General features: G+C 38.9%; 2 protein-coding genes across 4 annotated transcripts; one reads left to right on the top strand and one right to left on the bottom strand.

The window, feature by feature from the left end:
- Window positions 1-18,750: 18,750 nt before the first annotated feature.
- CCN6 (cellular communication network factor 6) lies at window positions 18,751-34,042 on the top strand. 3 transcript variants are annotated; one of them, XM_069488412.1, is made up of 7 exons: window positions 18,751-18,805; window positions 18,981-19,047; window positions 25,379-25,676; window positions 29,078-29,320; window positions 31,178-31,241; window positions 32,421-32,614; window positions 33,697-34,042. In XM_069488412.1, exons 2-6 carry the CDS (start codon window positions 19,003-19,005, stop codon window positions 32,425-32,427), a joined length of 657 nt encoding a protein of 218 aa, XP_069344513.1. In that variant the 5' UTR covers window positions 18,751-18,805; window positions 18,981-19,002; the 3' UTR covers window positions 32,428-32,614; window positions 33,697-34,042. The 3 variants fall into 3 exon arrangements, with proteins under 3 accessions (XP_069344513.1, XP_069344512.1, XP_069344510.1); XM_069488411.1 differs by lacking the exon at window positions 31,178-31,241; XM_069488409.1 differs by lacking the exon at window positions 31,178-31,241 and having other exon boundaries at window positions 18,751-19,047.
- A 116-nt stretch (window positions 34,043-34,158) lies between these two features.
- TUBE1 (tubulin epsilon 1) lies at window positions 34,159-60,562 on the bottom strand. The gene is made up of 12 exons (XM_069488147.1): window positions 60,494-60,562; window positions 60,322-60,395; window positions 59,652-59,704; window positions 57,247-57,304; window positions 54,154-54,269; window positions 44,111-44,232; window positions 41,026-41,213; window positions 40,632-40,807; window positions 39,697-39,837; window positions 36,441-36,581; window positions 35,420-35,594; window positions 34,159-35,077 (listed from the first exon to the last, which is right to left on the bottom strand). Exons 1-12 carry the CDS (start codon window positions 60,516-60,518, stop codon window positions 34,919-34,921), a joined length of 1,428 nt encoding a protein of 475 aa, XP_069344248.1. The 5' UTR covers window positions 60,519-60,562; the 3' UTR covers window positions 34,159-34,918.
- Window positions 60,563-72,089: the final 11,527 nt, after the last annotated feature.

Here is a 72,089-nt window from a genome sequence, read left to right on the forward strand (position 1 = left end):
GGGATGAGATGTCGAGGACTTTTGGTCAGTTAATAAATACAGTACTTCTTTCTTGTGCATTATCTCTCTCTCTCTCTCTCTTTTTTTTTTTTGTCTGTAAAATGAGAATAAGATCATGTGCTTCACAGAGCTATTTATAGGAATAAATGAGGTAATTTACTCCAAAGCACTCTGACAACTATAAAATTCCACGTATACATGCTTGTTATTATTTCCATCGCCTGGCATAATGCCTGAAATGTCAGGTGCTTGGTAATTTTTTGTTGGAAGAATGAGTGAATTAAATTTTAAAAAAACATAGTCCCTACACTCTGCTTGGAATCAGGCTGGAAAGAGGCTATGCAACTCATGAAATACCACGAAAACGGTGTATAACAACCTCACTTAATGAGATGCCCTTTTTGGGCAAAAGCAATTATCAGAACATAGTTGAAAAGCAGTGTCCCCAGAGAAGCCAGAAAAAATTCCCCAAACATGTGCACCAAAGTGCATGCACTTTATTCATTAAGAAGATCTTGTAACAGAGTCTGCTTAGTCTTAGAATTTTATTCATTCCTTTAGCAGGCACGCTTCACTGGGCTTCCAGCCCCACATCGACATTTTGGAGCAAAATGGAAGATGGAAGCATCTAGTTCTTGTTAAAGGGAACTGACCATGGGCCCTGGAGGTATCACTGCATTACCGCCTATTATAAAAACCATTATTGTTAATAATGATCATTTGTGATTAAGTAAAGTCTAAAGTAGATTCAGTATCTTCTGAGATCATTTATGTTACATACTACATTTTAGATATGCTAAAAAGAAAAAAAATGCATACTTAAAATGTTAACTCCAGTGGTCCGAAAAATGTAAGTGGCATGTAGCGTGTAGCACAACTGTGACTAGATGGGAAGGGACGCTGTCTAGGTTCAGTGCATTAGTGTTGGGAGGCTGGAGCAGAGGCTAGTCACAGCGGGCATCTCCCCCTGGAGGAGAGGATTTGAGCAGCAGCGGCAGGTGCGGTGGCAGGTGTCTGCCTCTGTGCCCTAAGTGCTTTATCTGCATTAACACATTACAGCCTTGCAACCACCCTGTCTGGTAGCTTTATTATCATCATCCTTTTACAGATGAGAAACTGAGATTCAGAGAGGCTCAGCAACTTGCCCAAGATCACACGGAGGTGGAGGTGAGTCTATGCTACTCATCATTGTGCTAATTGGTTCCCCAGGTTTTAAAAGAGAAGAATAAAATTCATTGGTAAGGAAAAGAACAACAGGAGCAATGCACTAAGGATGACAAAAGGAAAAAGGAATTATTAAAATGGTACTTTAAAATATCATGAGAGCAGAAAAAAAGCTGTCATGTAGATTTTTTTGTGTTAAAGAAAATTCCATGAAAAAAGTATGTATGTGTTAGGGAATTGTCTGAATGAGGTATTTGAAGAGACCATCATTCAGAAACAGGAGTGACTATGTAATGGGTGACTGTGATTTCGTAAAGCTCTTGTTTCAGGGGTTTGTGTGTGTTGGGCTGTGAGATAAATTATTTTTTCCCTGGGAGCCCCAGCCAAGAGACTTTGAAAGCCCTTGCCCTACAGAGTTTGATGCTCTACCAGGACAAAGCTGGCTGGAGTGGCCAACAATTAGGGGTGAGATTTGCTGTCTCATTGCTCTACAATCTCCATTTGCTCTGGTGACATCTTCTGACCGGATAGTTCCATCTGCCTTGCCTGCTCATATTTCCAAAGGGCGGGACCATACCTGACCGACATGCACGGGAGGCGTCTAGGTGTGTGTATATTCACAAAGCTGTTCTTACTGGCTGCTGTATTATTAAATGCACAAAAGACCTCTCATGCAATCTTCTATCACTGATAGAGCACTTGGTAAGGGCCCTGTGTTAGACTACTTGGGCATTTTGAGTTTAACAAATATATATATAATATATATACATATATATATAAAACAAATATATATCTGATACATTTTTTAAATGGCAGAGAGAAAACTTTGTTTTGAAAGGAGAGAAAGAAAACAAAGTCCTTCCCTTGTATATTGCGGCTTGACAAGCTTCAGTTTAAGGGTTGGCTTCGGCTCTGTTTTCATTTCCAGTGGGTATGCTTTGAGTTGGCACACAAATTCAATGTGTGAATGGTGTGGGAGTCGAGAAAGTTGCATTGCTATTTCTCTTTTTAAAATTAACAGTGGAATCCTTATGAGAGCAGTGTAGGCTCCGGAATGTGCCACACACTGTTCTCTAACTGCATAATTAGGGAGTTCTCCATAATAAAATAGTCCTCATTCTTGCCAAAATTGGTGCCCCTCCTCCACACCCTCCTCTGAGAGGCGGGAGACTGACAGTTGCTTTGCAGGCTTCTCCAACTCCTATAATTTCGCTGTCAGTGTAGGATCCACACCCTGGCCGTAGGGCTTCTCAGGTGAGGTTTACAGATTGAGTCTACCTGCTCTGAAATCCCTGTTGTCTTTAACCTCCTGGCTTTTCTGGATTCATCATGAATACCTCACTGACCTACAATATGTGCACACACACTCCTTGGTGAGGTCAGTCTCCCATGGCTCACTGCTACCCTTCATAGGGAAGACCCTTCCACCAGCATCAGTGGCATTGTGGCAGCTTATCAGGAAGGCAGACTCCAAGGCCCACCCCAGCCCTACGGAATCAGAATCTGCAGTTTAACAAGCTCCCCCAGGGGATTTGTGTGCACATTACGGTTTGAGAAGCGCTGGGGTGTATACTTTCTAGCTGCTCAGAAGGCTACCTGGAGTTCTATATTCATTCTCAGTCAACCACCCAAGTAACCATCCAATAAAGACCTACATTCCTGTGGAACATCTCCTATGTGCTAAATGGGAAAATCAGAGTAATACAAAGGAGACATCCCGGGAGTTCCCAAGTCAAAATTTTCTCATCATGGTCACAAGATCAAAGGACAGTAGCTTGGCCCAGGAAGGTAGTGATGTGGGAGCTCCTGATGATTTGGGGACCCTGTGAACACAGAGGCTTACTGTGTTTATAATACACTGGTGGTCAGTGAGTGCTGACAGCAGAGAAAAAAAACATCTGATTTTGGTTTTTGACTAAAAGCCACTGTTGGGGCAGGTGGGTGGGCACCGTGTCCTGCTGTGGGGTTCACACCGGTGACTTAAAACTTCAAAAAGTTTATAGTTATAAAACAGTTAAAAAAACATTCCTCAGGGATATATCAATCACATATTTAAAGCGTTCCTTTCAGGTTCTTAATGTCACGTTTGACTCTTCACTCTCTTTCTTTCCCATCATCCAATATTCCGCCAAGTTTATTAATTCTTCTTTAGAAATGTTTTTCCATTAAGTTCCTCTACTTCCTCTCCTGTGCCATCTTTATAGTCCAAGCTATTATAGTGTCTAATTATGATGGTTATTAGATGACTTTCTTGTTTCCAAAAGATTTCCCTAAGCACATCTTAAAAATTTCTTTAGCTGCTCAGAGTTTCCTAAGATGATGTTTATGACGCTACTTCCCTGCTATATAACCACAATGACATTCCATCGAAATGTTTCTCCATGATCTTTAAAGGGTTGGTGACCTGGCCTCCTGTCACCTGGACAAACTTGCCATTCATACCCAAAATATTAGTCAAGATTTCTCCTCCAGTATCATCGCTTGGCCAAGAGAAAGTCGCTTTAAGTCTTTACAAAGTTTGGTGCTTTTTGTAAAAAGGACCTGTAATGTAGGTATTTTCTCAGTTACTTTATTTGGAACAAAAAAAAAAAAAATCACTGCTTGGGGAACATATATTAGGATGAAATCAATCCTCATTTGGGATGCTTATTGAGGTTATCTCTTAGAACAAAAAAAGGAGGAAAAGAAATCTAATATGGTTTAGTAATGACTTCTGGGAGTGTGATCTCATTTCTAAGATTTTAGAAGTGATTATTTTTAAAAGATTACTTGGAAAATACTCCATCTCAGCATCTGCTTCTGGAGAACTTGCCCTGTGACAGCATGCATAGTACATTAATAAATACGGCGGGAAGACACTGACTAGTTTATCTACATCCTCACATGTTTAAACATTCAGGTTGGCTACTAAAATTTTTCTTTAAAAATCAGCTCATTGGCTGGGCCGGGTGCAGTGGCTCATGCCTGTAATCCTAGCACTCTGGGAGGCCGAGGCAGGTGGATCGTTTGAGCCCAGGAGTTCGAGACCAGCCTGAGCAAGAGTGACACCCCGTCTCTACTAAAAATAGAAAGAAATTAGCTGAACAACTAAAAATATATAGAAAAAATTAGCTGGGCATGGTGGCACCTGCCTGTAGTCCCAGCTACTCGGGAGGCTGAGGCAGTAGGATCGCTTGAGCCCAGGAGTTTGAGGTTGCTGTGAGCTAGGCTGACGTCACAGCACTCTAGCCTGGGCAAAAGAGTGAGACCCTGTCTCAAAAAAATAACTAACTAAATAAAAATAAATAAATAAATCATCTCATTGGGAAAATTGGGTATCACCTTAAGAGCAAGGTAAATTTTTACTTTGTACATTCAGTATTCCCATCCCTATTGTGTTCAGGCTGGTCCACTCACTGCCCCTCCCGCCCCGTGCCTGCCCCCTGTAGCACATCCCCCCCAACTCATGCCTGCCGGTGGGTTCTGGCTCACGCCATTTCCTCACAGTAAACGCCCTTCCTTCTGCCCTCCTGCACAGCTGAATCCTTCTCATTCTTCAAGGTCTTCAAGGAAGGTACCACTTCCTCCACAAAGACCTCCTTGACTTATATAGTCCTCTCTTTTATTCCTTTGTTTTTTAATTAAATTAAATTTGATTGTGTTTTAAAAATACAATTCAGTTAAGCACGGCTATTTTCTAATTGTTTCATGTGAATCAGATTCATATCTCCCAGTACCTAACATAGCACAGAGCATAGGAGAGTTGTCTATAAAATCAGTCAATTGCATAAAATACACGCATGGTTACAATACTGATAATAATAGGAAGCATCTAGAAAAGTTTACAGTTTAAATATTACTCTGGAGCAGTGTGTTCCAAAGCCTGTTTCCTGGATTTGTTCTTTCAAAAAGGTTTTCATGGTCAAATTTTCATGGTCAAACGTTTTCATGGAAAATGTTGCCTGCCATATGTTCCTACTGGGGTCATTGGTCTATTAAAGGATAGAGAAGTCCTATAGTAGATACATCTGGTTGACTTTGTTTAATCCAAACTACTTTAATAAAAAATACATTTATTGACCTCTTTTAAATGGCATCTATTAGCATCCCTGTGGAATTTGTGTTGTGTAGAATGTACTCCGGGAGCTGAGCCCCAGCAGATAGCAGAGTTGGCGTCAGCTCCGAGAGCACAGGTCGACCTAGTCGCCCAGAGACATGGACTCTCTTTGGCAGGTGGGCTGAGGACTGACAGCCCCAAAGGGAGGCACACGGCTCCAGCAGCAGGCGGTGTGTGTCGCCATTGCGAGCACAGGAAGCCAGTAGAAGGAACAGCGGGAGGCAGAGCTGGCAGTTAGCACCAGTGACTCACGGAAAGGGTTGCTTTAGAGTAGCCAGTCTCGACCCTGGCTGCACATTGGAGTCACCCCGGGGAGCTTTAAAACGTCCTGACGCCTGGGTCTCACCCCTGGAGACGCTGATGTCATTGGTCTGAGGTGGGGCCTGGGCACTGGGACATTTAAAATTCCCCACATGATTCTAATTGCAGCCAAAGCTGAGAGCCACTGCTTTAGGGGATGGGGCTGCTCCTGTTTGAAAGGTTGTTTTTTTTTTTCTGTATTCTACATTTCCTTTATCAATTGTATCTGCTGTACCAGGAATTGCTCTGGGAAATTGTCAGCTGCAGTTATGGGAATAACCATCTGTGCTGCTCACCCTGGAGCCTGAGCCTCCTACTCCACATGGGGTCAGGCTGGTTAGGACAGAATTTCCAGCCCCACCCAGATCCCAGTCGTGACGCTCAGGCGGTTTGTGTGAGCGTGTACAGTTGGAGGAGCACCGAGCTAGACCGCGGCTGCCTGTGAACAGCCAAACCTGTGACCCAGAGTGTCTGCCTGTGCGGCCGCTGCCTAACTCATCTCAGTGCCAACGGCGGCAGTCGCCCCAGCCTCCTGCACCTCAGCCCTGCGACCCCAGAGGGCGGCTGCCTACCTCCGGAAGAAACCTCCAGGGGCCCCACAAATTGAATTTTTCCAAGTCCAGTTAGTCAATATCTTAAGCTGGGTGATCCCAAATTGGAGAAAATCTGCCAGGCTGTGTTCCCTGATGCAATAAGCAGCAGAAAAAAAAAAAAAAAACAGAAATGTAATTTTATTTATATATAGATGATAAATGGTGTCAGAAATGGTTCTTTTCCTTCTTTGTTTTGGATTAAATAAAGAATGGGAGAAAATGAGAAATGTAGGCCCTGAGAGATTAGCCCAGTCATCCCAATGAATATGAGCCAGGTGTAGGTGCTCCTGTCCCTCCAGGTGTCGCGGGAGAGCTAAGCCGGATGGGTGGAGAGCCAGGGGGCAGGGACCCCCCAGATGCCGGTGTGAGCTTTTCTTCATTGTGAAGGATTGTGTGAGCACATCCAGCCCCAGAAGCAGACAGGATCACAACTCACCCCATCGATGACCCTTCTCAGCTCACCTCTGTGTCCCGCCGGGTGTGCTCATCACCTTAACAGAAGGATTTCCTTGCAGACTTGCCTCACAGTGAAAAACAGACCACGCGGCCTCATATTTCTGTGATGAGAAGACAAAGAACACGTAGTACATAGACTGTCAAGTTTGCAGGAAGAATTTCATATCAAGAGGAAACTATTGTATATTACTTCATCAGTAGAGAAGATTAATTTATTAATCTAAATGAGATCACTGCTAGAGATGTTCTGGCACATCTGTTTTAAATTCCATTTTAAAAAGAAGATGAAAATGTTGTTTGTGTATAAATTTAGTTGTTTGAAGACAACTTATTTTCCTCTCCACAGAATACGTCAGCCCCAAATCTTGATAGTGGTAGACGAGGCGGCATGTCTGGTGCCCACATGGTCCTTCTGGCTCTTTCTATGGAAGGCTCTGCCATGGTGGGCTAGTAAGGCCCAGCGGGACCCAGTGGCAGTGCAAGCACCACGGAATTGTGCCCACCTTGGTCGCCGGCGCAGTGATATCAGTTGATAGTGATGCACCAAGAGCCCAAGGCACAAACTGTGTTTACTTTTTGTTTTTTAATGACTCAAAGGGGTGAAAGAGAAAGGCAAGGTTCTTGGTTACAAATCAAAGACCTCCTTCTGGCTAGCTGATATAAAAACGGAATTCACTGGCCACTCATTAGGGAGCTCACAGAATGGACAGGGAGGTTGCAGAAGTAGCCGTGGAAATGGCAGCTGAGGGAGGCTGGGCAGGAGGAGCTGGTCAGGGTCATGTCACAGGAGCAATCTGGTCAGCAGGCAACTGTCACTCGCAACATCGTCACCACCACAACCACAAGCCACATCTGCATTGCTCCTTCCAAAGTCCCAGTCAGGAGCATTCAGTTAGCCCAGCCAAGATCATGGATCCACATCATACGTGGAGTGGAGAAGTGTGGCTTGGCAACTTCCAGAACCTATTGTAGGAGGTGGAGCTCTACCTCCCACCAAGACGCTTACTCTGGGCTCCAAATAAGAAGTGAGGTCAGAAGAAAGAACTGTCCCGAGTCAGCACACTCAAGGTTAGGGCATTCCCTCCCTACCCTCAACAAGGAAAAGAATTCTGGCCTCCTCTGTGCCCTGAGGTAATGTTCCTGACCATAAATCCTTTATGAGACACAAATATTAAACTTACAGTGCTAAAATTTGGACGAAATAGTATCATTTCTTCCCTATTCTTGTCAAACCTCTCAAATAAAGATTATATTGTGGGCCAGGTGCAGTGGCTCATGCCTGTAATCCCAGCATTTTGGGAGGCCAAGGTGGGAGGACTGCTTGAGGCTGGTAGTTTGAGACCAGCCTGGGCAACATAGTGAGAATCCATCTTTACTAAAGGAAAAAAAATATTAGCTGGGCATGGTGGCATCCACCTATAGTCTTAGCTACTTGGGAAGCTGATGTGGCAGGATCACTCAAACCCAGAAGTTTGAGGCTGCAGGGAGCTATGATCTCACCACTGCACTCCAGCTTGGGCAATAGAGCAAGACCCCATCTCTAAATAATAAAAAATAATTTAAAAAATGAGAAGAGAGTGTGGGTGCCGGGCAGCCTAAACATGGAGAATGCCCACTAAGGACAGTATCTTTAAGGTTGCATCAGTCTGCATTCTCCTATTGCATGCCCTTGCCTGGGATAAGAGTTGGTGGGTTAGGTACTCCTGCAGCTTACGTGGTCTTCTGTGCAGGGAAGAAGACAGGTTAGATTCCAAACAAAATGTCGCCTAAGTTAGAACTCTGTTGGATGCAGTTAGCAGAAACCCAATCCAAATTAGTTTAAGCAAAACAGAAATTTTATTTTAAGAATATGGGGAAGATTTGCCAATTATAGCTCAATAAAGCTGGGAAAGAAAGGAATATTGGGGAGGAGTGTGTCTCATGGAATCCAGGGGAATCCAAGTTTGGACTTTGGGAATGACACGAACCCAGAAACTTGAATGCTGTCAGGACTTTGCCTCCAATCTTATTATAATTGAATAGTAATTATGGAGCACTTATTAAGTCCTAGGTATGCCTTCTGCTTGGGTTCATTGTATTTTTAAAATAACAGTGCTTTAAAATCTGAACTAAAATTATTGCATTTTACAGAGGAGGAAGCCTGGATAAGTTAAGGCGCATGGCCAATGTCATATAGTAAGTGAGAGAGAAAGAGCAGGTGCAAATCTAGAGCCTGTCCTGGTGACCCTAGCTCATTGCCTTCTCCTGCTTTGGGGCAGACCACTGTCCTCTGTCCCTCTGTCCCACAAACCCCAAGTTTCACACATGCTGGCCATCAGCCTAGGGAGAGGCCACACTCTACTGTGTCCCAAGTTAAACTTGTCTCAAGGAAAGAACTATGACCAGCCAGCTTGGGTCAGGTCCTGGGGGTATCACCCAGAGTGGCTCTGCCATACCAGTAGAAGAGCTGGGTGAGGGTGGGGACTTTGGGGCAGGGCAACTGTGTTCAGGAACTGAGCGTTTCTGTGCAAACGATTGTTATGATAACGACAAATTTCAACTTTGCCTCCTGCATGACTTTTCATTTTTGCTTTACTTTCCAGCAATTTAGAAATAAATTTAATTTTCAAAGGCAATGACTAACTCATTCCATGTGTCTGGGAGCATCTATTTCTCTGCTCTCTTTTACAGAGCTTTCTTCTCCTTTTACTGAGCTTTCTTCTCCTTTTACTGTTTTTTTTAAATAATTAAAAACAATTTTGATTCTCCTGTTTCATGCTGTGCTTGATTTTTTTGGTAAGCTGCCTTAGAACATTTATGGAAGTACAGGAAGTGTAAATCATAGATTAAAAAAGAAAAAAGACTACAGAATTATGCTGCCCAACATCGTAGCCACTAGCCATATATAACTATTGAAATTTAAATTAACTAAAATAAAATAAAAAAAAATTCAGTTCATCAATCATAAAATAGGCACATTTTAAGTGCTCAATAGCACAATATAGTTCTATATTATAGAACATTTCCATCATTGCAGAAAGTCCTACTTGATAGTGCTGCTACAGAGGGTTCCAACAATGGCGTGGACTGTCTCTGAGATAATGAGCTCCCTGCAGGAAGTGGCTTGATGACCTGCAGTGACCCTCTGGCTCCCAGGGACTTCGAGTCCCAGCTTTCTTTTCCACTGCTATGCTTCCTGTTGATTACTTCCTGACTGGCTTCCATATCCTTGTTCTCAAAACCAACATTTACATCACATAAACTTGAGTTATTTCCTTTCTATGGTAGAAAGGTGTACAACTGTAGTAGAAATTTCTTGGGCTGGAGGGACATTTATTGCTGATACTGAAAATTTAACGCATTTGCTTAATTAGAAGTGGGACTGAAGGAATGTAGGAAATGGAAATGCTGGAAAACAAAAAGAAATGTTTAGATGTGGAAATGCTTCAAGAGTCCCAAAAGAGAGCCCCTATGTGCTCCATGGTGGAGAAGTTTCTGTCTCTCTTCTTTTTGTAACGGTCCTGAAAAGACAGAATATTCTTGATCGAAGCTGCTTCGACTCTTTAATGTTATTTTGTCCCATTAAAACAGAACTCCCCTTGCAGTGCCAATCCACAAATTTAGTTTCTGGAACCCCTTGCTTTTATTGGGGAAGGGAGGTCATCATCCTGTTTGAAAGGGTTTGCCACTGATACTGTTTACAGTAAATTCCAGCCTAGAGGGGGAGGGGGGAGAGGCCTGTTTTGGGGGCAGCCAGGTGGCAGAGAATCTCTTCCCCAGGACTGGTCAGAGGACTTGTGAGAAAGAGCTGCTCAGCTCTCCTTGGCGGTGTGCTGGGGAGGTGGCAAGACATGCTTAGGGGTGACCCTAGCCAGGGAGATTGGACTATAGATGCGGAATCTTCCAGTGCACCAATGATCCTCATGCCCCAGGACTGATACAGACATAGCAGGGTCTTCAGACCTGAAGGAACCATGGGAGCTGGGACAGTGTGACCTGTGGGCTGCAGGAACATGGAACCCTGACCCACACCAGGATGGAGAGGTGCTCAGTAATGACTATGATTCAATTGGTCAGTAGCTCAGTGGAAGGGAGACTTGGAATCACATATAACTTGATTTAAGGGATTCTAAAAATATATGATGTTTCTTATGCACCTGAGTTTAAGAACTGAAATTCTTGCTTACTGCAGTTGGACATATTAACCTTGGACATAAAGCCTGAATGACAGGAAGGGCAGTGTCTGTGTGACTGGCACAGGATGCAGATGGTGCGCTCTGGCAGCCAGCACCCAGGACTGAAGGGTTGCTTTCCGCACTCTGACATTTTGACACGAGGTTCATTTGGGAGAGTCTTTTGTGGATGAGTCTCATCAAAGAATAGTCCCAGAGTGAACACAGTTTTCTTCTGCCAAGTCTTAAGACAGCATTTGATTTAGCAATTGATTACTTGTGGATCTGGCTAAGTGGTAGATTAGTATATGTTTTTTGGAGGTGTATCTTTTAAAAAAGATGACTACTTTTCTGAATTCAGGTGGAAGCTGTCTGGATTGACTACTGTATAACTGGCCAGATTAACTCTCCATTTCTTCTGAAAAACATACGAACGTGACCAGAGCCACTGAGATCTCAGCTTGTGGGACAGGACTCCTTAGTAGGCCCACAGTGTGGTGTTTGCTTCTTTCCTAACATCTGATCGTATCCTGATACCTACACGATTTGAGCAAATATTACTAAAACCGGCGATACACAAGCACACAAAGAAAGGGGATGTGTTTCCAATGAAAATAAGCAAAATGCTTTGGAAAGATTCAATGAAGAAACGTCACTTAAAAAGTGCTGTTGAATTATATCTGATGGTTTTAAGTACAGAATCCAGGATTTTTGCTTCAGGATGCTTTGCATTGTTTTTAAATTCTCGGTTCACTAAGGGAATCCAAATGCGACAGCATAGAGGATGCATTGTGTGCGTGGTTCACAAAGAAAGGGGACAATACACCACTCTAATCAGCAAATCTGTATTCAAAGAAAAGGCAGTGGCCAGACAAAGAACTGGTGAGTACATATGCATTTGAGTTCCCTGTAACGTGTGCTGTGAGCACGTACCGCGTGCGGACGGACCGCACGAGCGCCCTCCACCGGTCAGCGGGGGCGCCGCGCGTCGAACCGAGGCCCCACCCACGCTTTAGTTTCAGATCATCTATTTTCACTTCCAATGTGCAGATTTCCGGTTACAAAGCTGGCTGAACATATAGCCGTGGTTAAATCAATACAATTAAACCGTTTTACGTCTCAAGTACTTTCATATGAATGTTTTGCCATTGGGAAATCTAAAAGGGCGGCCCCCCCCCCGCCCCCGGCTGTTACTGCCTTTCATTTACTGTCGGTAATATTTCGAAATAGATGCTGATTTAAAGGCAGTGGCTTTCAAAAACGTGCAGCGGCCATTCTTTGGTGCCGCCACTCAGAATGACAATGCGAAATGAAAACGGTTCTATGAAAAGGTCCGATTTTCCTATGAATGTAAACAATTATGTGTGCAACAGAGAGAGCTACCTCCTTTCCCCCCACCCCATCAGGGGACTTTTTGCAAGGAGAGAAAAGCACCCAGAAAGAACGTTGCCGACACTGCAGGGGACTTGGCGAGATGGCGGCCGGCTCCTCCCGCCTCTGCGGCAGCATTGCCGTCAATAATGCAGGCTCTGCGGCAGAGCACGCGCCGCCTTCTTGCAGGGGCGCGGGGACCGCGAGCCGGGGCTTGTGCCTGGGCTCGTCGCGCCATCTAGTGGCCGCTGGCGCTCATTGCAGGTTGCAGCTGGAAAGTCAGGAAACTGCAATCTGGATTGTGCACCGAGTGACCTTTAGTCTTCAAAGGCGGATCTCATTTAAAAAGGCAAAGAAAAAAATGAGTGGAAGGTTGATTGCTTTGCCTGTCAGGTGAATAATCTTAAGGGTAGAGAAGCCAAGCGCCAATCATGTGAAGTACATAAAGATTGCTCAGACGCCTGCTCTATGTCAGTCATTTTGTGGGTACCAAGGCTGTGAAGATGAGCCCCAGTCTCCACGTTCACGTGACCCAGTCTGGTAGGGAAAATCCTAAGAACACACGCCCAGCTACATTTGAATTTCAGGTTAGCGACGAATAATATTTTAGTATAAGTGTGCTCTGTATATACTAAAGCATTTCACTGGGCATCCTGTCATATCACTGTCATCGTTTTTATTAGCTAAATCTGGCAACCTTATGTACAAACAGATGACTGCAGTGCAGGTTTTACCGGGGCCAGTGGTGGCACACAAATTGCTTGAGGAACTTTGCTCTGGGTGCTGGTTAGGGAGGCTTCTCGGGGGAGAAGTCACGAATGCCAGTGGCTCACCAGCTAAAGCAGTGGGCAGGGTTGTCCTGGGAGAACGGCACGAGCAAAGGCAAGAGGCCGGGGCCTCACAGTCCGGCAGTTCTGTTCTGCTAGAGCTGGGGGCTGGTGAGGCAGAGAGAGGGCAGGGGTGAGGTTGCTGCTTCGTGGAAGGCCTTCTACTGGCTTTCCAGGAGCTGGGTTTTATCCTGTGTACAAGGCGGGTGAAAGAAAGGTTTTCAATAGGAGAGTCACGTGACCAAATTTGTGTCTAAGGAAGAGAAATTGGATAGCAATGTTGAGGATGGATTGGGGGAGTTAAGAAGCCCCCAGGCAGAGTCCTAGAGGAAATTGTCCACGGTCAGCGAGCTCAGAAAAGTAGCAGAGCTTGGATGTGAATTGAGGTCCTCTGATTCCAAGTCTAACATGCCTGTCACTGTCCCCTTCTAATTGGATTATGATTTACGTGTGCAACCATTTTAAAAATCAGGAATGGCACACCACATCATGCATGCTTTTCCTTCCTGAAAGATTAGCTCCACCCACATTTGGAAATACTGAACATTCTTTGTCCTCCTTCTCTCCTGCTTCCTACTCCTCTTGCGGCCATTCTCAGTGCCTGCCTCTGAGTAGCTAGGCCCTCTCTCCCCCCACAGAGCTCCCCCTGCAAACCAGACTGACAGGGCCAAGTGACAAAGTGAATTATATCCCTCTGAGTCACAGCCTGACTGTTTTAAATGCCCCTGGAATGAAGGCACCTGCTTTTGTTCTAGGAGACTCCTATTCCAGGCCCACGCAGATGGCAGGGCAGGGCATTTTGTGGTTGTCAGCAGTCACTTGTTTGGACCTGGTTCGTTAAAAGCTGGACAGGAGGCCAAGCAGGGCCTGGTAACTGTCTGCCCTTCCCTACGTGGGGTGGGGTGGGGAGCTTTGGCAGCAGCTTGGCCCACAGGGGGCAGCCCCGCAGAAAATGCGCAGGTGTTGGTTATCAAGGCTTGTGTGCGGGTTAGTGGAGGAAGAAGGGAGGACAAACCTACTGTCTCATGCATGTATCACTAGAATCACGTTGAGATCTTGAGGCTAGAGCTTTATTGACAAAATTGGGATGCATTTAACAGAAGGACATATAGGAAAAAGGTAAGTGAGAAGTACAATGTAGTCATGCATCACATAATAACATTTTGGTCAAGGACAAACTGCATATACCACAGCGGTCCCAGAAGAGTATAATGGAGCTGAAAAATTCCTACCGCCTAGTGACCTTGCAGCTGTCACAATGACACAGTGCAGCATGTTACTCCTGTGTTTGCAGTGATGCTGTGGTGTAACCAAACCTACTGTGCTGCCAGTCATATCTAAGTCTACTACATACAGTAATAAATGACGATGCTACTGGTTTATGTATTTACTATAGTATACTTCTCATCAGTATTTTAGAGTATAATCCTTCTACTTATTAAAAAAAAGTTAGCTGTAAAAACAGCCTCAGGCAGGTTCTTCAGGAGGTGTTCCAGAAGAAGGCATTGTTATCGTAGGCAGAGACAGCTCCATGCATGTTATTGCCCCTGAAGACCTTCCAGTGGGACAAGATGTGGAGGTGGAAGACAGTGATATGGATGATCCTGATCCTGTGTAGGCCTAGGCTAATGTGTGTGGTTTTTGTCTTAGTTTTTAACAAAAAGGTTTAAAAATAAAAAATAAAATAAAAAATTTTTAAAATAGAAAAAAGTATAGAATAAGGACACAAAGAAACTTTTATACAGCTGTACAATGTGTTTGTGCTTTAAGCTAAGTGTTATTACAAAAGAGTCAAAAAGTTAAAAAAAATAGAGGTTTATAAAGTAAAAATGTTACAGTAAGCTCAGGTTGACTTATTGAAGATAGAAAATATTTTTATAATTTAGTGTAGCCAAAGTGTACAGTGTCTATAAGGTCTACAGTAGTGTATAGTAATGTCCTAGGCCTTCACATTCACTCACCACTCACTCACCGACTCAGTGAGTCCTGCAAGCTCCCTTCAAGGTAAGTCCCCTATGCAGGTGTACCATTTTTTATCTTTTATACCATATTTGTCTGTACCTTTTCTATGTTTAGATATGTTGAGATACACAAATACTTACCAATCAGTTTCACTTGCCTATAGTATTCAGCACAGTTAGAGGCTGTACAGGTTTGTAGCCCAGGAGGAAGGGGCTACACCACGTGGCCTAGGTGTGTAGCAGGCTATGCCATCTGGTTTCGTGTAAATGCACTCTATGATGTTCGCACAATGAGGAAATTGCCTAATGACTCATTTCTCAGAACATATTCCTGTCATTAAGTGACACATGACTGTACGTGGTAGTAGTTTGCAAACAGGCACAAAAGGATGCAGTGAATAAATGTATAAAAAATCATAGACATGCTTAGCTTTATTAGTTATAAGGTGATTTAAAAAGGAGTCCTTTGAAATAACCAGCAAGTGCTGTTGAGCATTTTCCACGTGAATGTCCTTCAGCACTGTGGGGTCTGCAGTGGCAGCCTGGCCGGAAGACTCGCTGAACTGTTAGCCACCTAGCTGCGGCCCCAGCCAGGAGTGAACAGAGCCAGAGGCGATGGCACAGGTGCTCCGGCGCTGGTGTTGGTTCTGAGGCCTGTGAATTGTCAGGGGGAGTACAGGCTCCAGGAGAATGGTGATTATGTCAGACTTAGGTATTTGTAGCAAGTATGACTGTGATTCCACAATAAACCTGGCTCTGAACCCTCCTCTCCCACCTCCATCTGGAGATGGATTTATTCTAGGGTGTCACTGGTGCCTTCCTCCTCAACCCCAATACCACCACCATCATTACCACCACACACACCACCAGCAGCAGCAGAAGTTGAACAATCCAGGAGGCCCACGAGGTGCCTAGAAAAGAGGCCAGGCCTCTGGTACCCATTTCTAAGTTTTCTGCCAATATCTGGATGGTCCATGTCTGCATAGAACTTGAGGCTTTATATTCTCTCAAAGTTCTTTGGGGAACTTTGCCGACCCCGGGACCCCTGGTATCGGGGCAGTCTCTGGAAGCACCGTGGAGCACCAAGTGCCTCTGGGCTCCAGCCACCTCCAGGGGCTGCTGCACGGAGAGGGCCTGAGCCCAGTCCTCACCCAGCCCGTGGGCGGCACTCATCTTCCTCTCCCTCTCCTCTCCCAGTAGCACTTCTTCAATGAGATCCAGACAGGATCTCAAAAGAAAGGATAAAGTATTCTAGCAGCTTCCATTTTCTTCATGGAGGATGGATCAGGGGAATATAAAGGGCCTCACTAACCCCTTGAAATCTGGGAGGGGAGCATGAGGCAGGAAAATATTGAGAATTCAACGTAAATTCGTATCTCAATAAATCATCCTGCTACAGATTATTGCGCCATGTGCAGCCCATGCAGAGAGGCAGCAGAGCACGGTGAGTAAGTGCTTGGAATCTTGGTTCTTGCTCTCCACTGACCTTGCTCCGGTTTCCTCGTAAGTAAACCAAAGGTGGCAACAATATACCTGTCCCAGCTGTTGCTGGATCAAACGAGTTAATATATACACGGCACTTAGTGCAATGCGGAGACCAGTGAAGGCAGCAAATGTTAGCTGTTGTTACTGTTATACCTCTAGTTTCGCTGATGCGAATGTCCGCCCGCCCTCATAGCACACTTTCACAGCGTCACTCCAGCAACAGCATCTGTCCCTTTTCTCAAGGCTGACAATACCTCCCTCTCCACAACCAGTAAGACAGGAAAAAAAGGAAAGAGGGGATGAGGAGGTCACGCCCCATCCTGTACTAAGCGAGCTGACCAACGGTGCGCTTCTGGCCTGCCCAGAGGGTCCATACTCCCAGGAGAAGGGAATGTTCTAGCTGAGACGATGTTCCTGACAGAATGATTTCAGGAGTCTATGGGAGGGCTGTGGGCTGTGCTCTGTGCAGGTGGAGCTCGTCACCATTAGAGGTGTGCGTCTTGGAAAGAGCCCTGGACCGGGTCTTCTCCAGTCTCCTCACCTGGCTTCATCTCTCGACTCTGTAAGCATCATTTCCTCAGAGGTGTCTCCGCTGTGCCCAATCTAAATTAGCTACCAGCTGTCATTCTCTCTCATTTACTTCTCTCATATCTTCTCCTTTACTATTAGCCTTTATCCAGTTTGCAATGAGGGATACTTTGTGCGTTTATTTGTTCGTTGTCTTCTCCCCCAGTGGATGATACAGCTCTAGAGGGCAGGGATTAAATGTGTTTTATTGACCAAGTGCAATCACTTAGCTCTAACTTTTTAATCTGTCAAATGAGGATGGTAATACTGCTTTTGCCTACCTCACTGAGCTGTGAAATTAAAAAAGATAATACATGGGAAACTCACTTGTAAATCATAGAACATGGCGTGGATTTAGCTCTGCTTAGTGCTGTGTCTATTTGAACGTACAGCACAAGCTGAGGACTTGTGAAATGAGCTCCTAGACAGATTAGCTTTGTGTTAGATGAGATCGTGGAGGGAGGTGGTCAGAACAGGATGTACACTGTGATAGCTCTTATTGCATAAAGTCAGAGATAGCAGCAGCCTCTAAAAATACCGTATTCACTTAGTCCACCCCTAGTAGGATTGAAATAGTTAAACAGGAGTGCCCGTGGCTGGAGACGTCTAAACACACCTGAGAGTGAGTAGCCCGGAGCCTTGTGTTCTGCACACTGGGGGAGGTTTCCAAAGTTAGTTCTCAAGCGAGATGTCCCTTTCCTACCAAGAGGCAAGGTGCTCACTATGACATCTTCCCCGCTCCGCAGCAGTGAGACTGCAGAGGGAGGGAAGACGCTTCCAGGCCAAGGGCTGCGGCTGCCAGCGTGGCACAGAGAGCAAGCGGGAGGAGCTCCCGGTTGTCCCTGACTCTCCAAGGACACCAGATTCCCTGTGGTTAGAGGAGAACCTAGTTTTTCCCAGACCCCCAGCTCAGGCCTGACTTCCTACGTCTTTACACAGTTGTGAGTGACTGGAACAGAAGCAGAGGTGAGCAGGGAGTCAAAGCAAATAGAAACAGGCCCTCGGATGGGGCGGCAGGTGGACTGGATCCACAGGAAGACAGAGCTCCACCGCAGATGCAAGTTAAGTCACATGAACAAAGGCCAAGGTTGAGAAAGTGGGATAAGCAAAGTCACACGTGATGACACAGGGGGAGATGGGCTGGTGGCCACGCATGTCAGAGAGGTGAGCGTGAGAAGGAGAAGGGATACAAACCCGTCACTCTTTAAAAAAAAAAAAAAAAAAAAAACCTTAATTTGTTAAATGAATGATTACCACCAGCTTAATTACTTGATTTTAGGCCCAGAAGATTGGAGTTAAGTTTATTGGCATCCATCATGAAACCGTGGCCACAGCAAGAGGCTTCCATCAGGCCAGGTGCTGCAGGAGCCCACCCCTTGTTCCTTGTGGATTTTCCCCAATCACAGTCCAGCTGGTGCGAGAAACGCGTTGCAGGAGAGGTCGGTGCAGGGCACCGCGGGAGCGTCAGAGAGCAGCAGGGCTGGCGGAGCCAGGGAGTCCTCGGGAAGCCTGTCACTGATGCCGAGGGAGAAGGCCAGGGCCACTCTGGGATAGGGTGCTGTGGGGGAGACCAGGCCTGCACCCTGTGCTTGGGGGGCCACACGGGAAAAGGAAGCAGCCTAGGGAGGCACTGGGGCAGGGCACACAGACGGAGAAGCCGAGGGCCAGGAAGCAGAAGGTGTCTCACTCCGCCCGGCAGGAGCAGGTAGCGCAGTCACTCAGGGAACAGTCACTGCTCCATCCACCCTTGGGGGCCCTGGGAGGAAAGTGCTCACCCTCTCCTGACATGTGACACGCTAACTGCGGAGGTGAGTATCAGAAGAGTCCCATGAAAGTCAACAGGGCATTAAAACGGATCCTTCAAAACGAAAGTGCAGCCTGCAAGTCAGCAGCGTGGGAGGTGGAGGCGTGTGTTCTGCGGAGGAGCCGTGGGGTTTGCAGAGGAGACAGGGCAGCTTTGTGCACCCTGAGCAGTGAGCGAGCTGGAGCCGGACTCCTCTGTCCCTCAGGCCGGCCCAGGTTCCCAGCAACATGCAGGGGCTGCTCCTCACTCTCCTCCTCACTGGCCTGGCGCAGGTAAGTCCCTCTCCTCACTCCTTGCCTCCCGGAGACCACAGCCATGCTTGGTTCTTCGGGCCAAAAATTTTAAAAAATGAAAATGAGGGAAGAGGGAGGATAAACAACTTGTGGAAACACTTCCTAAGAAATAGGAAGCCATTTTCCTCTCCAAATACAGATCTGCTTTAGCTCATTAGCTTCATGAACGGAACGTAAACCATTTCTCCCTTTCAGCCATTGGCACTGGAGCCTGCTGTTGGCGTGTTTGAACAGCCCCACACTGTACTATGTATCTTTGTGGCGGAGTCTAAGGCACAGCACCTACTTGGGACGCCCTGTGCCGGCCAGCACACAGTGTCTCTTCATGCCGGCTCCAGGCTGGGGCTCAACTTTCCATAGTTATTTGCAAAATGTGCAGAGCCCCTGGAAAAACGGATTTGGACAACAACCTTTTTCAGTTAAGTCTGTCCTTATTTGAAAGGAGCACTTCGGCACAAACATTTACATTTTTAAAACACTCTATGACTTTGTCTTTCTCAATCCATGTGTTTCTCACTTCATGAAAGGGAATCAGGCCATGGACGCTGTGAAATATTTCAAGCCACAGACCAAAGGGAAGTTTAATTTAATATGAGCAATTCATTGCCTTAGTAGTTTTAAATAAGAAGATTAAAACAGGATGACTTATTTTATTGATTTATTTACACAGTGGAGGTTATTGTTGGCACAGGGGACACAGCTTTTGAAATCTTCTGGTGACTTAGAAAACATGGACATGTCTGTGAGTTAATAGTTGCTCGAGGCAGTAAGTACTAGATGCATCTTAGGAAACAAGGAATTGGAAATTGTTATACTATATATAAATATGTATCTCTATATATCTATATCTAAATATATATACACACACTATATATAGTTTTATGATTTCAAAAGGATCATGACAAGAATGTCAGTGGTCCAGGTCATTCCTGCTGTTAGGAGGAGGGGCAGGTCTCCCCAGCAGACAGGAGATCGGGCCAGCTATTAATACCCTATTCCACCATTCTTGAGAAAAGGGCTGTCATTGTGAATCGAGAGCTGCTACGTGTTCTTAAACAGCAAGCATTCCAGTGTGGAGACAAAATAAACACACACAAAAATGTGTCATACACAGAGCAGTAAGAAAGTATTATTTTGTGCTTAACTTTGCTTTTATGCGTTGTTGAAGGGCCTGATAATGCCTGCAATGTATCAGACATCTGCTATGTGCCAAGCACTGTGCTAGACACTTTAGTCATGATCTCAGTTTTTAAAACAACCTTATAAGGTGAATATTATTAATCTCATAGAGGAGATTGAGACTCAAAGATCAAATCTAAGACCACAGAGCTATCCTAAAGCTCAGACCTGTTGTCAAAATGCCTATTCTTTGTATTGTTATCCTAATGACTCTTGTCTTGGGATTTTGCTTTTGAAAACAATCAAAATATTTCTGAAGAAAGATAAAAATATACAGTTCTTTATGTTTACCCACACATTTGCTATTTCCAGGACTCTTCATTTCTTCCTATATTTCTGAGTTATCTATTGTAATTTTCCTTCAGACTAAAGATCTTCCTTTAGTATTTCTTGCGAGGCCAGTCTGCTAGCAACAATTTCTCTCAGTTTTTGTTTATCTGGAAATGTCTTTTATTTAACTTTCATTTTTGAAAGAGATAGTTTCATTGGATATAGAATTCTAGGTTGGCAGTGTTTTTTTCCTTCAGCATTGTCTTTGGGCATTATCTTCTTCTCCACTTCTTCCTCTTCTTTTTTTTTTTTTTTTTTTTTTTGAGACAGAGTCTCGCTCTGTTGCCCGGGCTAGAGTGAGTGCCGTGGCGTCAGTTTAGCTCACAGCAACCTCAAACTCCTGGGCTTAAGCGATACTACTGCCTCAGCCTCCCGAGTAGCTGGGACTACAGGCATGCACCACCATGCCCGGCTAATTTTTTCTATATATATTTTTAGCTGTCCATATAATTTCTTTCTATTTTTAGTAGAGATGGGGTCTCGCTCTTGCTCAGGCTGGCTTCCTCTTCTTTTGATGAGAAGTCAGATCTCATTTTTATTATTCTTCTCCTGTATGTGATGTTTCCCTTATCTCAGCCCACTGCCATAATTTTCTCTTTATCCTTGGATTTCAATAGTGTTACCTTTTGACTTCAGAGATGATCTGGAAATGCTTCAAGACTGGAAGGATAAACGGGCGTCCCCAGGTGGCTGATATTGGGAGTGGGCATTTTATTAGGGAGCAAAATGAGTAAAAACAGGGAGGAGAAAAGCAATACAGGGAGTCTGGTAAACAGTAAGGCAGAAAGCAGAGCATTATGAGAGCTGAGGCTTGTGAGGTGGGCGTGGACTAGAGCAGGGGTGATTTGGGCATCATGCTCAGAATTTGGGCTGCACACTGCAGACAGCAGGGAACCACCGATGGGCTTTAAGGAGAGGAGTAATACAACCAAGTAGTTCTCTAAAGGGATCCCTCCAGCAGCAACATAGTAGATGCACTTAAGTAGTTCTTGAGGCAGAAAGGCCAGACAGGAACTTGTAGCAATAGTACTTAGTAGCAGTGAAATGGGGAAGAGTAGCTAGTTCTAGGGAGATGAGGACGACAGAATAAGCTACCAAACAACCGTGGGATGGAGACTCTTAGCTTCTTGCCTCAAAACTTTGTAGGTGGAACTCTGGAGGTGAAAGATGATAAGTTTTGGGCCTGAGTTTTTCCTGTAGGACATTTAGGTAGTGATATCCAGTAGGTAGTCAGCTCATGGGTCTAGAGCTCAATGGAGAATTCCAGACTGGAAATTTAGTTCTGAAACTTGCATAGGATGGAAACTGAAGCAAAGGGGTAGATAAGATTGCCAAGAGGCAGGGTGTAGAGTGAGAAGAGCAACACATTAAGGTTACGAAGCACCAATAAGCTTAAATGTAAGTCAAATTCAGGGGAACAGGAGCCTGTGAAGGAGGCTGGGAAAGTGTGCTGGGAGGAGGGGGAGGGCCAGGTGCAATGAAATTTGGGGAAAGGAGAGTCAGGCAGCTTGGGGTGGGGCCAGAGGACTGAAGAGATTCCATGAACACCAGATAAGCTGAGAGGCCCCTGAACCTGACATGTGAATTACTGGTGGCCATGGCTGAACCTGTGCAAAATTGAGAAGCAGGCAAAACATTTTTTTCATTTAAAAAAATTTTTAAATTCTAGCCTCACTATTTCTACTCTCTTCTGCACTTTTGCTCCTTCTCCAGAAGCCTGGTGCTGTCCTATCCGCCCCATCAAAATCTGTTCTCACACTGTGCATTTGGCTTTTAACTAACAGCCAGACATGTTGCTCTTTACTGGGGCATACATGCTTTACCAGTCATAAGAAAAAAGGCTGAGAATTTCATGGTAGGATTTTATACTGATACTTCTCAATGTAGAGTTTTTAGGTTGGACAGAGGCTTAAATCTCTGATTCATTCCAATTGCTCTCAGGTCCATCAAATAAACATTGAGAGTTAATTACATAAACTAATCACCAGGTGCTATGCCAGGTGCCAATGGTACACCCACAAATGAACTGCAAGCACCTGAGGTTGGGTGGCTTTACGGCTGGTGGAGAAAACGGGCACTTCCTCGGATAATTTCAGTTCAAAGACTTGTCCGAGGCAGGGAGGTTACAGAAAGCTTCCTGGAAAAGGTGATACCTGAACAGAACCTTGAAGGATAACTAGGTGAAGAAGGAGTGAGACTTGGGGAAGAATGTTCCAGGCAGGAGGAACAGCATCATATATGCAGGGAACAGCAGGCGATTTAATTTTCTGGAACATAAAGAATATGAGGACTGCAAGAGATGGGGAGGGCCCTGAGTGCTGTGCTTAGGAGCTTGCTTCTTTCCTGCAAATTGGTGACTGTCAGGTGTGAAGGATGAAGGTAAGGAAGATACCCAGAATGGTTTTTCGCTTCCTGGCTTGGGGACCTGAGTGGTTGGTGACACCATTCGCTAAAACGGAAACCGTTAGCTGAGAAGCAGGTTGGTGGGGTGGCAGTGAGGTGCTTGCAGAACCTCAAAGTGGATATATCCAGAACAAATAATGAGTTGTTAATAAGTTTAAGGGGAGAGGTCTCTGCTGGAGAGACAGATGCAGAGAATCAGTGATTTGGTTAATGTCAAATTTGGGGTGCAGTGCGAGCTAGAACTGGTCAGGGACGGAGGGTGAGGGCTGAGAGCTCAGGCTCTGGAACCTGCCTGCCCGATTTAAATCTCTCATCTACCACTTCCTTGATAACCTAGGACAGGTTAAATAATCTGAGCCTCAGGGTCCATTTATAAAATTGCTCATATAGCTTCCTATTGCTATTATGACAAATCACCACAAATTTAGCAGCTTAAAACAAATTTATCATTTACAGTTCTGTATGTCTGAAGTCCAAAAACGGGTTTTACAGGGCTAAGGTCAAGTGTCGGCAGGATTGCATTCCTTCTGGAGGCTGCAGGAGAGCACGAATTCTTTGCATTTCCAGCTTTTAATGGCTGTCTGCCTTCCTGGGATCATGGCCCCCTTTCAGCCATGGCATCGCTCCGCCTCTGCTTCTGTCCTCACAGCCCCTTCTCAGAGACACCTGCTTCCCTCCCAGGTGGATCCAATGTACTTGTGATTACACTGGGCCCACCTGGATAGCCCAGGATGTCAACCCCAAGATCCTTAACTTGATCACATCTGCAGTATCTCTTTGTCGTGTAAAGTAACGTATTAATAGATTCCAGGGATTAGGATATGGACTTCTTTGAGGGTAACATCATTCTCCTTATCACACGGGATAATAACTACTGTATCCTGTTGCTATGAAGGCACGTAAGATAACTTTGCAAAAGTACCTGGCACATAGGAAGCACCATGTTCTTGTATTTAACAACCAACAAGACAGACATTAGGCAAAGGGCCTTGATCTCAAGCAGCTCACATTCTTGATGCAGGAATCAGAAAAGAAGCAACTAAAATACTAAAATAGGTAAGGGCAGGTGGTAAGGTCTACGGGGAAAGGGCTGGGGTAGAGAGCTCTTGTATAAAGGGGGGCCAAAGATGGTCTCACTGAGGAACTTGACCACAGACCTAAAGACAATGAAAGAGTGACCCATGGGGATGTCTAGGGGCAGAGCTGGCTGTGTGGCTAGAGTGAAGGGAGCAGGGGTGAGTGGACATGAGCAAAGGGAGATGGGGGCGTGGGGACTAGGGACTGCAGGCCTTGGAGGTAGTTTGGATTTTATATTGAAATGGGCAAAGAGTGATGTGAACTGACATGTTTTAGAAGAATCATTGTGGATGCTGAGTGGACAAAGGGGGGAGCAAGGAGAACATTTAGGAGGCCACTGTACTCATCCAAGTGGCTTGGATCACGATGGCAGCAGAGAGGGTACTAAGAAATGAGCAGGGTGGGTGTATTTGAAAGGTGTAACCAACAGGATTTACTGATGGGATTGGATGTAAAATGTGAAATAGAAGAGCCAAGAATGATCTGACTCCAAGGTATTTTGGAACTGTGAAATTGGCATTTGCTCAAATAGGGAAGTGTATGGAAGAGTAGATTGGCAGGGGGGGATAGGGAATTTGGTTTTGGTCCTGTTAAATTTGCTTGCCTATGAAGCAACTCAGTGGAGACGTTAAGTAGGCGGTTTGAGACTGAGTCCAGAAGGGAGGTATGGGCAGGAGACATGAGATGTAGTGAAGGGAGGGTATTTTAGACGTCTTATCCGTGGGGGCTCCAATGTTTAGAGATTAGGAGGATGAGAAGAAACCAGAAAAAGAGGCTGAGAAAGAGCAGTCAGTGAGAAAGCAGGAGTAAGAGTGAAGTCTTGGGAGCCGAGTGAAGAATAGTTTAAAGAGACAGTAATCATATCAAATGCTCATAAGTATTATTATTATTACTACAAAGTCACTACACTGTATTCTACCTGTTTGGGGGATTTTTTTTTTTTTTTTTTTTTGGAGACAGAGTCTCACTCTGTTGCCCAGGCTAGAGTGCTGTGGCCTCAGCCTAGCTCACAGCAACCTCAGATTCTTGGGCTCAAGTGATCTTCCTGCCTCAGCCTCTCGAGTAGCTGGGACTACAGGCATGTGCCACCACACCCGGCTAATTTTTTCTCTTTTTAGTAGAGACAGGTCTCACTCTTGCTTAAGGTGGTCTTGATGAACTCCTCTGAGCTCAAGCGATCCTCCTGCCTTGGCCTCCCAGAGTGCTAGGATTACAGGTGTGAGCCACCGAGCCCAGCCTGGGGGAAATATTCTATTCTTATAATATCTCTAAAATTAGTTTGAGGAACCATTTCTAACATCACCTTTATTATCAAATGAAGTTCTGCTGCAGGACACAGGACGCTGGGCCATTAGACGCAACACCTGAAGCAAGACCAGGAGAAGCATCAGAAGTGCAGCAGCGTAAACAGTTTTGTCACTGGCCTTGCAAATGTCCTTATCAGAAGCCCAGTTGCCCTCCTGGAGTGAGCTTCGTGAGGGACGGCTGTGGATGCTGTAAAATCTGTGCCAAGCAACCAGGGGACATCTGCAATGAAGCTGACCTCTGTGACCCACACAAAGGGCTATATTGTGACTACTCAGCAGACAGGCCTAGGTACGAGACTGGAGTGTGTGCATGTAAGTGTCTTTTTTCTGGACCTGTTGGAAAAGGCTGAGTCTAGACAGAATTTTTCCCCCGGCAATTGTTAACTTGGAGTGTTCAGCTTACTTTGGTTAAATATGAGGTGAGTTTAGTTTCATGCATCAGTGGGATTGGCTTCATTGTGTTGGACACCATGTGAAATTAACAGATGCTTACCCACTTTCAGAAACCTGTTATTTTCATTGCATTGAGGTGATCTTGCAGTTCTTCTCGGGTAATTGCTTTTAATGATAGAAAAATAGAAGAAATCATGTAAACAGAGTTTGATTTGTTAAAGTGCCACAAAATGACAGCTTTTGTTAATACCGTCAAAAACAATCTGAATTCAGCCTTTTCTGTAACTGAAAAATAATCCTGCTTAAAAATATAAGGCTGTATGACTAGTATTCAGGCATACTACTTTAACCTTACCCTTCCCAACTAACGATCAAGTTGCTGTGCTTTTTACTGCAGCAGATTTGTAAAAAAGAACGTGAGGTCACTCCAAACCACAACCTGACCCTCAGCTTTATGCTTCTAAACTCTAGGGATGGATTCAAACCATCTAAACCTATAACACACTGACACTCAATCAGGATGCCAAGTTGTTCAGGATAAAAAATAAAATTTCTAAGGGAAGAGAAATACTCTTATTACCTAGACAGTTTGGTCTCTCTGCAGAAAAGTCTTAGGTGGGAAGGCAAATTCCCACCAGATATCTGAGCATGGAATGAAGGAAAGATAGGCTCTGTCTTTGGAGTCAGACTGACTGTGTAGAGCCATGCAAGTTTGATAGATTGATCCCCCTGTCAGCACTATATCGTATTGGGAAAGAATGTGAGATCTGGGTTCAAATCCTGGTTGCTCTTCTGAGAAACCTTGGTTACATTGTTTAATCTCTCTGTGCCTCAGTTACATCATATGTATGTCCTGGCTTATGGAGTTGCTGGAAGGGTCAAATAAAATAATGACATAAAACCTAAACACCCAGCACAATATCTGGTATACGGTAGGCTTTCAAAAATGATTTTTATTTATGGGAATTCTATGGGGAAAACATGACTCTGGCATTCAGGACACCCCTCTCTCTCAAACTGGGCAGGTTGTTTCATTAACCTCACAAACACTTAGTGAGCATTCACTATGGAGCCGGGCACTGTGGCCAGCAACTGGGGACACACAGGGAAAAAAAGATACAGAGTCTGTGTCTGCCCTCACAGAATCAAAGTTTATTATGTCAGACAGAGCTCTCCACAAGTGATTGCACACAAAATGTGATGACACTTTTAAGAGAGCACAGCCATGAGGATGGGGATTGGGGATAATCTGTAACTGGAGTCACAAACTATGGCCTGGGTGTCCAATTTGGCCCAGAGCCTGTTTTTGTAAATACCATTTTATTGGAACATGGCCCATTCATTTACACGGAGTCTGGCTGCTTTGCAATGGCAGGGTCAATTTCAACAGACTCTGTGGCCTGAAAAAGCTAAGATATTTACTATCTGGCCCTTTACAGAAAATTTACCGATCCCTGATCTAGAACATTTTAAGAACTTTTTGGTCTGAGGACCTCTTTATAATCTTAGAAATTCATGAGGACCCAAGAGCTTTTACCTGGGTTTTATCTATGGATATTTAATAATGAATTAGAAATTTAAAAATGTTTACTAATTTGCTTAAAAATAACAAGCCCATTGCAAATATTTTTTATGAAAAAACTTATTTCCCAAAATAAAAAACTTTAGTGAAAAGAGTGACATTGTTTTACATTTTTGCAAATCTCTCTAGTGTCTAGCTCAATAGAAGATAGCTAGACTCACACATCTGCTTCTGCTTTCAATCTGTTGCTATGTTTTTCTGGTTGAAATATATGAAGAAAATGTGGCTTCACACAGATATGTAATTGGAAAGGGCTTTTCATATAATTGTGAATATACTTTTTGATATTATATTAAAACTTGACAAGTGGTAGTTTCTTAAAAATTACCTGCGTCATGGAATCTGAAACCACATCAATAAACTTTGAACTCGGAGACATTAAATACATTGGTCTATCCAAGACTCACTTGGAATGAGTCTTTTACCATGCATAATTTTGTCATTCTATGCAGTATTTGGAAAATATCAGTTCCCTGTGTTTGTAGATGTTTAAAATGTTGATACGCTTAATTATGTAATATTTTAAAAAATCACATGAATTAATATCACTCTCATCAGAAAAGTCTACATATTGGGTAGCTATAAAGATCTCAGTGGTAGATACAAGTTTTCCAAAATTCTAATTTTTGCTTGAAGGCTTGAATTCTATCATTGGCAACAAATATTGTCAGTTGTTTTCTCTGAAGTGACAGGCTTACTTTGTTCGTTTTTAGGAAAATGTTTCCAAAACATCCAAGTTTGAATAACCATAGTTTATTGTCAAAGTAAAATTCCCACTAAAAAAGTGGCTAGTTCAGCTCACAACTTGAACAATGGCATAATTCCTTACGTTTCTTCAAGACAGCTATTGTACTTTGGCACATAGACTATTCTATATATACTTCCTATTTTGTCATACAGAATATTAAAAAAGACATACTTGATACTTAAGATTTAATAAAATTAATAAATTTTATTGTGCCATCAAGGACATTCTTAAGCAAAATTAGCCTTTTTTTTTTTTTTTAAGTATAAGTACATGACAAGGAAAAATACAATGGCTATCTCTACAGTTTGATTTATGCTAAGGCACCAGCAGTTTTAGCCACCATTACTTTTGTGCCACAGCGCAAATATCAACAGTAAAAAAAAGTCAACCACACTGGTATGTTGAGGAGTTTTGACTTTGCAGATCTCCTGAAGGTGTCTCAGGTACTACCGAGGGGTTGGTGGACCACGCTTGAGAAGGGCTGATCCCGAAGGTCAAGAATACCTCTCAGAGGAAGTGAAAGTCTCCTCCAATTCTCTTAATAGAAAAATCAGTTACCTTGCAGTACTGTAGTTAAATAAATTATGGTTTCTTCAGACATTCACTTATCCTGTCTTCCTAAGAATATATCCTAGCCTATTGTTGGATGTCTGGGGAAAACTGTCTCACGAGGCATCAACCCATCTCTCAGATTTATAATTAACTGCTATACTTATGGTGATTTTTAAATTAATTTTACTCCAGAACAGGGCCTTGACTTGGTCTTAATTCTGGAAATGACCATTTGGGGTTTATAGCCTACAATTAATGAAAATGCCTCATTTTAACCTTTCTACAGATGTTTTGTGATGAAGGTTCCAAATGGGGTCCAAGAAGTTGAGAACTATATTTCATAAAAGAGATAGCTATTTCTTCTAAGGTATATAATTGGAGGTCTAGACTATTACAAATTATGGTTTCTTTGGCGATTTTGCTCTTTTCTCTTTTCAGACCTTGTAGCTGTTGGATGTGAGTTCAACAGGGTCCATTATCATAATGGCCAAGTGTTTCAGCCCAATCCCCTGTTCAGCTGCCTCTGTGTGAGTGGGGCCATCGGCTGCACACCTCTGTTCATACCGAAGCTGGCTGACAGGCCCTGCTCTGGAGCTAAAGGGGGAGAGAAGTCTGATCAGTCAAACTGTGGCCTGGAACCATTACGACGGCAGTTTTCAGCAAGCTACAAAACAATGCCAGGTGCTCATAAGCAGAGCTATTTTTCGTGTATGACTTTGGTGGTTTTCTTTCATGTTCCTTTTATGTACCAGAGGTACACTAAGTACTTACTGATTGGTAGAGTGAAATTTAATTTGGGTGTACCATCTTACTGTCTTTGCCTCAGGCAAGTGTAAGTACCTGAAAAGGAAACTTTATAATGTTTTAGGTTTTTCTGGTAAAATATTTTAAAAAGATTTACTAGGTCAGGAAAGCCTTCTAAAATCTTATACTTCTGCTTATTCCCAACCTCTTCTCAGGGAAATTGACCAAATATTGTTCATATGTACCCTAGAGAACCTTCTATTTGTATTTGTTCTATTATGGGCAAGAAGCTTGACCATTTAGTTCCCCAAATTTTCAAAGGCAACTTTTCTATATGGTACAAGCAGAAATGGAAGTCACCTGATGAAAAATATTTAAGGACTGACACGTTTTGAACTTGTAAATATTATTTCTAAAAATAGAAAACTGATATAAAGTCCTCTCATTCACTCTGAAATTGAAGCTCAACAATTACTAATCTCCTCTCTCTAAGCGCGCGCGCGCACACACACACACACACACACACGGGCATTTTTAAGTAGTTTACCTACATATGTATGTAGCAAGAAAAATCAGATGCAATTCTTTATTAATAATCTTGAGCGCCTGGCCATTTGCAGCTAGCTTAAATATATTCATAAACCTTGTAGTCTGGTCTGTTCTAAATTAGCAACTTATTTAAGTACCAGGGTATTTTGGAGACAAGAGTTTCAAAAATACCAGCAAATGAAGCACAGAAAAGGAAGGTCTCAAAAGGGGTAATATTGATGTCTGGTTCTTGTTCACATTTCTGTGTTCTCATCTAGAAATCAAGAATGCCTTTTGATTGAAGTTTAGAGCTTAGTGAAAGGTACCATGGAAATACAGAATATTTGTATAAGTTCACTTTTATTATGTGGATATTTAATAAAAGCAACTATAATCAGAGAAATGAGTTTTCGATATTTAAAAACTAACCATGAAAGGAACACTCTTAGGGACTCTATATCTGTTAATTACAAAAAAATTTACCAAGTCATGGTGAATTTGCATTTACCATACACAGTTATTCAGCTGACAGCATGACACTACTAATGCGCTAAAATCTCTGAAATTATAAGCCAATTCTTTTGTTCTTTTGTCAACGTGTCCTGAACAGTTGGCTTTCTGCATGGGATCTTAGTGACTCAATATAAGGCTCTTCTTAGAACCCATGCAAGAACTTCCCTGGAGAGAGACTACCTTAGAGCATGTTTTCACAAACAAAGCTCTTTGGGTCAAGTTTAAGTTGGTCTCATTTGTGGAGTTAGAGCACTTTCAGTGGATTCGCTTGAAGCCTGGTTGGAGAAGGCATCAGATGGTCAGCCTTAGTAGCTTAGTGCTTTGCTACATAAAATCAGAAAATCTCTCAAAGTACTCTCTGGCATTTGAGATTTAGGCCTAGGTATGTTTCAAAGGGTATATGTTCAGTCTAATGTCTTTCCTCTGCTTAACTGTGTAACTGTGTTTATGACTCACACAGGAACTTGGCTTTACAAATTAACCATGACAAACACACTTTAAGATATATTTGTGATAATAACTTACATAGTCTATGGTTGGAGTCTAGCTTTTGCTGGGTCAGTATGAAGCACGCAATGACATAATGCCCGCATGCTTTTCTCAATGCTCACCAAACACTAAGCTTTCTGCTTAAAAAATCTCTCCTAGTTTTCTTGCTTTTTAATGACTGTTCAATGCCTGAACTGTAGCTCTTGGTTTAACAAGCTGGGTTCCTGGTGATGCAGTAATCTAACCTACCTTTATTTATTGCAGATGTGTGCCAGGCTTCTAATCTGTTTCCTGCCTTGAGGTCTTTAAACTGTTGTCTGCCTTCCAGGTATCGTGTTTCTGCTGCTTCTCCCTCAGCTCTATGTGCAATCCCAAGCTCCTACTGTAATAACACTGAAAGCAGTATCATACTATCATTTTATTCAAAGATAGCACATACTTCAAAGTGACTATTTCCTATGAAGAAGGAATTTTTCGGGGTCTTTTTAGAGTTTTAAATTGATTTTTTGAAGCAGTATAGCCACAATTTTCCTATGTAGACTCAAATCACAAACTTACTCCTAAAGTATCCATTTAAAAATGCACATTAACCTTAAGGAAATGCCTTGAGACAATAAACCACTATGTAGTTTGCTTAAAATAAACCCAGGGGCCTGATTCATTCATAACAAGAAGGCCCCAATGAATTTACATGGAGATGGAAAAAATTTACACTCTCTTATAATCTCATTATTTATCCTCTTCCCCTCCTGTTTCTCTGAAGCAGCAGACAGTGGGGGGCTCTATGTATCCACCCACTCACCTACCTATCCATAGATCCATTCATCCATGTATCCTCTTTGTCTTTCCGTGAGTGATCTGAAATGGCTAGCCACTTGGAGAGTACTGTGGGCCAATAACATAGGAAATGTGAAAATTAAGCTGAATGAATGATAACACATTTGCAGTGACTTAGTATATAAAGATTATTTAGTTTACTTCAGTATAATATTACTTGAGTTTATTAGAGATTTTCTAAAAAACTAAATTAAAACACCTGGAGGAAAACTGGTCCCATTGACAGTATAATTCTCAAATATTTTTGTATTTTAGATTTTAACATATGAAATTTAACAGTAAGATCACACTATTCTGGTCGAATTCCCTAATCCTACTAATGTTTATCTCAATATCTGTTGGAAATGCGGCAAGAACCAGGGAAAAGACAGGTATCAATTGGCACATAGCTTAGGTTTGGTATTCAGAGTAAGCAGAAAGATGCAAATGGGTAAATCAAATCAGTTTTTCAAAGATAAAATATTTTTATTCCTCTTAAGAAATTGGACTGTAATACTTGGTTATTTGGGGAGTGGGAAAAGGAATACAGAATGATAAATTGGACCATAAACTTCTTTTATTCTGAGTTACATTATGCAAAAATATTCAGATCTCTTTAATATTAGCTTAAATATTATCTATCATACAAGTACATATATGTGTATAAATATGTACTTTCCCCTTATTTTAGCTTATAGAAATCTTCCACTTATGTGGAAAAGAAAATGTCTTGTGCAAGCAACAAAGTGGACTCCCTGCTCCAGAACATGTGGGATGGGAATATCTGATAGGGTAACAAACGAGAACAGCAACTGTGAAATGAGAAAAGAGAAAAGACTGTGTTATATTCAGCCTTGCAACAGGAACATATCAAAGACAGTAAAGGTAAAGTCTAGATTTAACTTAATTATAATTCAGTATTAAGAGATTCCTTAAAAGTATTAATATATTTGTGTATTGAAGAGGGGGATGGTGTTTGGTTCTTAGAAAAATAAAACCATCTCATTATAACTCTTAAAGGCAAACTATCTCAGAGGAAAACAGATATTAATCTAACTGCAAATTTTAATCTAACTGGGGCAAATTTTACCAAGCAGAGAGGTAATGTTAACCTGTTGATTCTAGATACTCTAACAGCTTAATAATGTGGCTCTTGATCAGCCTGATTTGTTGTGGTACCCCTACATGCATATTGTTCTTTAAGAGTAGATCCTTTTTAGATTCTAACTTCTTTTTTCTATATTAATTGTACATGGTGAAATTAAAGCAATGACTAAGATTTTGGTTGCTATACCATAATTATGAAAATAGATACTCTGAACATCAGAGAAGTTCTGGTCTGTTATCTATCACTGACTTGAAAGGAGACCACACCATTTCCAAAATGCTCTGTACTTAGTAAACTTGCTAAAGGACTATGATAAAATATTTACTCTAAGATTGCTTGATATAACTAGAGCTGGTCCTACTTCTTGAACTAGGCAAGACGTCTGTCTCAAGAGTAATTTTTTGAAATGCTGCAAAATCCTTCTCATCCCTAACTTATTCCCTATCATATTAGCAAACTGACAACTCAATTTTAGGAGGATTAAGATATTTATTCATCTGCCCCTCCACCCAAAAGTGTCTAAGCTGTGTTAGGGAATTTGCCAACTCTTAGGTAAATAAGCATTTAATAAGACAGGGCCCCTGATACTAAACAAAACAGAAATTTCTATTTATTATGGAATTGAGGAAAAGATGCAAAAACCACTGCAGAGTGGATCCTATAATATGATGAATAGTAAAGACAGACCTCTGGTGAGAAGGGGATCTGAGAGGCAGAGAAGAGAGGGTGCTGGAAGTAACTAAATAGCAACTATTATTATTGCCCCAGAAATAATTACATCTGTATATTTGTACAATAAAATGTTCTATATGATATCATTTTTCTAAACTACTGTAATCCAATTTGTGTATCTTTTCAGATCCCCAAAGGAAAAACATGCCAACCTACCTTCCAACTTTCCAAAGCTGAAAAATTTGTCTTTTCTGGATGCTCAAGTACTCAGAGTTACAAACCCACTTTTTGCGGAATATGCTTGGATAAGAGATGCTGTGTCCCTAATAAGTCTAAAATGATTACCATTCAATTTGATTGCCCAAATGAAGGGTCATTTACATGGAAGATGCTGTGGATTGTATCTTGTGTATGTCAGAGAAACTGCAGAGAACCTGGAGATATGTTTTCTGAGCTCAAGATTCTATAAAACCAAGCACATGGGGGAAAAGTCAATCATGTCACATAATAAAAACATTACAGTGGTTATAAAAGGGTGACAAATCTACTGGTTTTAAAAAAGTAAGAATGCTTAGCTATTATCAGATCATTTTGTTTAAGGCATTAGGAGCTTTTCAAAAAGCCCCTTTTCAAATTTTATATATATATGATTACAGCCATTTACTGCAAAATTTGGAAGGAGACATTAAGCTGAGTAATGCTCTGTTCACTTGCATAAACAGTGACATGCAAAATAATAACAAGCAGCACTGTTTAAAAGTATGGACATTTATTATAAAATTAATTGTTTTGATAAGAAAGCAATTATTTAAAAAAATAATTTAATACAAATACATGTTAAATGTATAAATTGTGATTCTTTTGAGTACAAATAAGTTGTTACCTAAAGAAGAAACAAAACCTCTTTAACAGTTGTAATAAAACCTATCCTGGAAAAGTCAGTGGATATCACATGGAAATATTTATATTGTGTTCTTCTACTCAGTACCTACTTTTAAAGAATCAGGAGAATTTAAACAGAATATCAAAATATAAATTATAAATAAATATAAAAATATATCTGTATAAGATTTTTATTGAAAACATGATTATCAGTGTATATATATGCTTAAATATTAGGCTATAAATAAAGCAAAATATGAAAGAACTCCATTCTCTCAACTTTAGAAAAGGGACTTTTCTGAAGACAAATGCTTGATATTAACATACTAAGACTTCACTAATTTCATACATTGGTATCATCAACAAATTGTTATTAAACAGAAACCACTCTTTTAGACAAAAATACTTCCTGCTAACATGAAACACAAATTTGGCTTTCCGAATCACAAAAATGCTGAAACAGAAGGGTGACAAAAAATAATGTGAAATTAAGAAAAAGTAAAAGTTATGTTTTTTGTGTTTCTTTTTCACACAGCTATGCTTAATCTAGGTATATCTGGCACAGGCATGCTTTTTGTGGCATCCAGTTGGTTGTATTCCTGTATGAGTGCTGACAAGGACGACATAGCTTCCGTGAAACAGCTTTCTTCCATCCCTTCGACTTGTAGATAGTGATGAAGGTGAGCCTATAAATTAAAAAAACCTGGATGCTTACCATTGCAGGAACTTTAATACACACAGTTATCCTATAAGGTAAATATGTTCTATTAAAACTATAGTTCATTCAGCTTTGTAATGGAAACGAGAACTTGTGTTAAATGGAATATTTTGCCTAAATCCTATAATAAACTCATGAAATTTCTCATTTAGAGTAACTAATAGTATGAGTAAGCCTCTCCTCTTCAGTTATAATCAGTACAACAAATACCGTAAACAAGATCACCCCTGATTTGTAATAGTGTAATTCTTAAGAATATATCTTAAATAGCCAATAAACACATAGAGTTACAAAGGTGTATGATAATTACCTTTTTCTTGTAGAGCCTCATGAACCTCTCTCTCAGTTCCACGAAGGTAGGCTTCACACACGTGTTGTTTGCTAAAGCTAATAATGAATGAGAATGAGCCACAGGAGGTACTGAACACAGGCTGGTCTTCCAGCCTTCTTGACTCCAGGAGACAAACCGTAGAGAGGGTTTTAACCTGAGATTAAAAAAAACCACAAAAGTAAGAGCTAAGGACATTATGGATGCTACCATTCTAACTGCTTAGTTTATAAACTAATTTAACTATTTTTTTACTATCAGCAGTAACATGGTGAACTAAGAGACATTTGATAGGGGGGTATTAAACTGGCTGTGACGGTGATTCGGAAAGCTAGAAATGCATTCCTTAAGATTAGAAATCCAGGGATAAAAAGAAATGAAGGCATTATAATTTTCCTTACTTTGTAATTCAATAGACTGTCACTAAATAGTAAAACAAACTTAGAAGAGGTACAGCAGTAGTGCTGGTGGTAATAACAACAGTATCAGCTATAATTTTATGAACACTTTCTTTTTTTTTTTTTTTTTTTTTTTTTGAGACAGAGTCTCACTCTGTTGCCCAGGCTAGAGTGAGTGCCGTGGCGTCAGCTTAGCTCACAGCAGCCTCAAACTCCTGGGCTCAAGCAATCCTCCTGTCTCAGCCTCCCGAGTAGCTGGGACTACAGGCATGCACCACCATGCCCGGCTAATTTTTTCTATATATATTTTTAGCTGTCCATATAATTTCTTTCTATTTTTAGTAGAGATGGGGTCTCGCTCTTGCTCAGGCTGGAACACTTTCATAAAACGTCTCATCTATCATTTAATACCCATAAATAATAGCTTTGTATTATTACTGATTTTACACTTGAAGAAAACAAGGCACAAAGGCTAAGTAGCTTGCTCAATGTCACACTTTAGTAGTAAGTGGCATTGCGAGCATTTGAACAGAGGCAGTCTTAAGTACTATGCTACACTGTCTCAAGCAGTACACATAAATTATCTTGAAAAATAAAAACCATACCTTTCAATATTTCTGCGAAGATCTGAAATCTGTACATTTCCTCTAACCATGAGAGCACAGGCGAGGTAAAGACTGTGTTTGGGGTCTGCCCGAATTAGCTGGTGATCTTTACTAAAGGCATCTGAAAACATCTGATCCAATCTGGAACAATGAAAGTATCATTGTTTATACAAAATATTACTTCTTCCTTCTATGTATAACTATAAAATGAAGAGACAGTCATCTATAGGTAAATGAACTTCACACCAAATATTAATATTAGAATATATTACATATTCTAAATATGTTAAGTAGCCAGCTATCATTGTCTCAAAGCAATCTTGATGATAAATATGGGAAGAGAAGAAATCGTGTAATATCTTTTTTGGGGGAAAAAAAGCTGCAGTAGATTGGTGATTTCAGGTAGGTACAAAATGTTGACTATAGCATTAGTGAGCTCTATGTAGTACTGATTTCTGAAACCTCTATCATTACTTAATTCAGTATGCTCATCTACTTTATAGTATCTGAACTATCAAAACTAATTAAAAACCTATAACATTGAGATGATTACTTTGTCTCTGTAAAATATATCATAAATTAGTTAAGAATAATTAGAAGGAAACTATCAAAAGACAACATGAAGCTCTCCTATAAAACTGTGGTCCCCAACCCCCGGGCCACAGACCGGTACTGCTCTGTGGCCTGTTAGGACTGGGCTGCACAGCAGGAGGTGAGCAGCGGGCAGGCGGGTGAGCGAACAAAGCTTCATCCGTATTTACAGCCGCTCCCCAAAGCTCACATCACCGCCTGAGCTCTGCCCTCCTGTCAGATCAGCGGGAGGCATTAGATTCTGCATTATGGTGAGTTGTATAATTATCTCATTATATAATATAGTAATAATAGAAATAAAGTGCGCAATAAATGTAATATGCTGGAATCATTATGAAACCATCCCTCCACTCCTGTCTGTGGAAAAACTGTCTTCTATGAAACTGGTTCCTGGTGTCAAAAAGGGTAGGGACTGCTGCTATAAAAGATGAAAATGTGTAGCAGTGTTCCTGAATGGGGAAACTTTTAACAAAAGTCTTTTAACTGAAGGATAAAAACGCAACTACAAGATTGTTTTACCCTTCAGTTAAAGAGAGGAAGATAAAGGCAACTGAAAAAGTTTATATCTAATAACACAGACTCCTAGGTCCTTAATATGGCCCCAGTTTGTTCTTAAATCCCATTTAACTCAATGTAAATATGATTAGGTTCCGTAGATAACTCTAGCCAGAGGTTTATGTGCTGAATCTGCAGAACGTCTGGGAAGAGCTGCAGAAATCTGTGCTATTTATCAGATATTTACAGTGCCTACTCTGTGCCAGGCACTATTCCAAGTGCAAGAGACATAGCAGTGAACAGAATAAGAATTTCCTGCCCTCATTGAGATGACATTGTATACTGATTATCCTACAGAAGGAGAGATAGAGGACTTCCTAAGGCACAGGTGAGTTTTGGGGCATTCAAGAATCCTCTGCAATTATGTTCAAACTTTTGGTGAGTATGTGTTTTTGGGCATTTTTATGGAGTCAAAGTATCGATATTTCATCAGAGATGAAAATCCAGAAAAGATTAAGAACCACTAGACTCATAAAATATAAAATCTAGTAAGAAACTATAATTATTGGGATACTTGTTTTTATTTATATATGCTTATTATTTTCTTTTGGTAAAAATGGACTAGGTAAAGAACTGACCTTTGTTCACAAAATCTACAACAGAAAAAAATTCTCACTTGTTTAGAAACTACTTATAAGAAATTGAAGACAGCTTTAAAACTCTGCTTTTAATACTATAATTTTAAAACAATTTATTACTCAAGGATAAATGATTGTGTCTATATGCCAATATGGCAGCCTCTGCAATATCTACAAGTACAGCAGAAGCAAATAGCTCCCCACCAATCGCCCTACAAACATAGTAAAAACATTGTGACAAATTCCTTAAACATCTAAAATTTTTAAAGTTCCCTACAGATTTTCATAAACACATTTTAAATAAAAATAAGCCTTCACCACAAATTATGATTAAAATTTAGAAAAGTTGATAGGCATTATTTATGTCAAAATGTACTCACTAGAATCACAAGATATTCAACAGACTTTGAAATATTCAGGTTGAAGGACCAAGTCACAACAATTTTTTCATTATGCTAAGCTTAATTAGAAATTCCATATCTTTATTTTTTAAGAACTTGAAATACAAAGAAGTTGTCACGATTGTACAATAAACAGCTTAGCACTAATTTGCATTCTATGTGTTCACATTAAAGGTGTGTGTTCTATTTCAATGTACTAAAATTTAATATGCTGGGCTGATACTAGTGGGCATTTAATGATCACCATGGTCTATACACTGTGTATGCTGCTTAACTTGTTAAAGTCCCATGCAGAAAAGGAGTCCTACCTACCTATGAGTTGGCATAAATGGTCATTTGCTACTTGCTCAAATGAAACCTTATCAGTATCATTTGTGACATTCCTGAAGTATAGAATTGATATTTTACCAAAACTTTATAAAAATAAATCTTTAATTTAGATTTCACTTTTTCATTTATATACTCTCCCTTTACAGAGTTTGTCAGGACCTTTTCCCTCAGTCAACTGTAAATGCAGTGTGAACTCTTCAAGCTCATCCTAACTGTATACGCTAAGACTGTCTTTCAAAACCATTTTCTGTTAAACTGATGTAAACTTTATGCTCAAAAATGACACATAGTTTAAAAAAACAGTGTTCTGGCAATGATATATAATAGTACTATAGACATTTACATCTGAAAGCCTTCTGTGGTGTTGGGCTGTGATAAGAACTTTAAAACACAGTCTTATTTAATCTACTCAATAAGCGAAAAACTAAGATGAAAAATTTAAGTTACTTGCCCAAGGTCCTGTAGCTACTAAGTGACAGAATTGAGATTCAAACTTAAGTTGTCAGACTTCAAGGCATTTAATCTTTTTCAATAAATATTAAATCTTTATTTTCACAAGCCTACAGATTTAATCATTAGATTTAATTTCAAATAGTTTAATACTGACATTTTAAAACACTTACTTCGAAGTAAAGAAGTATGCATCTAATGGAAAAATGGCTGTCATCAACTGTATTTATTACTTCTCACAAATAAAATGATACAAAGAAATAACGAGTTATGGCAAACTTTTTTCTCTTAAAAATTTTTTTTTACAGTAATTCAACTTCTCAAAAAAACTGAAATAAACTTACTTCTTACCTTCGAGGAGGAATATTAACATCTGCCAGTGTATATAGAGGAGTTAGGCTTGACACAAGATAATGAAGTTGAGGAAAAGGAACTAAATTCATGCTGATTTCATTAAGGTCCATATTAAGGGATCCTTCAAATCTTGCAGAGCTAAAAAATTAACATTAAAACAATGAGAAAAATTTTAATTTAAAAACTATATATTTCCAATACAGCTTGATTTATTCAGCAGACAGCTTCTCAAATCCTTTTGTACACTTCCTCAATGCAGAATATGTGCTTTTTTCTGTATTAGTGAAATTTAGTATCATGAACAACCATGTATAAAGATAAAATATAACACACATCTACAGTAATTCTTTCTTCTGTATTACCTAAAGTGTGACCAACATACTATTATAGTTGTTCATTGCACATATATCTTATTAAAAACAAACTTTATTATTTGAGTTAAACACATATAGATCAATAATTATTCTAGAAACTTTACTAAATTCCTCGAGGGTTTGCGTAATACACTCTATAATCTGGAATATAAAAATGCCAAAGAAATTTCTGATACCAGAGTCATGGAAATCTTTTGGACCAGCTCAAGAGGAGGTATATATTAGCTAGCTTAAAAGATCAAGATATTCAACAGCAAAAAAATGTTTAATTTTGTCTAACCAAGTGTTTTAAAAGTGTGTCTACCACAAAACCTTTTATATCATATGACACCTGTTAATATTCCATGGAATGTACTTGGGGAAATGCTGCTTTGGATTCACAGAAATTAAAACTCTGCTTTACCACTCCAGGAGATGAAACTACAAGAAGAAATAAATTAAAACACCCCACAAAAACAAAAAGAAGCTCCTATAACTTAGGATAACTAAAAAATGCTTCTACAAAAATTCAAAACACCATCAAAAGCACAGTAGTTTTTTGACTACTCTTAGAATTACCTTGTTAGGTTGAGCAGCAAATTTGCCACAATGTTGTTCATTGCATCAAAGGGCTTCTTATGCTGCTTTTTTAAAGCCCCAGCACTTGAAGTAACCAGACTCTTGGGCTTCACAGTTGTATCCAACTTTCCAGAATTCACCACAAGGTCAATTTTGCTAATGATGTCAAATAAAGACTTTTGAGGAAAAAATATTGGGAGAGAAGCTATTAAGGACAGTGGACGTATATGATATTTTACTAGGAAAGAAAGACAAAGAATAACAATTTAAACTTATTTTTTCTCTTAGATAAGAAAGCTGAGAGGTGAAGGGAATGTTTCATGGAAACACAAAAGCACAACACAGGATTGCATACATACAAAATTTGTCCATAAGTTCCAATGTCATTTCTTACTTGATTGTCAATGGGCAATACACAGTCTGCATGCTCATTAAGTTCTTTCATTGCCAAGATGCTATTATAAGGTGAGGTTATGACATCATCCTCACTGGAAGGATAAATTGAAGTCACAAATCTGTACACTTCTGGGAATTCATCTTCAAGCACCTTTAAAAGAAATGTGCCAAGTCCAGATCCTGTTCCTAAGAATTAAAGTTTAAAAAAAAAAAGAACAAATGATTCGGAATATAATTGTGATGAACTTGGAATTTTATGTTTCGTTTGTAGACATAATTTTCAAATTATTTCTGTCATTATATATTAACTAACCTAATTTTAGATAAGAAAATGAAGACAACATGGGTAGTGAGGTCTAAGTCCCGAATTCCGTTTCTGGCTCTGATAATGAATTTGGGAGGGCTTTGTATATTTCACTCTTTTTCATGTTTAAGTTATAGGTATACGATGCCACAAGAACTTATTAAACAGTAAAAAATTCAACTAAGACAGTATTCAGTCTACACCTGATGCAAAGCAATTTAAAAAACCTAACTTGACAGCTTTGGTTTAGTATATATGCAATCTTAATAATGAAGAAAACTATCAAGTCATTAAGCAACTTATACTGTGTTAAAATTATTTAAAATTAAGCATGTCTCTCAAATTTATAAAATTTTCAAATACTTATTTAAAAGCACAAACTTAGGAATCTCATTAAAGACAACTTTCTGATACATACAGTTACATTTAAATAAAATTTAGAAATTTTTTAGAACTTTTAAGTGAGAGAATCTTCTAACCTTTTTTTTTTTTCCACACTGGGTTGTGAACCATTAGTGGGGCTACGAAACTAATTATCAGATTACTACCAGTATTTTCTTTTCTTAAATGAAGTAATAGAAAATATCAAGGTGTCACACATAGTGTGGGTAAATAATGTTTCCTAAATCTTTTGTTTCAGTGTGTGTGTGTATGTGTGTGTGTGTGTGCGCGCGCGCGCGCGCATGTGTGTGCACACAGCTGCATTGTAACATAAAATCTATTTCTTACTATTCTGGTTAACCAAAAGGTTAAAAGCCAATGCACTAATCCATGTAGATAAATATTAAAAGGCTATGATGCTAAAAATACTAGAAGAAAGTGAGGGAATTTTTTTTTGGGTAATCTTTAATGAGAAGGACTTTCTAAACATCATAAAAAACAGAGCCATTATAGAAAAGACAGTTTTGATTTCATTAAAAATAAACAAAACTTCTATATATGTTTGGGAAAAAAAGCCCCATAAACAAAATAACAAGACAAACTAAAAAAAAACTTCAACACATACGATGGAGGACTAAATTTAAGAGTTCTCACAAATCAACAACCAAAAAATTATGAATGCGACTGAAAATTGGGCAAAAGATAGAAATATGTAACATAATAAAAGAAACGCAATTGGCAAATAGAAGTAAAGATGTTCAACATTACTTCTAATTAAGGAAATGCAAATTAAAACAAGATATAATTTTGAATATATCAGACAGATTTACATTTCATAATTCTCAGAGTTGGTGACAGTGTAGGGAAATGTAAACTCTTATACACTGTTGCCAATAATATGCATTGGTGCAATATTGTAGGAAGGTATATTAGTAATATCAATCAAAATTTAAAATGTACATATTCTTTGGTTCCATCTTCCTGTCTAGGAATATTGCCTATAGCTATAAATGGCACAAATGCACAGAGATTTATGTACCAGATATACACTGGGGATTGTCTGTAATAACTAAACACCATGAACAACTTCATGTCCACCAATAAGAATCTGACTTAAAAATTATTACATATATTTTAAAATTTACAGTAATATTAAATATAAAGCATTATATATTATATACAATTGATTCTACGAGAGGGAATAATAGGGAAAGATGTTTGAGAAAGATAAAAATGAAAAAAATTACAGAATAACTTATATGATTTCATTTATGTAAAAATATACACACATACTTTAATAGGATATTTTCATAGATAGAAAATATCTGGAAAGGTAGACATAAAAAAACCCTGAAAATCTCATTACCTGTGAGGAGAGGGACTTGGGATTAGACATGGGAAAGAACTTTAGCCTTTAGTATTATTTAAATTATTTCTGCCACCTTCAGTGAAATGTAAGTATATTCTTCTGAGATGTTGGGTAACAGGGGGATTAAAAAGAAAGTCCCATAATGAATTATAAATCAATGGTTTTCTTTTGAAAACTTACTCAAATTTGAAGGTAAATTATACTACTATAAAGACAATTTGTTTCTTAATTAAATGATTTTGATGGTTTTCTAAAGGCGCAGTTACAGAGCAATTGTAACTAATTTTAAAATGCTATGTCAGTGAATAATAGATAGAAATGTATAAAAATCAATTGTACATGACCTGCTGAATATACAATCTTAACCTCAGCTTGGAGAAAAAAAGTATGGCAATTTTTTTCTTTTAATATTTGCTAATCCTACTTTAAAATTAGCAAATTATATTCTGTTTCTATTTCATAAAATGGGAACAAAATACTTCAGTTCTAAGGTACAGGCATCCTTTAGGAAGGAAAGCAATGCAGATCATTTATTTCTAATTCAAGTTGATTACCATGTAAGAAAAGATTTAAAGGAATTGACTGAGTTTCTTTTACTCTTTTTTCTCTTATTGGAGACAAGAAAGGTTTCAAGGTGGTTAAAGAAAGGTTATTGATATCCTTTGGCAAGCACACATACGAGCAGGCCAGAAATGCTTAGCTCTAGTTTGGAAATAGGACTGAACCAGCAAACTCTGAGAAAGTAAGCATTCTTCAAAAGCTAATATGTCTTAAAGCGTCACTAAAAACTTTGTGAAATTTCCAATATGCCCACTTTTAAGAAGGCTTAAATTAAAAAAAAATTAGTAATAGTGATACAATTTCACAAAATTTTAAGATAAAAAGCTCTATGTACATACATTCAAACACATAAACATCGAATAGTTCTATCTTCATCAGGCATAGGTCTAAAAACAAAACTTATTCTTGCAAAATGAATTCCCACTTACACTTTAACATTGTTATAGGCAAATGACTGAATAACTTTACCTCCTCCCATGGAATGTATTATAAAGAAACACTGCAAGCAATCACAATGCTCTGCTGATTTTCTCAGTTTCTCTAAAATCTGTTCTCGGTAAAGACTGCCAAAAACCTTGTGACCCACAGCCCTGAAAATAAAAATATAGATTAAAAAAGCCCTAGAATTTATTATTTTTGATTTTGTTATTTCCGATCTGAATAAAAAGATTATAGAAAAATGTTAAAAAGTATTATTACACCAAGTAAAATCTATTTTTGTTTCATGTAAATAAATCATGTTATAATATCCTGAAGATACTAGATAGAAAATTTAACAAATATTCTGTATCTATAATCCTCAAATATCTTGATAAGATAGCTCATTATCAATGGCTATCAAACTATGGCTTTCTAAATTTATCTTCTCAACCTTTCTCTTAAGGTACAATTACAACAAAACAAGATTTCAGTTACACAGTTTTTTCTTGTCTCTATTTAAACTCTGAACTGCAGTGGATTTTACATAGTATTAATTAAAAAAAAGCAAGATGGGGGAAGATGGCTGACCAGAGGCATCAGCTGCCAGAGTGTCTCAGTAGGAAGAATAGGTTTTAGATGAAAGAGAAAAACAACAGACAGATACACATAGATGGGGTGTAATTCTGAGGGAAGAGTGCCAGAACCTGTGGGGGACTCCATGCGACGAAGTTGCAGAACAGAACCAGGAGGAGCAAGATACTGGTGGAGATCAACCCCCGAGAGGCTTGGAGTCCAGCAAAATGGGTAGGTGGAGTGATTGGTTTCTCTTACCCTCACATCTCTGACAGAGGGCTTCCGAGCTACTGGAGTGACTTTCTACCTTCATGAACCCAAAAGCTGCTGCCACCAGAGAACTGGGAGCTTCTTGTGGACAAACTACCAGGCTCCCAGTCTTCCGGGGTGCTTCCTATCACCACAGACCCAAACAGAGAGGGCAGATGCCATATTGCTTCTCTAATCCACTGTGTGCCTTTGTCCTCCCCAGGGGGCTTCAGCCTCTCAGTTTTTGGCTTGCTTGTTCCTATGCAAATATTTCCCAACTCTGGCCCAGACTGTGGGAGCCACAAGGGCCCGTTGGGTCCTGGGGGATCTGTGTGACCCTGGAGCTAGGGCATTCCAGGTGCACTGCCTTACAGAGAGGGGGATGGAGATGACCAGAGTACTAGCTTTCCTCCATCCAGACTCTTTTTCTCCCCTCCCTTTCCCTACCCGCAGCTGCCAAAAGAAACAATTGAGCCACCAAACCGAGGCTTCTATAGAGAGTGGGACTCAAACTGTTTCCTCTTAAAGTCCTGCAGTGGTCTAAGGGGTACTTGGGATGGTGAGCTCCCTGCTCACTGGCCCTCCCTGATGTTGTGTGCCCAGTGGCTCCATCAGAGCAAGGCACACCCCGAAGTGGAAGGACATCAAACCTGCTGGAGCACCCCATTAGCAACTTAAGACCAGCACACTTCTCCCGGCATGGTCAGGGACTGATCTTCGGGGACCTGGGGATAGGCTTGCAGGCCAGATCCTGTACCCTCAGGCCTTGATTGTGTTGCTCAGTGGTACCGAGGGGAGATTTGTTAAATAATCTCAGGAGGTGAGGGAGCTCACACGGAGAGGAGAGTGCAGTGAGGGTCCCAGCTGTGGCATACTTGCGGAGCACACTTCCCGCCACAAGAAGGCCATGCTCTCAGCACCCAGGCCAGTTATCCTGGGTGGGGAAGTTCCCCAGCCCGCAGTGTCATCATGGGGGAGCTTAGACAGTGTGAGCTCCTGCCTGCCTGCTGGCAGACACTGGAGGGAGAACATAAAGCAGGGGAGTGGGGAGAAGAGTGAAACCCGTTTCTGACAGCCAGATTGTGAATCTCAGACAGCACCATCTCCAAAGCAGGCTTTCTGGTTAGGCGGGGCCACTTCAGCCCCTCTCTGGCAGCTTTCCTCAGAGGCTGGGAGCAGACATTTGACCCCTGCAGAAACAGCTACATTGCTGGCTTTTGTGGAGCCTGAGGGTGGACTCACCCAACCCGGCCCCCCCAGCCATGGCAGAGAATAGGGACTCAAGCAGAAGTTCCAGGGCCCCACCCAGCAACTGGGGCATTTGAGTGCTTCTCCTGAGGCACTAGAGCCAGTCACAGGTCCCCAAAACAACACTGCAGCTTGTGCCTTCTGGCAAGTGCCACCTACTGAGAGGGAGGTAATTTTGCATGCCCCTTACAGCATCCATTGACTTGTTCATACAGGGTGTAGTTGATTCTCACCCATAAGCACCATGTACTGTCTCAGAGATTAAACTGGGCATGCCAATTGAATTCACACTGTTAAGAAGACCACAGGGTTGGGAAAAGAGAAAGGATTTCAAAGACCTCCATCCTCCCTCATCAAAAAGAGATAGGAAATCTGCCCATTCACACAGCTCAAAACTCCTACAGTCTATGATCAACAAGCAACTGAGAAAACCACCACATTAAAGATATCTATAATCAAGGCATCCATCCAGAAACTAGAGTGCCAGCAAAGCACCTATAAGCAAAGCCAAAGATTCTTACCCAACATATGCTACAAACATACCCTGTGAATGAGAGGGGAGGAAAAAGCTCCATCTTAACAAAAGAAAATCCCAAAATAAGAAGCAACAGTTGCTCCAGATAAGGAATTAGCAAAAAACTCTGAAAGTATGAAAAATCAGAGCAGAAGGACACCCCCAAAAGGTAACACCAGCTCTCTAGCAATGGATACCAACCAAAATGAAAATATTGAAATGACGGATAAAGAGTTCCAAATATGGATTGTAAGGAAGCTCAATGAAATCCAAGAGAAAATGGAAAACCAACTCAAAGAAACCAGAAAAACAATTCAGGAAATGAATGAAAAATTCACTAAAGGAAATACAAAACACAGTGGAAAGTTTTAAGAATAGATTAGACCAGGCAGAAGAAAGAATCTCAGAGCCTGAAGACAACTCTGTCGAATTAATTCAGTCAGTCAAAAATAAAAAACATAGAATTAAGAGGAACGAACAAAGCCTACAAGAAATATGGAATTATGTAAAACAGCCAAATATAAGAATCACAGGCATCCCTGAAGGTGAAGAAGAAAATGCACGAAGGCTGGAAAACCTATTTGAGGGAATATCGAGGAAAACTTCCCTAGTCTCGCTAGAGATTTAGACATCCAGGTACAAGAAGCTTGATGAACACCTGGGAGAGTCATGGCAAAGAGGCAATCTCAAGACACACAGGCATCAGACTAGCCAAAGTCAACACAAAGGGGAAATACCAGCAAGCCCTAAGGTGAAAACATCAAGTGACTTACAAAGGAAAACCCATCAGGCTAACTGCAGACTTCTCAACTGAGACCCTACAAGCCAGAAGGGATTGGAGCCCCATCTTCAGTCTTCTTAAACAGAACAACTTCCAGCCTAGAATTTTGTATCCTGCAAAACTAAATTTCATACATGAAGGAGAAATAAAGACTCTTCCAGACAAGCAAACACTAAGGGAATTTGTCAAGACCAGACCTACCCTGTAGGAAATACTCAGAACTGCATTATACATGGATCAGCACATGAGTCACCTATCAGTGTACAACCACCCAAAAGCTAAAGCTCAGAGCTCATATAAAACAACAGTACAAGAGGTAAAACAAAGCAATAAGGTACTACCCAACAGAATGAACAGAACAGCATCCTACATATCGATTCTATCAATCAACATAGTTTGAATTCCCCACTCAAGAGACACTCAAGAGGCTAAACGGATAAAAAAATACAAGCCAAGTATCTGCTCTCTCCATGAAACACATCTAACCCACAAGGATTCATATATTCAAGCTGAAAGGATGACAAAAAATATTCCATGCAAATGGAAATCAAAATAAAGTAGGTATAGCCATTTTTACATCAAATTGACTTTAAATAAAAAATAGTAAAGAAAGACAAATAAGGTCACTATATAATGGTAAAGGGAGCAATTCAATAAGAAGTCATAACAATCCTAAATATTAATATTTATACACCTAACACAGGAGCACCCAGATTCATAAAGCAAACCCTACTAAGCAAAGAGATAAAGAGCAACACCATAATTTCTAGGGACTTCAACACCCCACTGACTGATCTGGACAGATCATCCAAGCAGAAAATAAACACTGGACTTAAATGGGACTGTAGAACAAATGGACCTAATAGACATTTACAGAACATTTTACCCCAAAACTACTGAATATACATTCTTTACATCAGCACATGGAACATTCTCCAAGACATCGTATTTTAGGCCACAAAACATGGCTCAACAAATTAAAAAAAAAAATAGAAATCACATCATGTATAGTTTGTCTGGAAAGTATCCAGCCACATAATATGAAAAACAGAGACATTTATTGAAGAAGATACAAGAAACATCGTACATAGGACAATGATGCCTCAGTCCTCTTCAAGGTAGGCACCTTGGGACCTCACATAGTTTTCCCAGCATCTCTTAACCTAACCCATAAACATTCAATATTCTCAGGTGTTCTGCTTGTTGTAGGCCTTCCAGAACATGGATCACTTTCAACAGATTCTCGACCACCTTTGAGGCATTTATGTCACCCTTTTATTTGCACTACACTCATTGCATTGTCCCCAAAAGCCTTCTGAATCATTCAAATAGTTTCCTTGGAAGAATGGTCAAGCTTAACACAAAATCTGATGTAGATTCATTGCTCTACTCACTCATTTTGAATGTGATAGCCACACTCAACAATATCTAGTGCCCAAATGACTAGTACAGTGAAGTCATAATTGTTCATGCATGTGCATTACAGTCCACTCTCCTTGGCTGCCAGGTTACATCGATGTTGTGCAAAGTGTTCTTGTTGTAGTAACAATGGCTGGATACTTTCTGGACAGACCTCATATCTTCTCAGACTACAGTGGAATAAAAGTAGAAATCAGCTCCTAGAGAAACACTCAATTCTATACAAAGTCATGAAAATTAAACCTGCTGCTGAACAATTATTGGATCAACAATGAAATTAAGATGGAAGTTAAAAGATTCCTCAAACCGAATGACAAAGGGGACACAAGCTATCAAAATCTATGGGATTCACAGCAAAAGCAATCCTAAGGGGGAAATTCATAGCCTTAAAGGCCTGCAACAAAAAGAGAGATCACAAATTAACAATCTAATGACATGTCTCAATGAACTATTAATAGAAAAGGAAGAGCAAACCAATCCCAAACCCAGCAGAAGAAAAGAAATGACTAAGGTCAGAGAAGAACTAAATAAAACAAAAAACAAAGGATCAATGAAATGGAAAGTTGGTACTTTGAAAAGATAAAATTGATAGATCTCTTGCTAGACTGACCAGGAACAGAAGAGAAAGGACCCAAATAAGCTCAATCAGAAACAAAAAAGGAGATATTACAACTGATGCCATGAAATACAAAATATCATTTGTGAATACTGTGAAAATCTCTATGCATATAAACTCGAAAATGTAGAGGAAATGGACAAATTCCTGGAAACACACAACCTCTCAAGATTCAGTCAGGAAGAAACAGAACTCCTGAACAGACGAATAATAAGCAACGAGACTGAAGCAGTAATAAAAAATCTTCCAACAAAAAAAAGCCCCAGACCACAAAGGACATGAACAGAAACTTTTCAAAAGAAGAAAGAATAATGGCCAGCGAACATATAAAAACATGCTCAACATCTCTAATCATTAGAGAAATGCAAATCAAAACCACAATGAGATATCACCTAACCCCAGTGAGACTGGCCTCTATCAAAAAAATCCCAAAACAACAAATGCTGGCGAGGATGTGGAGAGATAGGAACACTCTTACACTGCTGGTGGGACTGCAAATTAGTACAACCTCTGTGGAAAAGAATTTGGAGATACCTCAAAGAGCTAAAAATAGAAATATCATTTGATTCAGCAATAGCACTATTAGGCATATACCCAAAAGAGCAAAAGACATTCTATAATAAAGACATCTGCACCCGAATGTTTATGGCAACACAATTCACTATTGCAAGGTTGTGGCAACAATCCAAGTGCCTGTCAGTTCATGAGTGGATTATTAAAATTTGGTATATGTATACAATGTAATATTACTCAATTATAAGAAATGACGGTGATCTAGCACCTCTTATATTTTCCTGGCTAGAACTTGAGCCCATCCTCTGAAGTGAGGTATCAGAAGAATGGAAGAATAGGCTCCACATGTACTCGCCATCAAATTGGCACTATCTGATCAACACTATGGTGCTCACATGGCAGTAATATTCTCCAGGGATTAGGGGGTTGCTGGGGGTGGGGAGGACTCACAACTAATGGACGCAGTGAGCATTGTAGAGGGGAAGGGCATGCCTCTAATCCTCGCTTGGGTGAGGCAAAGTCATAAAATGTAACCAAAATGTTTACACCCTCATAATATCATAATATACCCTCATTAAAAAAAAAAAAAAAATCCCCAGACCAGATGGATTCACAGCTGAATTCTATCAGACCTATAAAGAAGAGTTGGTACCCATAAGGCAGAAATTATTCCATAACAATGAAAAGGAGGGAATCCTCCCCAACTCATTCTAAAAAGCCAGTACCACCTTGATACCAAAACCAGGAAAGGACACAACAAAAAAGAAAACTACATAACAAAATCCCTTATGAATACAGATGCAAAAGTCCTCAATAAAATACTAGTAAACTGAATTCAACAGCACATCAAAAAAATAATCCACCAAGACCAAGTGGGCTTCATCCCAGGATGGTTCAACATACATCAACTGATAAATGTGATTCACCACATAAACAGAAGCAAAAACAAAGATCATATAATCATCACAATAGATGCAGAAAAAGCATTTGACAAAATTCAGCATGCTTTCATGATAATCCCTCAACAAACGAGGCACAGAAGGAACATATCTCAAAATTACAAAAGCCGTATGTGACAAACCCACAGCCAGCATCAAACAGAATGGGGAAAGTTGAAAGCATTCCCACTAAGTACTGCAATGAGACAAGGATTCCCATTGTCACCACTTCTATTCAACATAGTCCTGGAAGTCCTAGCCAGAGCAATTAGGCAAGAGAAAGAAGTTAAGGGTATCCAAATCAGGAAGGAGGAGGTCAAACTATCACTTTTTGCTGACAAAGGATTCTATATCTATAAAACCCCAAAGATTCCACCAAGAGACTCCTGGAATTGATAAATAAACTCAGCAAAGTCTCAGGTTACAAAATCAACGTACACAAATCAGTAGCATTCCTATACACCAGTAACAGTCAAGCAGAGTGTCAAATCAAAGACTCAACACCATTCACAATTGCTACCAAGATAATAAAATATCTAGGAATATGCTTAACCAAAGAGGTGAAAGATCTCTACAAGAAGAGCCACAAAACACTGAGGAGAGAAATCGCCAATGATGCAAACAAATAGAAACATATATCATGCTCATGGATCAGTAGAATCAACATTGTTAAATGTTCATATTTCTCAAAGTGATTTACAGATTCAATGTAAGCCCCATCAAAATATCAACATCATATTTCACAGATCTAGAAAAAATAATTCTAAGCTTCGTTTGGAACCAGAAAAGAGCCCAAATAGCCAAAGCAATCTTAAGCAAAACGAACAAATTGGGAGGCATCATATTACCAGATTTCAAACTATACTACAAGGATACAGTAACCAAAACAGCATGGTATTTGCACAAAAATAGAGACAGAGACCAATAGAACAGAAAACCCAGACTTAAAACCATCCACAAACACCCAACTGAGGAAAAGAATCCCTATTCAATGTGGCTATCCAATTTTCCCAGAACCATTTATTGAATAGGAATTTCATTCAAGAATGAAACAGGATTCATATCTGTCACCACGAAAAAAAATTAATTCAAGATGGATAAAAGACTTAAATGTAAGGCATGAAACCATAAGAACTCTGGAAGAAAATGTTGGAAAAACTCTTTCATATATTGACCTAAGCAAACAATTATAAAAAAGACCCCAATGGCAATCACAGCAACAACAAAAATCAATAAATGGGATTTGATTAAATTAAAAAGCTTCTGCACAGCCAAGGAAATAAGCAAGAGAGCAAACAGACAACCTAGAGAATGGGAGAAAATATTCGCAAGCTATACATCTGATAAAGGACTAATAACCAGAATCTACAAAGAACTCAAGCAAATCAGCAAGGAAAAAATCAAACAACCCCACTAAAAAGTGGGCAAAAGACATGAACAGAAGCTTTTCAAAAGAAGATAGACAAATAGCTAATAAACATACGAAAAAATGCTCAATGTCACTAATTATCACAGAAATGCAAGTTAAAAGCACAATGAGATATCACCTCACACCAGTCAGCATGGCTTTTATTAAAAAGTCCAAAAATAGATGCTGGCATAGATGTAGAGAAAAAGGAACACTTACACACTGTTGGTAGGACTGCAAATTAGTGCAACTTCTATGGAAAACAGTATGGAGGTTCCTCAAAGAACTATTAATAAAAGTAGATCTACCATTTGATCCAGCAATCCCACTACTGGGTATTTGCCCAAAGGAAAAGTCATCATTGTATCAAAAAGACACTTGCACTCAAATGTTTATTGCAGTACAATTCACAATTGCAAAGACTGGAATCAACCCAAATGCCTATCAATTCGCGAGTAGATTAACAAAATGTGGTATATGTATACCATAGAATACTACACAGCCATTTGGAAGGATGACTTAATGCCTTTTGCAACAATATGGATGGAACTGGAGACCTAAGTGAAGTATCTAAAGAACGGAAAAACAAACACCACATGTACTATTAAATTGGAACTGATGAGCATCCATTTGCATAGAGGGAAGCATAACTCAATGGAAATCAACGGGGGGGGGGGGGCAGTGGTAGGGGAAGATATTGGTGAAAACCTAACTAATTGGTACAATGAACACTCTCTGGGTGATGGGCACACTTATAACCCTGACTCAAGCATTACAAAAGTCATCCATGTAGCCAAAAACATTTGTATCCCTGTATAAGTTTGAAATAAAAAAAAAAAAGCAAAATGTGGTTAACTATTAATAGCAAGACATTGAAAATAAAAAATTTCAAACTAAACTATTCTGGTTTAAAATGAGAAAAAAAAAGGTCACATGTTATTAGGTGAAATGACACATGGTAGAAAACTGATTATTCATGAGGCTCTGCAAGTTTTTTTGGTTGCTCAAATTTGCAAGTATTGCTACAATGAATTAAAAAATAAGAATGATTTCCCCCTAACATGTACTCAGGTGTAATTCAAAAGTTACAAAAGTTATACATTAGAGAAAAGCCAGTTAGGTGGACTCACTTATTAAGTGACTGGTTCTCCCCAAATTAGCCTTCCAGAACACAAGATTAAGATTTACGCTTCAGAAAAATTATACATCACTCCACATTATGTACTTGAGGGACTGCAAATAGTTAAAATAATGAATATGACATTTGCAAATAACAGGAGCTACTAAATTTTTAAAAACAGCAAAAATAGTCTCAATGTGAATTCTTAAATAATCTCTGTTGGAGTTTTATTTTTCCTCATTAAAGAGAAGAGACCATTATAAATTCAAGGGCCAAAACCACCTCAGGCTCAGCTTGAATACTAGTACACTGGTCTGGCTTACCTGTCTGTGTTAGTTCTATTAAATCTGACCAATTGGTGAACTTCAAAGAGGCAAATAATATAGATAAGAGAACAGTTTATTAAAGTACTTAAAACTTTTGTTACTATTTAGTGTTATTTAAAAATCAATTTACAAAGAGGAATTCAGTAATTTTTCATGATTCATCTTTTTCTTAAAAAAAAAGTAAGAAGAAACTAGGAGTAAGAGTAAATACAGGTGGTTCCAAGCATTGTGAAACACCATCATTTATTAAAGAAAAGATGATGGGCCGAAAGCCCTAGCTTTGTGTGGCAAATTATATCCTGCTTTCATATCAGCAGGACCTATCAGAATGAAGACTACTCATTTTTTTAGATGACCTTCAATTTTTACATTCAGCATATTCTCACCAATTATTTCCTGAGCCAGAAATATCAGTGATGAGCTGCTTGCTATCAAATACATCTCTCAGTGGTCCTTGCAGAATTTCATTCACTACCCCTTCTTCCATATCAATCAAGACAGCCTGAGAAAGAGAAATAAAATTTAATTACTATATTTTCTTTTATTCACTCTGTAAATGAAATTATGAGCTAAAAGTTTTAATAGTTTAAGCTTAACCAAAATATTTATGTAGAATCTGTTATAAGAATTAAAAAATAATTTCCCCCTGCTTGAAAGGTGGAATCCAATTAAAGGACGAATTTTAAACTCTTTTATCCTACTCCAAATGCCAAGTGCGGGGACAAAAGGAAACAAGCCCCTTAACTGAACTTTTAACAAAGCCTCAGAAATCTAGAAGGTAACCTTAACCAAAAAAGGTTCTCAATATAAATGTAGGGTGCATTAATGCATTTGCCCACTAGGACCATGCTGTTCTTTATGAATCAAAGCCAAAAACTGTCCAATTCAAATGAGTAAATTTACTACTATATGCAAAGTAGAGGCACTGGATAGATGTCAAAGATGACAACATGGCCCTTTTTCCCAAGTAATTAACAATCTAATTCATTACCACAAACTTTATTGACATTAGAGAAAACCTATTCTACTGAGAAGAAAATGAGAATATAAAACAAAATTAATTATGCAAAGAAAGAAATAGAAAAAAAGATGAAGAAAATAGAGCAAAATGTAAGTAGGGATAGCTTGGCAGTTGTATATATGCTCCCTCCTCCCACTTCTTTGTACTTTACTTTCTATATATTCTACAGTGAGAAAAAAGAGTGAAAAAGAAAAATAAGTAGAGTTAAATAAAAAAGCAAGGCTGAAAAAAATTCTGAAATAATCTTAGGGCACACTATAATTTGATTTGTTAACTTTTTGATTCAGCATCGCAGAAAAGTGCTCGGTTTATGGGTTTTAATTTTGTGCCCATATAACATTAAGCAGTTATCACATGTCACTGTTCTAGATGTTTTATATGTACCCTACCATTTAATCCTTACAACTCTATGCATAGGTACTATCATCCCTATTTTACATATGAGGAAACTGAGGCCTAGAAAAGTTAAATAACTTGACTATGATTACTCAGCTAGTAAGTGGTAGAGCTGCGATTCAAACCAAGCTAGCCTAGCTGCAGAATCACTCTTAATCACCAAACTCTATGCCCTAATTGAAGGAAGACAGTCAAGTTTAATTATTTATAGAGTACTGACTACAATGGAGTTACAATTTATGCACATTTAAATTCTGTGAATTTAATTATATGTGTATTTAATTATGCTACTTACTATAGGATATACAATTAAAATATAGCAGTATATTACAAACACTATAAAATTGTTTTACAAATGTGCTCCTTTATATACAGCAGTCATTATACATTAATATATACTTTACATACACAGGACTGTATAGGGCTATATACTGGCAATTTTAGGGATTTTCAAGGATATTTCAGACAATATGCAATTTTTACCTTAAATACTAACTTTAACACCTATCTAACCAAAGAGGGACTTCACTGTATGGGAAAACTATAGTACTACAAGTTGTGTAAGATTATATAAGAAAAAAATTTAGCTTATGCTGGCCTTGTTCCAAAACAGATTTATTGAAATGACTTGTGGAAGATTAAATATACATAAATCATACTCTCAACTAACTTACTATATGGCAAGGGAAACAGTATGCAGAATACAAACTGATATTCAGGTACCTCCTGAAGTGAGTTTTGAAAGAAACATCACTGTCCTAGTCACTTTGCATTAAATCCCTGACATAATATATAACTCTTACAGTCCTTCCTTGGTCACAGCAGGCCCTTGTTTTTCCTCTGGACATTAAGTAAACTTTGGGAGAGTATTGTGGGTTCCTCACTTAGGCATCCAAGGTCACAACTGTACCAGGATTTGATGTTTATATTTCCTTCCACAAAGCAACCTGGTGATAGCCTTCTGTCTTTTCCCTAACTGTAATATAGGATTTAGAAAATTCTCAGTATTTGCTTATTAACCTAAGAAACTGAAAATGGTAGAGGGACTCAAGGACCAAATTATCTTAAAAAGCCTGGATTCTTTAGTTCCTAAGGAGAAAGTGGAAGAGTACCTTCTTGGACAAAAAGTCAAAGGCTACAGAAATATAATGATTTCTTCTTTCTTAGTAGTGTTTCCCCCAGCTTTCACTCTGCTCACTGAAATGGTGATAGGAAAGAGCTCAAATTGAGAGTAGTCTAGGAAATGTCAAGTCTCTTTGTCTTAAGATTTGGATTGGGACGATAGCTCTATGTCATGTAGTACACTGTGTTAATCAATTATCCTATCAGCCTACAAGCACATGGTCTCTGCCTTAAATTTTGTTTTCCAAGGACATCAGAGATCACAGATACAAGAAGATACTTCCCAGGTGCCACAACACTATTGCTGTCCAATTTTTCAGCCACTATACCAGGTCTGATCCTTAGCATGTCAATTCCTTCCACAGCATTTAAACTACTTTTCTTGTTATAGTCAAAGATTACCAATCAATAATCTAAAGAAGTAGTTTGTTGTAGAGAAACAACCACAGAAGAGAAATGCTGGAATGAGGATTAAGACTTTAACTATGAGCTATCAACTTAAAGCATTTTGTTCAGGAGAACATACATGGTTATGATATTTATTCACCATAATGTGGCTGGGCCCATGCTTTGTATTAGTAGAAACCCTGATGCAAATAAATCTTCCATTACCTTTAAATGAAACATTAAACTGTATTATTAGTATGTATTGAAATACATACTAGAGTTAAAATGGCTCGTTTTGTTACCATTTATCTAGATATCTATTTCCCCTGAAAACATTTTTAAAAATGCTAAATATACTGTATTTTTAACTTAAGTATGAAAATTTCCCCTGAATGTTTTAGGTGGACACACATGTCTGCTTATTTACATTTACATTATATGTGGCTTAGTAAATGTTTTTGAATTTGAGAAGTTAAAATTTGTCATGATAGTTACAGAGTATAGTTATTTTAAAAACACATGTAATGTAAGAATCCAAGCATATATATCTTACTCGTGCTTTTAAAGAGGATATTTTTCCCTTGGAAATACTGCCACCATCACCAGCCACTCTGAAAGATAAAAAATGAGAAAAGGTCATAAGATCTTCGATTGCTTATAGTATTATCAGGTAACAAAGTTAACTTCTATTTATATAAGACTGCTTATGGGCAAGGTGAGGCAGACACAACAGCCATCCCTGAACTCCTCCTTTCTTGTTTACTTCCTGTTAGGCTAAAAAAGTGAGGCACTTATTTTTCTGTCTTTCTTTATAGTTAGGGCTGGCCATGTAGTACAGTTCTACCCAATGAGATAAAGGGGAAGTTTTCTGATAAAAAGGACCAGACGTAGTTGGTGCCAACCTTCTTCCTTTTCCCAAGTCAAATATGAATAGGGACGTGATTCCCAGAAAAGAGACTACCATTTTATAGCCATGAAGTAAAAACACAAGGACAAAAAGCCTACATACTAAGGAGAGCAGAACAATATACAGTATCTAGGTCTTTGAGGCATTTCTCCAAACCTAGAACAGCTAATTTCCAGATTTTTTAGTCTGTAAGATAAATGGACACCTTTATTGCTTACGTCACCATTAATGAGGTTTCCTGTTGCAGCCAAACACACATCAACTAATATACCAGTTATATATCATTGAGCATCTAATGCTGTTTCTAGAATTTCATATTACCAAAGTACTGAAATGTACAAACGAACACAGTATCTGCATCAATAGAGACAATTCACAAGATGACAATATGTGAAGGGAAGCCTAGTTAGACACAGATGACATGACAGATCAGGGGTTAGTAAACTACAGTCCTTAGGGCAAATCCAACTAGCCACCTGTTTTCCTAAATAAAGTTTTATTCAAATACAGCTATACCCATTCACTTACATATTATCTTTGCCTGCATTCATGCTACAAGGTCAGAGTGAAGTAGCTGTGAAACAGACCTTACGGTTTGCAAACCTAAATATTTACTATCTGGTCCTTCACAGAAAAGGGTTGCCAACTCTTGCTATAGGTAAATACCTATCATGCTATTAAAAATATATAATAGTTTGATAAGGTGTACATGAAGATGTGGTCTCATTTTTGAAAAAGATTTTTCATACTAACTTGTGAAACAGACGCTGCATGTATTTACAGTACACAGAAGAGCAAGATGCCACACCCCTACTTCCCAAACTCAAAAACACAGTGCTCTCAGGTTAAAGTATAAAACAGAGTAGATGAGAGTGTAGTCATGTTAAGTCACTTTATTAAGAAAAGCTCCCAGGCTGAGTCTGAACTATGTAATACTCAATGAAAGGGTTGGCTATCAAGAAAGGAAGAGATGGGTGTAGCACCTGAAAGAAGTATAAAAAAGGCAAATTTGAGTCTTCTAATAGTATACAGAGGTGAGGATATTTTGGGCCACAAATAAGAGGGAATCTAGTCTATATGACAGATAGGTACATATAATAAAGATAAATGACACCAGTCATTAAGGTAATAAACCTAACTTTCCTTGGTCTGATTCCATGGTCACCAAGCAACCTTCTGATTATTATGTAGCTTTTCAGGTAGTTTTCCTACAAAAGATAATGTGTCTATGATGGAAAATGAGAATCTGGTCTTTGGTTAACATGACTGTACTGGACAGCACTAGACCCATTTTCAAGGTGCCAATAACATTTCTGAGTTTGCAAGCTTGAGCACTAGATTCTGGAACTCACTGAGGAAGTAGGCACTAATTAGCATTCCTTAGAAGATAACTGCTCAAACACCCAGCCAACTAATTCAAACTAGAACTGGAATTTCTATTGAATTAGATTGAAGCCTGATACTAAGTATATATTTTTCAGTTCAAGGCCACCACAGTTAGTTTTATCAAGTATTTTGAAAATGCATGAACTTAATAATTTAACATTAAAAGCATACGGACATACCTGAATGACAACTTATTCTTTCAGATAAACGATATATAGTACTCACATATGCCCTTTATTAAGTAAAACAAAATCTGACTATTTTTCTCCTTTTTAAGCACATTTTATACTTAAAGCAAATATTCCTGACCACAGATAATATCAGAGAAATGTAAACAATATATTTTTCTTTCAAAAGTTAGCCATTACTGGATGCATTAACAAGATACCCTCAGGGAAAATTTCAGCTTTTCTTTAGTGAAACTTTATTTCAAGGTTAAGTTAAAAAAAAGTTACACCACAGGGACACCTATTGTCCTGTTCTATAAGATGACGTAAGAATATTAATCATATAACAAGAATAAATACGCTCATATGAGAAAAACAAAAAAGCCAGACAACTTCCCACCTATTGACTATTTTTACTGTCCTTTGAAGAATTCTCTCCCACTCTGTTGAAATGAAAAGGATCATCATATTCTGTAACAGACTTTAATCCCATCTTACCTGGTATCCACATTTCTAAAAAAGCTGCTTATTGCCTCATCATAAATTCCTTTCTAAAAAGAAAACAAATATAGCATTTAAATTTTGCCTTTTCCCCAATCTAGTCCTTTCAATTTTAATAATACTACAATGGCTAGTACGTAGCTAAGACAAGAAACAGCAAATTATCACAAAATGCTTAGTTTCATCCAATCTCCTTTTTCCAATCTCCTTCTAGAGGAGAGTAAATGTCACGAGATAGATAAAGTTCTGCAGGGGGTGCTGAAAAAAGGAATCTTCAAAGGACTGTAGAACAGGTGCATCAAATGAGCGTTCTCTCCGGATTCTCAGTGATTATTTTAAAAGCTGACTGGTTAAATTAAGGAATACAATAACCACACGTGTTATCTATTTTACGAAGTACTTTCACATACACTAACTCAGCGCTCCTCACACGAACCCTAATAAAGAGAAGACCCTGAGAATTAGGAAAAATGTTAAAACTAAGGTCTCTGGCCAGTGTTCTTATAGTTTAGTGTGTTTGACAGCAACATGTCTTTAAAAACCAGTATGTTCTGAAAAGATCCCATACAACTTATATTGGTCAGATAAAAGCTCAGGGTATTTTCTACTTATTGGTTGGAAGACGTCGGTGACAGGCGAGGGCAGCTCCCAGCGGGGGGCCACGTACCTGGTTCACAGCGGCGTGCTCCCTCAGCGCCAGGTCCCAGAAGCAGCAGCCTATCTGGTTTCCGCACTGGCCGACTGCGACGAAGGGAAAGGACAGAACATGGACATGAGGCAGGAAACAAGGTCGCTGGATTCCGCGACGAACAGCTACCCATCCACCCCGTGCAACTCACTCTGTACGACCACCGACTGGGTCATCCTGGAGCACCTCCAGCCCTGGGCGCCTGCGAACCTGCGCCAGCCTTCGCATTACCGCCCGCAACGGCGCTCTACGAAGGAGCGGCCGCAAGTCACGCCGCTGCCGCAAATTGCTGCCGTCGCGAAGCACTTGTCTAGGTTCAGGCTGAAGTTTTTCGTTAGAAGGCCGCGCAAGTGCACTTGCGTCTCACCGTTACCATAGCGACTGGGCTTCCGGATTGCAAATCCTCGCTGCCTTGTCAACCAACATCTGTGAGCATTGGCAGCTCCGGAGCCCGGGGTAACTGGCCGGTAACTAGGCTTTGGAATGTTATTTTAGAATATGTGTCTCTAAACTGGCCATGGAGTATCAGAGGTTTAGTTTTCGTTCACTGTCCCAACACCCTGGGCGGTGGGTCAAATTCCGTTTATTCAGATTACAAGGGTGCTGCGTTAGCATCTCTATCCAACAAGCCCTTTGTTCTAATAGAAAACGAACAATGTTAGTGATCGCAAAGAAACCCCACACAAATAGACGTGTGAGGGCACAACCGAAACTAGGTGACTATACCCTTTGACAGAAACGGCTAAGCTAAGTTTAGAGACCCAACCAGTATTTGTTGAACCCGGTATACTCCCAACATTAACTTTAGGCCTTCTGGAGGATTCAAAAGAAATCAAGACAGAGATCCAACTCGAAGAAGCTTTCAGTCCAATTGAAGACACATACAGACGAAATATTCAAAGAATTGTGACTTAAAATATTGGGTGGCATTGACTATAAGCGCAGTAGCATTCAGTGAACGAGGAGTAAATAGAAGTCTGATAGAAAAGATGGGATTAAAACTAGGCATTTGATGCCTATATAATGTTCAGATGGGATAGAAGAAGAGAAGATTAAAAAATCAGACATTCTTGAAAATTACTAATTCCTTAATATTGTAAAACATTTAAAAATACTGTAAACTTATATTGATCAAATTATATCAGGTTTTAATTAAAAACACAAGCACTTCTTTAATGAAAGTATATTTTCCACAAAAATTCTGAGGAACTACATACAAAATCCTAAGAAGTCTTACTCACTTAATAAAAAGTTAAATTATACAGCATATGCTATTAATGTGTGGTAATATGAACTGTAATATTTAATTGATTAGAACACCTAATTCCCCCACCAAGACAAATAATAATAGTTGTTATTACATTTCTCTGATAGCTGGTAAGTTTGAAGTTTTAGTGGGTTGTTTGTGTTGCTGAGGCTTTCCCACATTTACATTTGATGTCATTCACTTTAGTACTTATATCTCGTATGATTAATAGGGAGCTTTTAATGAAGAGATTTTTTGAAATTTCTGGATTTACTCTTTTTTTTTTTTTTTTTTTTTGAGACAGAGTCTCGCTCTTTTGCCCGGGCTAGAGTGAGTGCCATGGCATCAGCCTAGCTCACAGCAACCTCAAACTCCTGGGCTCAAGGGATCATACTGCCTCAGCCTCCAGAGCATACGCCACCATGCCCAGCTAGTTTTTTTTTTTTATATATATATATTTTTAGTTGGCCAGATAATTTCTATTTTTAGTAGAGACGGGGTCTCGAACTCCTGACCTCGAGCGATCCACCCACCTCGGCCTCCCAGAGTGCTAGGATTACAGGCGTGAGCCACTGTGCCTGGCCCTGGATTTACTCTTAACTGTTTATTGATGAGCATGGGGTCAGTGGTAGAGGAGCAGTTAGGCACTTTATGTCTTGATGTTGAAGTCTCAAAGTCTGGGGCTTCCAAAATTTGCAAATCTTGGTCTCGTTTGTTGGCAGTGCTGTGAGTAGATATGTATCAGTAAACTATGGTGTCAGATCACCTGGTATTCTGGCCTCTCTCTGTAGGACTCTACTCCTCGTGCTGTCCCAGTCATTATTCCCTAGAAGCCATACATAGGAAAGGAGTTAAATTAATAAAGTCCTGGCTGGGCACAGTGGTTTGTGCCTGTAATGCTAGCACTTTGGGAAGCTGAGGCAGGAGAATTGCTTGAGGCCAGGAATTGGAGACTTGCCTGGGCAATGTAGCAAGACCCATCTCTACAAAATAAAAATATTATTAATAGCTGAGTATGGTGGCATGTGCTTGTAGTCCTAGCTACTTGGGAGGAAGAGGTGGGAGGATTGCTTGAGCTCAGGAGTTCAAGGCTGCGGTGAGTTATGATTATATCACTGCACTTCAGCCTGGGTTACAGAGAGAGACCATGTCTCTAAAATAATAACAATAAAAAAAGTACTAATGAGCCTCATTAATAATTTTAGTCTGGAGAGACTCAGACTAGAGAAATAATTCTGCTTAAGAGACAAGCAAGGTAGAAACTTACATATGAGCCACTCCAAAACCTCAGTGTAGCCATACCCAGGTTAGTCAAGTGGAGATCAGCTGAACTGCAGCAGACTGCCAGAGTCTTAAAAGTAAGAAAAATGTTTTTGATTGAAGGCAAAACATTTGAAATTTTGGGGTATAGTTGTATTGGAGTGTTAGCTGACTAACATGCAGAGCAAATAGATTGGACAGAATTTCACATGCTAAAAATGAAAAAGAGAAAAACTCATTGAGTATCATGCAGACTACTACTATGGAAGGAAAGATGCAAAAGATAGATAAAATATATGACCTTGATTAAAACCTAACCTAAGTGTGGAGTGGGGTAGAGAAAAGAAAATTCTTCATATATGCTTTGTGCTATAGAAGAATTTAATAAGAATATGAATGCAATAAAACAGGAACTTAATGACAAAATGCTAAAATAATATATTGATAATTAAGCTCTATGAGGGCTGAGTAATGCCTGTTTTGTTCACTACTATATCCCTAGTACCTAGAACCTTTCCTGGTATAAAGTAGGTAGTAAATAAATATTTGATGAATAAATGAAATAAAATGAAGATAAAAGAACTAAGGAAATTAACTGAAGACCAAAATACCCACCTTAAAGGACCAATGAATAATTTTTAAAAGTATGAAGAAGCAGACTAGAGAGATAAAAATCAAATTAAGATGAGAGGAAAAGCTTGAGATAATCACAATACTGAGGCAAAGGACAAAGATATTGATGTTACTAAAAGATAGTATATGTGAAGAAAACAAAGATGGCTCAACATAAGATTAATACATGCCCCTGAAACAGAAAACAGAGCAAATGGAAGAAGAAATGTACTTAATAATATAAAAAATAATGAAGAAAAATATATAAATTAAAAGGGTACATTATGTTTTATGGGAAAATTTCTATAAAACTGTCAACATCAAGGGATATATCTTGGTTAGGTTATTCAATAAAGAAAGAATTCTTTAGGTACCTGGTCAAGAAACAAATAGGGAGAGTAGGATGGAGAAAAAACAGACTACTTTAGATTCATCTATAGCACATTCAGTACTGAAAGACATTGGAAAAAATGCTACAAAGTTCAGAGGGGGAATAAAATGTGTTCAAAGAAAATTATACTTGTATCTCTTTCCAAGTTGTCATTTAAGTATAATTCAAATTTGTGAGCACTCTATCCATTTTTATTCATGTTTGCACACTGCTATTGCTGAGCTCATCTCTTTCTCATTTAACTTGACAAACAGAGTCAATAGCAACCAACATGTTATCAACAATTGTTTTCCAATCTCTTCTCCTAGCATTTAAATTCAGTATGTAAATGGTTTGCTTTCTAGGTTATCACAGAGTTTTCCAAAGGTTTTCCCAATAGGTTTGTCACCGAATAACAGATCACTATCCTTTTAGCATCCAACAAGAGTTTCCTTGTCAAATGCTGCGTGATCACTTAGGTAGTGACTTAATATTTTCGGTATTTGTTATGACAGTACCTAAGTCTGGATCTACATTTGTATAAATCAGGATAAACTTTGTTATGCTGTGGTAACAACAACAAATGTTTATTTTTTGCACACCATATAATACATGTCCATTGAGGAGTGTCTGATGAGCTATCCTTAATGTTATCTCCCCTCTGGCACCCAATCTGATGATCTACCATTATTTTGTCCATTTATGATTTATTTAATTTTAGATTGATAAATAATAATTATATATATTTATGGGGTACAACTGATGTTTTTATATGTATTGACATTGTGGAATCATGAAATCAAGTTGAACAACATATCCATCATCTTACATACTTATAATTTTTTTGTGGTGAGAACATTTAAAATCTACTTTTTAAAGCAATTTGAAATATACCATACATTATTATTAACTATAGTTACCATGCTGTGCAATAGATCTCGAAAACTTATTCCTCCTAAGTGAAACTGTATCTTTTGAACATCTCCTGCTCTCTATCTCCCCCACCCCCAGCCCTTGCTCCCCTACCCTCTAGTAACCACCTTTATACTATTTCTGTGAGTTTGACATTTTTAGATTGCACATGTAAGTGAGCTCATACAGTATTTGTCTTTCTGTGTCTGGCTAATATCACTTAGCATAATGTCTTACTGGTTCATCTGTGTTGTGACAAATGACAGTATTTTCTTCTTTTTAAAGGCTTAATAGTATTCTCTTGTGTTTATATACCATACTTTGTTTATCTGTTGATGGATACCTAGATTGCTTCCATGTCTTAGCTGTTATGAATAAAGCTGCAATGAACATGGGAGTGCAGGTATCTTTCAACATACTGATTTCAGTTCCTTCAGATATATACCCAGAAGTGAGATTGCTGGATCATGTGGTGATTATATTTTTAGTGGTTTGAAGAACCCCCATACTGTTTTCCATAATGGTTGTATTAATTTACACCAACAATGTACACAGTTTTCCTTTTCTCTACATTCTTGCCAACATTTGTTATCTTTGATCTTTTTGATAATAGGCATTCTAACAGGTGGGGTGATACATCCCATTATGGTTTTAATTTGCATTTCTCTAATGATTAGTGATGTTGGGTATTTTTTCATATACCTGTTGGCTATTTGTATGTATTTTTTTTGAGAAATGTCTATTCTTAAAAGGTCCTTTGCCCATTTTTAATTGGGTTATTTGTTTTCTTGTCAAGTTGTTTGAGTTCCTTATATATTTTGGATATTGGCCCCTTGACAGGTATGTGGTTTGTAAATTTTTTTTCCTGATATGTTGGTTGTCTCTTCACTCTGTTAATTGTTTCCTCTGCTAAGCAAGAGTTTTTTAGTTTGATATAATCCAGTTTGTCAACTTTTGCTTTTATTGCCTGTATTTTTAGGATTATATCCAAGAAACCATTGCCTAGAGCCATTTTGTGGAGATTTTCCCTGTTTTCTTCTAGTAGTTTTACAGGTTCAGGCTCTATATTTAGGTCTTTAAATTATTTGAAGTTTATTTTTATATATGGTGTGAGATACATTTCTGGTTTTTGTGGTAAAGACAAAGACACTCAAGAGGGTCTTACATGGGCAATTAATTATTGCTCATAATTCATTAGCCAAAACTAGTCACATGGGTTCCAAGTAATCTTAAGGCAGCTAGGGGAATTGTGGGTCCTGGAAGACAAAAAGACAGAAATATTTGATGAACATTTGTAATTAATGCACAAACATTTCCAGACATTACATTAGAATAAAGCATCTTAAGTAGGTAGCCTCTAAGATGGCACCCACTGATCTTTGTCTCCTATTCTTGTGTAATCTACTCTCCTTAAGTCTAGGTTAGACCTAGTGATATTTTTCAAACAGAGCCCAATGACCACCCTGAGTTGAGGAGACAAAGTTATGAATTCTGGGAGATGAAAGCAGCTAGAATTTGCAGGACAGAATGCCAAGTAGGAGAAATTATATAAAGAGAAAGCTCTGGACATCTTCAGGGGGTTCCTCATGAGCTTAAAACTGAGTACTTATTGGTATATGCATGTGTGGAAACTAAAGCTAAGAGCAAGAACCACTGGAAATAAGCAGGCAGAAAAATTCCTGAGGTTCACAAAGGGCTAGGACTAATTCACATTCCCAGTATCTTCAGTGGAAAAACCTTGTAATATATGGACTATTGAGGTGAGTACACATAATTGTATTGCCTCAGCAGTGGAGACAAATTGGCCCTAGATAAAAAGCTGTTGTGATATAGTCTAAGAAAACATAAAAGTAAGACTTCAAGAAACCAAGCTGTTTCCAAATAACTGTGTCCCACAACAAAACTCTAAAGTACTTAGAGGACTAAAATTAAAATTATTCAGCAATAAAATTCACAGTGTCTGGCACTAAAATTAAAAATTGACAGATATGCAAAGATAAGCCCCATAACGAATTGAAAAATCATCAATTAAAAACAGACTAAGATATGCCACAAATGAAAGAATTAGTAAATAAGGACATTAAAACAACTATTATAAATATACACCATATGTTCAAGAAGACAGAAGGAAGCATGAACAGATTAAGAAGACACAAAGAGATATAAAAAAGAGATTCTAATTGGACTTCTAGAGATGAAACCTATAATGTTTATGATGAAAAAAATGGATGGAATGAAGATCAGATTAGACATTGCAAAAGAAAAGATTAGTAAACTTAAAGATATAGCAGTAGAAACTATCCAAAATAAAATAGAGAACAAAAAGACAAAAAAAAAAGGAGGAGACAACTTCAAATAGCTCAATATACCTGTAATTGGAGTTTCAGAAGGAAGTAACAAAAAATACTTGAAGAAATAATGGCTGAAAAACTTCCAAATGTGACAAACATTATGAAACTACAGATTCAAGAAGCTCAACGAAGTTTAGGCACAAGAAATAGGAAAAAAAGCCAACACTAAGCACATTATAACCAATTGTTCAGTATTAGTGCTAAAGAGCAAATCTTAAAAGCAGCCAACACTGCTTGTAGAAGAACAAAGATAAGAAAAACAGCAGACTGCTTGTTGGAAACAATGCAAACCAGAAAATAGTGGAGCAAAATCTTCAAAGTTCTTAAAGAAAACAAAACAAAACTGCCAACTTAGGATTCTATACCCAGTGAAAATATTAAAAAATGAAGATGAAATAAAGCAATATTAACACAAAAGCTGAATGAATTAATCACCAGCATACCAGCACTGTTAAATGAAAACCTTCAGGCAAAAGGAAAATGATGTTGGATGGAAATCTGGACCTACTCAAGGGGATAAAGAGCACTGAAAATGATAAATATGTAGATAAATATAAAAGAGTTCTCTTGTTTTTTAAAAATCTCTTAAAAAAGTAATTGTTTAAGAAAAACTAATAACCTGTTGTGGGGTTTATAATATAGGTAGAAGTAAAATATATAACAACAAAATCATACAGGGTGAGAGAAGGGAAACAGGACATACTTTTGTAAGGTTCTTCTAGTATATGGGAAGTGATATGTTATTTGAAGGCAGACTGTGAAAAGTTAAAGATGTACACTATAAAACCTAAAGTAACCCAAAACAAAACACAAAGATATATATAATAAGCCAATAATGGAGATAAAATAGATTCATAAAATGTACTCCACTGATCCAAAAGAATAGAATAATAAGAAAAAGGAAACAAAGAACTGATGGCACAAATAGAATACAAATAGCAAGAGGGCAGATTTAAATCCAACTGTATCTATCACATTAAATATATATAATCAAAACACCCTAATTAAAAGACAGAGATTATCAGAGTGGATAAAATAAGCAAGACTTCCACTTTGGGTTTTTAAGAAACCCACTTTGAATATAAAAACCAAATATATTAAAAGGAAAAGAATAGGAAAAAGATACATCATACTAACATTAATGGAGAGAAAGCTACACAAATTTCAGACAAAGTAGATTTCAGAGCAAAAAATATTATAAGGATAAAAAAAGATGTTTCATAATGCTAAAGGTTTCAATTCATCAAGAGGATATAACAGTACTAAATATTTATACACCTCCTAATAGCTTCAAAATACATGAAGCAAAAGCTGGCAGAATAGAAAAGGAAAGTAGAGATAAATTCATAACTATAGTTGGAAATTTCAACATCCTTGTTTCAATAATCGATAAACAAGTATACAGAACATTAGTAAAAATATAGAAGACTTGAACAATTCTGTCAACCCACTAATTACCTATATACAATACTTAATTTAAGCCAACTACAGCAGCATACACATTATTTTCAAGTACACATAGAACATTTACCAAGATAGTTTATGTTATGGCTATAAAACAAGTCTAAATAAATTTAAAAATATTCAAATCATACAAAAAATGTTCTCTGACAAAAATGGAATTTAGTTAGAAACCAGTAAGAGAAAAATAGACTCTTCCCAAATATTTGAAATCTGAACGATATAATTGTAAATGATTCAAAGGTCAAGGAATACAACAAAAGGAAAAATTTTAACTGGAGGAAATGAAAATACAAAATTTCAAAATTTCTGGAATCCAGCTAAAGTAGTGTTTTGATAGAAATTTATAGAATTAAATGTTTATGTTAGAAAAGATAAAAGCTCTCACATCAATGACCTAAGTTGCCACCTTAAGAAACCAGAAAAAGAAAAACAAATTAAGCCCAAAGTAAACAGAAGAAAGGAAATAGTAAAGATTGCAGTGGAAATCACATAAAGAGAAAACAAAATTAGTAGAGAAAAATCAATGAAACCTAAATATGTGTCATGAGAAATTAAAATTCTTTGGTGGGCTTCCTTGCTCATAAGATAAAGTCTAAAATCTTTAACTGGGGTTTATGCTCCTGCCTGACTTGGCCTGTACTTATCTCTCAGATTATATTTCTTTTCTGTTTTCCATGCTGTGGTTATGCTAGCCTTTCAGATCTTTTATTGCATTCTCTGCTGGCACATGCTGTTTCCTTTGTTTGCTCCCTCTCCAACTGTCTCAATGTCTTTGCCTCCCACCTATTTCCACCTAATTAATGCCTACTCATCTTTTAGATTTAGATCTGATATCCTAGTTTAGAATATATCCTACCCTCACCTGTGAACTCCACTAGATCAGGAACTTTATTTGTCTTTGCCTAATCTTTTATCTTTAGCACTTAACACATGTCTGGCTTATGGTGGATTCTCAGCAAATATTTGCTACATGGATGAATGAAATCTAATAATGGATCTTTTTTTCTTAGGATAGGACCAGTTCAAACATCACTCCTTTTCTGCATCTCATGAATTTATATCCTGAGATTGAAAGGTCATTATTCTTGGGCTTCTGATAATTTAAGAGGGAGTATTTGGAGATTTTACCATCTTTTTATTCATCATTTATACTTCACTTATTTATCTGTTGCTGTGTGAAGATCTGCTGGACGGTCAAGTTCATTTTGTCTTCTGATGTATTACTCTAGTGCTGTAAAGTTTCATCATTAAGGTTATTGTTTGGTTTGTGTCATCGTATCATCCATACTAAAGAATTTTGGTGTAACTTGTGCAAATAGACTAGTTAAAAATAATGGTAAATTGGAGGAGTTTAAGATTATCACACATGCATATATCTTATTTTTTAGTTTTAAACATTTATCAGTGACTAAAAAGCAAAATCAGTGTCTCAATATTCTGATTTTAAGAATTACACAAAAAGGTAAAAGAACTAGTGCTGATTGAGTTCTTGTATCCCAGTCATTGGCTTTATACATGTTAGATTTTTTATTCTTTAAAACTTTATGAGGTTAAGAATTAATACCATTTTATACACAAACTTTTAGTGATTTGCTGAAAGTCTCAGAGCTAACATGGTGTCAAAACTCAACCTCATTTGATGCGAAAACCCATGATTTTCCCACTGCTGCCTCTTCTAAAAAATGTGAACTATTAAAAAATTTTGCCATCCTAGGGACCAAATGTTTAGGTCTAATGATACATTAGCTAACAATGGCCAGCAATTATTTCAGTTTGTCTGACTGTGACACAGTCAGTTAAATAATTTTTCTAAGCTAAAATTGTGATTAACTTACTCACAGATAGCAGCCTAGTAAAAAAAAGAAGGTAGAGGTAAGATTTCCTCTGACATTGCTTTAATTCTTATGTGAAATGCTAGCTTTCTATAACATAACTCATATGAAAACACAATAGTGAGAACTTAGCATAAAATGTAGGTAGGAAAAAGATTTTCATTAAGTTAAAAATGCTCACAAGCATTTAATAGTTTAGTCATAAGCTATGAAAATCGAAATATTGGTTAGCTGAAGAGTAATGTTCTGGCTTAAGGGTTAAACTTAAGCATTACTGAGCAGAGCAGACATTCAGCAAAGTAAGCTGTTGATATAGAAACCAAGAACAAGCTGGGAGAGGGAGAGCAGTTCAGGGAAATGCAAAGATGGTATGAGCAGAGAAGCAGCTCAGGGAACAGAATAATGAGGACAGCACAAGATGTATTCTTCCTTTCACAATTGTCATTATTCTTGCCATTTCGGAATTTCAAGACTCTCTTGAGGAAATAGGCAAAAAATATTCCAGGAATTTGAGAGTGTAAAGAATCTCACCTAAGAGGAACTGTAGAGAAATTTGTAAAGGTGTGGGTTGGGTTTAAAGGCATCGAGTGGGATGAGGATGTAGATAGACTGAATTAATCCGGGTTATTAGTTAAGGCAAAGTCTGGGAGATAAAGAGAATGAGGAAAATGGGATATAATATGAGAAGAATCTCAAGTGTGATTTTGTGTAGACTGACTAGGCTATCAGTCTTCATTCATAGATTAACATATTAGTATTGTTGGAAAATAAGGCAGTGACAACAAGAATAAAACCCGCAAAAAACCCTTAGAGACACTTAATTTTTAGCTAAGTTTCGGGTTGTTGCTGGAGCTATTAACTGACATTTGATTCTTTAGCAGGTAAGAAACTATGTGAAAGAATCTTCTGATGTCATAATTTCTGGGTGTCACTGGAACATTTGATCATCATTCCTTTGGCAATTCCAGTCTTCTATGAAAGGTCAGTAGAAGTAGTTGACTTATTCACCTCTTCAGGAATAAGACTTGGCCTATTTTGGTAAGTCTACATGTCTTTGATAAATTTAGCTAAAACTTAATATCTACATATATAGTAGATAGTTATACTAAACCATAGAGTTTACTATTGTTTTTAGTAAATCATCATGGAGCAAAACACTTTTTTTCTTGATAATTGACAGACATCTATAAAAATCATTACATAATATTCAAATTCTCAAACCTTAGTTTTATTATTACCATCAATAAACATTTACTTATTAGGCATAGAATATAGTTATGACATTTTTTATCTTTCCTATCCTTTCTGGCCTAATAGTTGAAGACATGTGAATTATTTCAAGATAGAGTTATTAAATGCTCATTGTGTGCCAACCACTTTTCTAGGTATTAGGGACTTAGTGGTGACAAAGACAGACATAGAATGGGGGTGGATATTAAACATTTATAAAAAATTAGGGCAGTGTTTCTCAACAGGGAGCAATTTTGCCTCTCTCCCCTACCAGGAGACATATGGCAATATCTAAGGTCTTTTTGACTGTCACAACTTTGGGGGAGCAGTGTTATTGGCATTTACTGAATGGAGGACTTGGATGCTGCAAAACATCCTGCAATACACAGGGCCGTCTCCTTCCTCCCCAACTGAGAATTGTGCCATGGTTGGGAAGCCCTGAATTAGAATGATAACTGTTACAAAGCAGA

This window comes from Eulemur rufifrons, chromosome 15 (genome assembly GCF_041146395.1).
Source record: "Eulemur rufifrons isolate Redbay chromosome 15, OSU_ERuf_1, whole genome shotgun sequence".
Lineage (NCBI taxonomy): Eukaryota > Metazoa > Chordata > Mammalia > Primates > Lemuridae > Eulemur > Eulemur rufifrons.

Coding starts and splice junctions, on each gene's coding strand:
- CCN6 (XM_069488409.1), top strand. CDS start 19,003: ATGCAGGGGCTGCTCCTCACTCTCCTCCTCACTGGCCTGGCGCAG. Junction 25,677..29,077: donor CGAGACTGGAGTGTGTGCAT/GTAAGTGTCTTT, acceptor TTCTCTTTTCAG/ACCTTGTAGCTGTTGGATGT. Junction 29,321..32,420: donor AAGCTACAAAACAATGCCAG/GTGCTCATAAGC, acceptor CCCTTATTTTAG/CTTATAGAAATCTTCCACTT.
- TUBE1 (XM_069488147.1), bottom strand. CDS start 60,518: ATGACCCAGTCGGTGGTCGTACAGA. Junction 54,270..57,246: donor TATCCTCTTTAAAAGCACGA/GTAAGATATATA, acceptor TCTCTTTCTCAG/GCTGTCTTGATTGATATGGA. Junction 36,582..39,696: donor GTTAATATTCCTCCTCGAAG/GTAAGAAGTAAG, acceptor TCATTGTTCCAG/ATTGGATCAGATGTTTTCAG.